Below are 72,089 nucleotides of genomic sequence, written 5' to 3'. Positions count from 1 at the left end.
AAAGTTATTGGTGCGCAAGGTAGTCATTGCTCGTTGTCTTCAAATCAGTTCACTTCGGTCAATACTCCCCGCAAAAAAAAACTATCACGTTTGACTGTGTTGCAAACATCCAGAGGAATGCACTGAAACCAACCATGACTAGATAAACGATGGTTTACCGTGTGTAATTACGTCGAATGCTCCGTAAAAAATTGATAGAGATGGAATTCACGCCACAAACAGGTTACAAAATGTTTCGATTTAGGCTATAACAATGGATTTTATCAAAGAAAACGGCACTTCATTTGATCACTGGGACCCTCAGGAAGAGAAATAAGAGCAAGATATCAGAATGTAAGTCATAATTTTACCTTCAGATGTGAATGTGTAAAAACTGTCATGGCGGAAAATGTTTCTGTTGTTGATTGCTTTTCTCAAACAAAAGCATGGTATTTGTTCTCTGTAATAGCTATTTTAAATCGGAAAACGTAGTTTGATTACCAAGATCCTAATCTTTTGAAGGATGTAAGACACTTGCATTTTCACTCTGAAATTTCCCCTGATGTTGATCCCTGTACGGGGATCGCAGCCATAAGAGGTTTTCAGGAGCCTAGACTTGCCGTGCGGTCGCAGAGAGAACAGTCTATAACTTGGGTGACTGGAGTATTTAACTATTTTTTGGGCCTTCCTCTGACACCACCTAGTATATTTGTCCTGGATGTTAGGAAGCTTGGCCCCAGTGATGTACTGGGCCACACGCACTACCCTCTTTAGCGCCTTATTATCAGATGCTGAGCAGTTGCCATACCAGGCGGTGATGCAACCGGTCAGGATGTTCTCGATGGTGCAGCTGAATAACTGTTTGAGGATCTGAGGACCCATGCTAAATCTTTTCAGTCTCCTGAGGGGGAAAAGCTGTTGTTGTGCCCTCTTCACAACTGTCTTGGAGTGTTTGGACCATGACAGTTTGTTGGCGATGTGGACACCAAGGAACTTGAAACTCTCGACCCGCTCCACTTCAGTCCTGTCGATGTTAATGAGGTCCCTGTTCGGCCTTCCTTTTCCTATAGTCCACGATCAGCTCCTATGTCCTGCTGACATTGAGAGAGAGGTTGTTGTCCTGGCAGTCTCTGACATCCTCCCTATAGGCTGTCTCATCATTGTGTCGTTAGCAAATTTAATGATGTGGTTGGAGTCGTGTTTGGCCACGCAGTCGTCAATTGCTCGATTATGATCTCCTCGGCCATAACATCAAAATCAATTACAGATTTTTTGAGTTACCTTAGATTAATTGACTTTTCAGGAAATGTATAATGGCTATGGCGTCTCAAAATGGACTATTGCCGCTTTTGTCTAGTTTTTCAAGCAAATGTGTTATAAGGGGATAATGAAAGCACACTTGTTCGGTTCGGCTAGCCGCCAGCCGAACTGAAGCTTGCTGACGCCTTTACAGAGGAGGAACAGGAACCGGAATCTTCCCCTTATCCTGTTGTTGGTTCTCCTCTCCTCCTAACAGCTGGGCACTCCGTACCATCTTAAACAGCTGGGGAGACAGTTACTGACTGACTGACTGACTGTTGTTGCTGCTAGTACAATCAAAGATAATTATAGAGGGGACAGTGATTAAAGATGCAGTCAAGGATCTTAAGCACAACAAATTCATAACATATTGTACAAATTGGATTCGTAACATAGCATACGAATTACAAAAAATATATATATATAAATACAGTATACAGTGCCTTGCAAAAGTATTCACACCCCCTGGAATTCTTCACATTTTATTGTGGGATTAAATTTTTTTTTTGTCAACAATCTACACAAAATACTCTTATGTTAAAGTGGAAGAAAATGTGTGTAAAAAAAAAAAGATTGATATAAATTAAATAAGTATTCAGCTCCCTGAGTCAATACATGTTAGAATCATCTTCGTCAGTGATTACAGCTGTGAGCTTCTTGGGTAAGTCTTTAAGAGCTTTATACACTTGGATTGTGCAATATTAGACCATTATTCTTTTCATCATTCTTCAAGCTCTGTCAAGGTGTTGGATTGGAGATCATGGCTATAGACAGCAATTCAAGTCTTGTCATAGATTTTCAAGCAGATTAAGTCAAAACTATAACATGGCATCTCACTGTCTTCTTTGTAAGCGACTCCAGTGTAGATTTGGCCTTGTGTTGTAGGTTGCAGTCCTGCTCAAAGGTGAGAATGCTGATCATTGACTACAGCTCAACACCACAATGCCCACAAAGCTCATTTCTAGGCTAAGGATCCTGGGACTGACGGGCTGCCCCCAGGTGGGTAGGCAACAACACATCAGCCACGCTGATCCTCAACATTGGGGCCCCTCAGGGCGTGTCAAGAAGCAGCGAGGCTTGGTTGGGTTGTGTTTCAAAGGACGCACGGCTCTCAACCTTCGCATCTCCCGAGTCCGTACGAGAGTTGCGGCGATGAGACAAGACTGTAACTACCAATTGGATACCACCAAATTGGGGAGAATTATTTATTTTTTCATTCAAAAATAATAAAATAATAACAATAAAAAGATGTAAAAAACGTACTTTCTACCATCTGAAAATACGTCTCATATTTTGTGACAACTGTATCCCCTCCTTCAGTGTTGATCTAAGCATGTAATTAGGTTGACATCATTGATCTACAAGTCATTTTACATGCCGAAGAACCCCAGGCAATATCAGTAGCCTAGTCAAACACGGACCAACGAGAGGTCGGCATATTCCGGATCTGGCACACCTGCGCATCACCTTCAGCATTCAAATGTTTGTAAAATGGCTTGCTCAATAGTAGACAACCAATATAATTTGCCAGGTTATTTTTGATCAAATTCAGTGTTTAAAATGGTGTTTTACCGGAATAAAAGTAGCCTAAGCTACTACCAGAGACACAACTCTCATCTGGCAATAGGTAGGCTACATGCTATAGGAAGGCTACATGCTATAGGAAGGCTACATGCTATAGGAAGTGTACATGCTATAGGAAGGCTACATGCTATAGGAAGGCTACATGCTGTTCGGGGCTTTATTTTGATTATTCAGCTTCACCATCAGCAATGGTTTTGGTAGTTTTGCTTTAAACAATCGGTATTGTTTCCCTTATGGCTCAGCTCAGGCGCCTACACACACACACACACACACACACACACACACACACACACACACACACACACACACACACACACACACACACACACACACACACACACACACACACACACACACACACACACACACACACACACACACACACACACACACACACACATCCACTGAGCCGAATATTTGAATTTCCAATGGAAAATGAACGTGTTTATGCAACAAATGTTAGTGCTATATTAACTCGCATCGATTCGTTCCTCTAATCAAACCAAACTCACTTCAAACTAAAACGTATGGTTCCTGTATCGTGTCGGAGCCCATGTATCTAGATAAGTATGGAATCATCTTCAAAGGGAAAGATGCACATCCCTACGTGGAAGGTCATATTGCAGTGGTCTAAATGAACCTCGTCTCTCTAAATGATTCCTAGGCTTAACATCTAATACCTAATATATTTGACCTATAGAAGGCACTAGATGATATCCCAGTCATCATTAACAATGACACATTTCTTCTTGTATTACAAACCCAACAAACCTTAAAGCCACGCTTCTAAATCTGTACATAACCTCAAATAGTGGGTCATCAACAAACATGTAAACAATGGAGCAGACCCTATCTCCTCTATCGTCAAATTATATCACTGTATGTACAACTAAATATTATATAGACTGATCACATCAATCCATGTTGCAGTGATTAACAATATTGTCCAAAAGGTTAACTTTCCTCTACACCAGTATAGCAGAGCAGTGTGATTGGAAACAACATTAGTTCAAAGAATAGAGAAACACAACAGTACATCACTGGAAATCAATGGCTTGGATGAGGAGAAGCATCCTGCTGCTTTATTATGATACTATTACAGTGAGAGGCCTCCCATCTACCAATGAGAAGTCATTATGCGCTGACTGATGGCTCAACCTACCAATAAGAAGTGGCTCACACGATAAAAGGATGACTCAATTCTGCATTTGTATTACCCTCCTGACCTTTCAGTCTCATCTGGAAATATCACTCTGCTCATCCTGGAGATGACAAAGCCGTTTTATTGCTGCTGCTGCCTCTGCTGCTACTGATACACATGCACGTGCGCGCACACAAGCACACACACACGAATGCACATACACAAACGCGTGCACGCATGGATGCACATACACACACACACACACACACACACACACACACACACACACACACACACACACACACACACACACACACACACACACACACACACACACACACACACACACACACACACACACACACACACACACACACACACACACACACACACAGGGCCAGACAGAGAGACCTTGTAAATATAAATCAATTCCACCCACCTCTCTCATCTCTCTATTCTCGCTCACCTTCTCCCTCTCCTTCTCTCTCCCTCTCCCTGTATTCGCTATCTCCCTCCATTCTCTCTCCCTCTCCTTCTCGCTCTCCCTCTCCTTCTCGCTCTCCCTCTCTCCTTCTCTCTCTCCCTCTCTCCTTCTCTCCCTCTCTCCTTCTCTCTCCTTCTCTCTCCCTCTCTTCCTCTAACGATCTGTCTACCCCCCTCCATCTCTCATCAATCTCTCACACAGACATGGTACAATGCTAACACTCCTGTCCATGCGCGAAGAACTGCACAGGCAGCAATTTATGCCTCTGGTCTGACAGCATCCATTTTGCTCTTCATTCCACCCTGAGGTCCATCTACAATGAGGACATTAGTAAAGCACCTTGAGAAGCGCTCCTTCCCGACTGAGCATCACATATGAACACATACTATTGGCAGCTAGAATAGCACTTAGCTAAAACACAGTCGCACACACACACACACACACACACATAATAACATCCAGAGGCAGTGCTGCTGACACAATTCCGTTCACGGGCTACACACTCTCCTGACAAAAGAATTCCAGGCCCGACAATGAGGGATCACATACCACAGATGTGCTAAGTCCACTGACCATATGGCCCAGCATACCTCATTTCAAACCCTCGGCCCAAAAAAGGAAATCCCATGAGAAGTCGAGCAGAGCTTACCGAGTTCCACGTGAGGATAAATAGAGGCCAGGCAACATCAGGCTCCAGATAAGAGTATCCAATCCCTCTGTTTGTCAGACTGACAGTCAGCCTGCCTCTCTGCCAGGCCAGAGTGACAGACACTGCTTAGCACTGCCCTCAGCCATGTGGTCGTGTGAGTCTGAGTGAGTGAGTGAGAGAAAGAGAATCTCTGCAAGTCCAAGCCACTCCCATTTGAAACCTCCATGCTTCCTCTCTCTCTCTCTCTCTCTCTCTCTCTCTCTCTCTCTCTCTCTCTCTCTCTCTCTCTCTCTCTCTCTCTCTCTCTCTCTCTCTCTCTCTCTCTCTATCTCTCTCTCTTCATCTCTCTCTCTCCTCCCCTGCCTCTTGACAGTAACAGCCCATGTCAAAGGTTTCTGCCGAGGCCTTTATTATGACACCCCTGAGATGATGCTGAGGGGGACAGTATGGACCTCACTGGTGTTCCATGTATACCTGTCTTTTCTACTCCGCTCTCTGTATAGTTGATCTACTAAAAACACCAGGCGTTGTGTTGTTATGGGGGTAGCCTTAGCCTAAGCTAGATATTGACTGGGAGCCAGAACATGGAAGGGGTCAAAGTAAATAGAGCCTGTAAATCAGAGCCTATTAGCTAATCATTGGTCAGGCACCGACATCCTGTCTGCCTGCAGAACCTCATCCTTTAAATCATTTTATTACGGTCTTACTGGGCCGGATGAGAATTGGACCACTTTGACTCCATCCCTGTGATTCATATGGATGTCTATGAGCTAAGACTTGTGTCATCAACACCATCATCATCATCCTCACTACGGTTGATTTGCTGAATGAGGCCCTGTCTCACTCTGGGCTGTGAGCTGTATGCTGCCTGGCAGGGTCAGGAAACGACCAGCCTCAGCCTCTTAAAGGGCTCATAACCACAGATCTAGTATTAGATTACCTTAACACCAATCTAAAGCTGAGCCGTTAAGGACTTAAAACAACAGCTGATCTTAGATCAGCATCTAAAAGGCAACTCCGTTTTTCCTACTGTATAGTAGGATTGCCAATGTTGGGCATGAAGACAAAGGAGGACATAGATAGAACCAGTGTGAGCACTGCAGCATATTAGCCTTCAGGGCAGTCAGTGGGCATGGTACTAACAATTACCAAGCCTCATTAAGAATACAATAAGGCTTTTGTTTCTGCTTATGTTGCCCTCACATCTTGAACAAACTACAATTTCATAGTTATTCATTGAATGTGTACACTTTCATAGGCTACAAATCATCCAAAACTAACAACAAGTGAGTGAGTGAGTGAGTAAGTGAGTGAGTGAGTGAGTGAGTGAGTGAGTGAGTGAGTGAGTGAGTGAGTGAGTGAGTGAGTGAGTGAGTGAGTGAGTGAGTGAGTGAGTGAGTGAGTGAGTGAGTGTGTGTGTGTGTGAGAGAGAGTACTATTCTTTGTGACATTCACTGTAAACTAGGCCTTATCACCATTTCTGATTAATCTGCAAAACTCTGCCCCTTAATGATTCAATTAGCAGTCCCTAAATTTGTCATCCTCTCGTTCCCCTGGCTTCTGCCAAATGCAAATGACAGGCCTGTCATGTTCCGTGTTCATGCAGTGACATGGAATCAGCCGAGGGGTAAAAACAACAACGTGCCAACAATAACAATAACAGTATAAATAACAGTATACTGCAGCGTTGGAATAGACAAGCCTATCATCAAAACTCATTACCCCTGTGACAGAGAAGGTTGCTTGAAACCCCTTTCACACACATGCATTAGACTATTTAACACTGAATCAAGAACAATAACCAGGATGTGATCAGATTTAGTCTATAGAGAACAAATGTGAGCCCAGGACCAAGGCAAGCCTAGAAATGCTTGTAATGCACATTTTAGAGTGGTATTTTATTGTCCCCAGCACAAGGTGCACCTGTGTAATGATCATGCTTTTTAATCAGCTTATTGGTCTGCCACATCTGTCAGGTGGATGGATTATCTTGGTAAAGGCAAAATGCTCACTAACAGGGATGTAAATAAATTTGGGCACAACATTATAGAGAAATAAGCTTTTTGGGATATTTTATTTCAGTTCATGAAACATGTGACCAACACTTTACATGTTGGTTCATATTTTTGTTCAGTACCGGTATATATCATTAATAAGCACATATGAGACAGCTGCCCATCAAACAGCCATAAGCTGTCCCCTATACCACCCTATTCCCTTTATAGTTAACTTTCAACCAGGGCCAACAGGTTCAAAAGTAGTGCACTATTCAGGGAATATGGTGCCACTAGGGACATATTCAAAATCTTTTCCTCTACTCTATGGGTTCTAGCAGCATAAAACCACCCTGGAGTCATGAGAGAAACCCTACACCAGAGCACCTTGGTGGGAGTTGAATCCCCCATGTCTCTGGTGTCTTCAATAGCAGCAGAGTGCAGTTACAGTAAAGCCTGTAACATCGACATTAAGCCCCTTTAATTGCATTTCAAACCGATTTCCAGTCCACCCATGATTCACAAATGCATGGCTACAGCATCACTTGGGTTACTTAATGGGGCGGCAGCGTAGCCTAGTGGTTAGAGCGTTGGACTAGTGGTTAGAGCGTTGGACTAGTGGTTAGAGCGTTGGACTAGTGGTTAGAGCGTTGGACTAGTAACCGGAAGGTTGCGAGTTCAAACCCCTGAGCTGACACGGTACAAATCTGTCGTTCTGCCCCTGAACAGGCAGTTAACCCACTGTTCCCAGGCCGTCATTGAAAATAAGAATATGTTCTTAACTAACTTGCCTGGTTAAATAAAGGTAAAAATAAATAAAAAAATAATATGGGGCTGATTTCCAAAGCATCACCCAGAGATGTGTAGGCCATAGTGGCTATGACAAGGCAGAGGAGACTATGGCTCAGTATGTTGGTGAGCAAGCAGGCACGTCATGACCTATTATGCAATAGTACACTGAAACTTATGGGTGATACATCTAACTGTAGAGGTAATATGGAAATAAGGTCATTTTATTCAATTTTATGCATAATGAATTCAAAGATATTGAAATTTGGGGGGCATCAGTTCCCCTTCAAATAAAATATCTAGTGAACACTGTTGTTGGCTTGGAGGGTAACACCAGGGTCATGTTCAAGTAGGCCACAATGTAGAACAATATTTTGCAATAGAAAACTATTTGTATTGGACAATTCATGCAGTACCTCCTCGTTTCACTACGATCTCTCTACTGAACACAACCCGGTCACAAGCTGTTGGGAATAGGGATCCCACAGGGAACAATGTGACTATTATCCTGTCAGGATCTCTCTGTGGCCCAGGCAGTCCAGGACAGATGAATCATTTACTATTCATGAGGAAGATATGTTACATGTCCTATGGCACCCAAAATGAATCATAACATTCAGAGGGGACAAACACTGGATTCTACAATGATAATGCAAAGGGCACAGTTGTTTTGTTGCTCCTTTAATAAATTCAATTTCAGCAGCTTGCTATGATATAGCTGAACACAGTACAGAGCATAAGGGTTTCAAAGCTAATGCATGTATAGCTACTAACCAGCTAGCACAAAACGTTCCGATATGTTTCTTAGAGCTTGGTGAGAGCATGGTTGTCCTAAGGTTATTTTGCATACAACCTTCCCAAAAGGTTCTGGGAATGATGCAGGATGGTTCTATTTAAAGTCATATTCTCAGAACATTAAGAAAACTTTCCATAAACACCACAAGAAAACATTAGTCAAATCCTAAGAATGCTATTTAAAAACATATACATTCCGTTCTCAGCGTCACCAAACTCTCTCTAGCCTCTTATCTTGTTAAGTGTGTTCAGGTGTGTTGGCCGTGCCCACTAATTGGCCACACCTGATCTTAATAAGTGCTTGTTTACTTTGTCTGTTTGAATAGACCTAAAGGAAAAACAGGAACATGTCTCGGATAGGAAAAAAAGATGGCGGAAGCGGATGATGGAGTGGATTCTGAATCTAATGGTGGTAAAATCAAGGAGAATTGGAATATTGTCCAAAAGAAAGGAAAACTGAGCAAAGTAGAGTACAGTGATGATAATGTCACAAAGTATCTTGTAAGAGTACGGTGTGTAAATGAGGAGCAGCTGATCGAATTACACATCTAGAGGAATCAATTTGAGATATGCAAACTGGTGGAGAGAGTGCTGGGTAGAGTGAAGGCTGTGAGGATCACGAGAGGCGGGTTGCTTTAGATTTTTTGTGCTTCTGAGGATCAGAAGAAAAGTGTGTTGCGTCTCAACCGATTTGATAAGTTTGAAGTGTCGTGTGTGTGTGTGTGTGTGTGTCTCTCTCTCTCTCTCTCTCTCTCTCTTAGGAACAGGATACCCCTCGAGGGGGTTCTATCTGGAGTCTCGTGGGAAGTAGATTTTGAAGAGATGAAAAATATTCCTGGAGTGATTGATGCACGTTGGATGAATCGTGTGGTGAATGAAGAAAAAGTGTTTTGTCTAACTGTTTTTTTGTTGTTGATATGGAGTCTCTCCCTACTCAAGTGCAGTTAGCGTATATTAACTACAGAGTCAGAGCATTCATCCCAAGACCAATGCAGTGTGATCGTTGTAAAGCTTTTGGTCATGTATCAAGTGTTTACAGAAGGGAGAAGCCGAGATGTCCAAGTTGTGGAAAAGATCACGTGATGAAAATGTGACATGTTGCAACTGTGGTGGGAACCACAAAGCCACGTCTTTCAAGTGCCCCACAAGGGGGAAAGAGAATGAAGTGGCCAAAGTCAAGGCTATCCAGAGCAGAGCAGCTGTTAAACAGGTTGAGGGTTTGAATGGTGCACTTGAAGAGTCCATGGTGGTGGATAGGCCTTCACTGCAGGCTGCAGCGGTTGCCTTTCACCAGCAGAATCCTGACATTTTAAAGGTTAAGAAGGTGGACTTTATTGGCTTCATAGCTATGGTGATAAATGGCACTGCCATGGTGGAGAGAAGGTCCAGGAAGATACAAATCATTGTGGAAGCTGTTTCCTGGGGCTGAAAGATTTCTCGGAGAAGGAGTTACATGGAATATTGTCATAAGCGGTACCACCCTGTCAGGTTCTAGGCCTAGAGCCCGAGAAGGTAGATATGGAGAATTGGAAGCAGTAGGAGTTTTGTTTTGTCAGTGTACTATTTTTATTTGGGTGAAGTTTCCTTATCACCTATTGATTTTAGTTTTACCAGAAGATCATAAGGGTTGAATCTTACTGACTGTGTGCCACAATAAAAATCCAGGTTTATGCATGATTAATAATGCCTAAGCAATTTCATTTCCAGGTGTCCTATCTGTGCTTGGAGTTCAAAACTGTTAACATAAGCTAGCAGTATTATTTAAAGTATTTTTAAAACATTCAGTGAAAGCTAAGGAAGTTATTAAAAAATGTCAATCTTATCATTTCTGTTCTCAGAACGTTAATAATACCTTCCAGGAAAACATTTAGAGAACGATAGTCAAATGTTCTCAGAACCCTCCTGCTACCTAAAAAGTCATGTTCCCAGAACAGGCAACATTAACCCTTCCATTCTCAGAACGTATAAAAAACATTCCGTTTTTCTGGTCAGGAAACTTATGGCTTTGTCCCCAGAACCAATTGGAAACCAAAAACATACGTCCCCACAGCTTCCAAGGAATCAAATGTACTAGCTGGGTCCCAGTAATGTTGTAACTCACTAGTTACTGGTATGGTTGGACCATTTGCTGTGTAGGCCAACACCTAAACAATTACAGAGGATTCATTCAATGTCAATTGTTGAGGGCAAAACATTAGCAACTTCAATTACTTTGCATTGGTTACTATACAGTAACCGACGCTTGGCATTACGCATTGTGTACTTAAGCCTGTGTGCGGCTGCTCTGCCATAGAAACCCAATTCATGAAGCCCCCGACGAACAGTTCTTGTGCTGACGTTGCTTCCAGAGGCAGTTTGGATCTCGGTAGTGACTGTTGCAACGGAGGACAGACGATTTTTACGTGCTATGCGCTTCAGCACTCAGAGGAGACATTCTGTGAGCTTATGTGGCCTACCACTTCACGACAGAGCCATTGTTGCTCCTAGACGTTTTCACTTCACAATAACAGCACTTACAGTTGACAGTGGCAGCTCTGACCTGTTGAAAAGGTGGTATCCAATTTGTTGTCTATGGAGATTGCATGGCTGTGTGCTCGATTTTATACATCTGTCATCAACGGGTGTAGCTGAAATATCCGAATCCACTCATTTAAAGGGGTGTCCACAAACTTTTGTGAGTAGCTAGCGTAGCTAGTGATGGGAAAGGTCATTCTCTCTGTGACCGTCATCACACCTTAGTTCTAGCAGGAACATCAGTTCTGTTGGAAGCTGCATTCTCCCCCACATTGGTTCAGGTAGAGTAGTTCCAGCTTCTCTCTTGCTCTCCTTCCGTCTCTCTCCACTCTCTCCCTCCCTCCTCCTCTCTCTCTCTACAGTGGGACAGATAGATCTCTTCTGATCAGGGCCCTAGGGGCGAGAGGCTGAGGTCATTATGGCACATTTCTCTGTATGAAGAGTGGTATCTCTAGATACTGTACAAAGACAACAAGAGGTAGATGTGATAGAATGGGTTAGCTAGGGCAGGCTTTAACCTTGAGAGCTCTCTCTGACATCATTATTGCTTGTGAATAGATTGTACAATGCACGCAGTATCGTCCTCCTTTTATGTGGCACACCGTTGTTTTCTCTGGCTTGGAGTTTCTCCCATTCTTCTCTGCAGATCCTCTCAAGCTCTGTCAGGTTGGATGGGGAGCGTCACTGCACATCTATTTTCAGGTCTCTCCAGAGATGTTCGATCAGGTTCAAATCTGGGCTCTAGCTGGGTCACTCAAGGACATTCAGAGACTTGTCCCGAAGCCACTCCTGTGTTGTCTTGGCTGTGCGCTTAGGGTCATTGTCCTGTTGTAAGGTGAATCTCCACCCCAGTCTGAGGTCCTGCATGCTTTGGAGAAGGTGTTCATCAAGGATCTCTCTGTACTTTGCTACATTCATCTTTCCCTCAATCCTGACTAGTCTCCCAGTCCCTACCGCTGAAAAACATTTCCACAGCATGATGCGGTCACCACCATGCTTCACCGTAGGGACGGTGCCAGGTTTCCTCCAGACGTGACGCTTGGCGTTCAGGCCAAAGAGTTCAATCTTGGTTTCATCAGACCAGAGAATCTTGTTTATCATTGTCTGAGAGTCTTTAGGTGCCTTTTGGCAAACTCCACGCGGGATCTCATGTGTCTTTTACTGAGGAGTGGCTTCCGGCTGGCCACTAGCATAAAATCCAGATTGGTGGAGTGTTGCAAAGATGTTTGTCCTTATGGAAGGTTCTCCCATCTCCACAGAGGAACTCTGGAGCTCTGTCAGAGTGACAATCGGGTTCTTGGTCCCATCCCTTGGTCACCCGGGCAGCCAGCTCTAGGAAGAGTATTGGTGGTTCCAAACCTCTTCCCTTTAAATATGATGGAGGCCACTGTGTTCTTGGGGACCTTCAATGCTGCAGAAATGTTTTGGTACCCTTCCCCAGATCTGCGCCTCGACACAATCCTGTCTCGGAGCTCTACGGACAATTCCTTCGACCTCATGGCTTGGTTTTTGCTCTGACATGCACTTTCAACTGTGGGAACTTACATAGACAGGTGTGTGCTTTTCCAAATCTTGTCCAATCAATTGAATTTACCACAGGTGGACTCCGCAAGTTGTAGAAACATCTCAAGGATGATCAATGGAAACAGGATACCTATGTAAATAAGGTATTTCTGTTTTATATATTAATACCTTTGCAAAAATTTATAAAAACCTGTTTTCACTTTCATTATGGGGTATTGTGTGTAGATTGATGAGAATTTCTATTTATTACATTTTTGAATAATGCTGTAACGTATTGTGGGGAAGGGGTCTGAATACTTTCCGAATGCACTGTATATTTGGATGACGAGCAATCTCTTAAGGTTGTCTCTCCTAACAAACAAAAACATTGAAATGTTACATGGGAGTAATATAAGAGGGTTCTGAGGAACAATATGTGGTTCTCGGTTCTCGGTTGCAGAGATAAGGTAACCTCATATGGATAATTGAAGTCGTTGTACAGCAGCATTCAACAGTACAGTATAAACCCCTTCAGCCTCCCAGCAGGGCTCAGCTTGGCAGAGGGAGCCAGGCTGGCTGAGAGAGGGAGCCAGGCTGGCTGAGAGAGGGAGTGGAGGAGTAGGAGGAGGGAGTGGCTCACTCTGACATGGAGGAGAGGAGACCGCATGGAAGTCACAATCTCAAATATGATTTTAGAGATCTATCCCTCACACACACACACACACACACACACACACACACACACACACACACACACACACACACACACACACACACACACACACACACACACACACACACACACACACACACACACACACACACACACACACACACACACACTCGCATGCACACAGATCTGCTATTTCAAGGCTTGGCTCAATCAGAGATCTGCTTGCCTGCTTTGCTTTGTGCAGGATCAGTCAGTCACTGTTCAATAATTCATTAGTCAGAGATAATGGTGGCAAGTCAGTCCTTCCTCCCTCTCTGACTGACTGGTGCTATTTTGGAATCACTGATTAGACCCACTCTCACTGTTTCAGTGTAGAGCTCCAAATATAAATACAACATGTCTTAGTGAATACTTGACCAAAACACTGACAAGAACCAGACAAATCTGACTCATAGTAGATTGGCTAGATACTCACTAGACACCATATTTACTTACTCATAATTTGCATTTTGTTCATGTATTTATTTTAGCAGATAATCTGTTACTCTTCTATACAACTTATATTGTGGATGCAATGGTGTAAAGTTTTTAAGTAAAAATATGTGCTACTTTAGTAGTGTTTTTGGGTCTCTGTACTTTACTATTTATATTTAACAATAATAATGTACTTTTTACTCCATACATTTTCCCTGACACCCAATAGTACTCATTACATTCGGAATGCTTAGCAGGGCATTCTTAAGTATGATACTTAAGTATATTCAAAACCAAATACTTTAAGACTTTTACTCAAGTAGTATTTTACTAGGTGACTTTCACTTTTACTTGAGTCATTTTCTATTAAGGTATCTTTACTTTTACTCAAGTATGACAATTAGCTACTTTTTCCACCACTGTGTGTCTGTATTCTGACAGAATGTCACCAGGCTGTTGTTTAATAGTATGGCCCGAGGTCTAAACTTTACTTCATTCATCTCAATCAATAGTTTGTTAACCTCTGACCTTATCAATCAATCAATCAATCAATCACACCTTCCTTTAGGCTACTATCCATCTATTAATATTCTAGTGTGTCCTGACACACACATCACATGATTAACCTAACTGAGTCAAGCCAAACCAAAATGTACTGAGCTGGCCTAGATATGCATCCACCATATTTGGTGGAAGTATCACGAGAATATGCAAGCCAGCAGGGTTTGGTTTGGGTCAACACGATAGTGTAAAAAGGGTAGGAATGTGATCAGTGGTGACTGCCACACCCTAGGTGCTATTTCTATTAAATGTTGTCCACTATCAGCCCAGTCCCAGTGATCTGATAAATGAACGATGGAGAGGATAAAGGCTACTGGAAACAGAGTTTCAACAGGATGAGGAAACAGTAGGGGAGACTCATTCTCTAATCTCTTTCCTGTCATGATTGAGGCAACAATAACAACATCAAAGGATCAAATAGGATTCTGGGGCTGGTGGAAACCGACAGACAGAGACAGAGAGAGCCCACCTCAAGTGAGACCCCACCCCAGCACACACACTTAATTCCCATCCCGTGGTGAACAGAGGTGTGAGGAAGGAAGGAGGTGGAGAAAAGGACACAGGGGACTCGCTCCGGTAATGGCTCCTGAATCTGACACCACACCTCCAAAACACATCATACAGTCGAGATCTGTACCAGGCTGTAACATTAACAACGTAGGAGACTGCAGCACATACTGAATGCGCAACGGGCTAGGCTAATAATAACCCAGAATCCTAGCATGTATAGTGTGCCAGGCCCCATACTAGTTCTACCAGCTCTCACTGTCTCATGTCAGAATTAGACGTTCATCCATGTTTCTCAAACATCAAATTTCAAAGTTGTTCTAAACGTCAAATTTTGAAGCGTTTAAGATTAACTTTAGCCAGTAACTCAGATTTTTTAAGGTCATGGTTAAGTTCAGGCATTAACTCCAAATTCTTAAGGTTACGCATTAACCCCAAGTGGTTAAGGTAACGGTTAAGGTTTGGGATAGGCTTAAAAGAATATATATCAAAAACAACTTTCTATTGCTGGATTTGAACTTGCAACCTGTAGAATCAGAGGCAGATCCTTATGCCCATTGCAGTCCACAATGCCTTAGCAAAACCTACGTCTTCTCCCAACATCCTCAGACATGGACGGACGTCAAATACTGACTTGTATCACGGGTGACCTGGCTGTACTAATCCCATGCTGTGATAATGAATCTGACAGTGAACATGGACATCCTTCCTCTCAGATCTCTTTAGCTGTGCTGGCTGTGGCTGGAGGATGGATGACAGATGCTACAGTCTGGGACTGTATTAATAAAGTGTCTCGAAAAGGTGTGCTGATCAAGGATCAGTTTAGACATTTAGATCATAATAAACATGATTATTTGGACAGGAGGAACCTGATCCTAGGTGAGCCGGATAAGATGCTTTATAAAAACGAGCCCAGGTCTGAGACTAGCCAAGCCAGAGCCATGATGATGAAGTTACCGAGGCATCCCCTACCCACCCCACTATTCTCAGCATTTACTGGGCAGCAACATTCAGCCAAACCTTTCTCTTCTTCCCCCTTTCAGGGTGGGATTGAAAAGCAGCGAGTTAAGAAGAGAGGAAAGGGTGGTGGGGCCGGGGGTATTAACTAACTAAATAACGCTCACTGGGAGTTTTGTTTCATCCTGCTCGAAACACACACACACTCCAATACAGCTGCAGAAAGGAAGGGAAGGGAAGGGTAGGGAACCTACCTCACACATGCTAGAGGGACGGGTGGATAATATGACAATCACATCCCATAAAAGCAACAGAACAGAAGCTAACGGAGGTAGCAGCCTATACCTAGGGCCTACAGGCTGGTCAAAGGAGGTAATGATCAGGCTATTGTCCATCCCAGCTGGGGACAAGGGTTGGGACAAGGGCTGGGGCTAGGGCTGGGGCTAGGGCTGGGGCTAGTGCTGGGACTAGGGCTGGGGCTAGGGCTGGGGCTAGGGCTGGGGCTGGGGCTGGGGCTGGGGCTGGGGCTGGGGCTAGGGCTGGGGCTAGGGCTGGAGCTAGGGCTGGGGATGGGGCTAGGGCTAGGGCTGGGGCTAGGGTGTTTGTGTATGCGGCAGGCAGCCTCCTAGCTCTGCAGGCCAGGCCCCTTTAACAAAGCAGAGGGGCTCCCCCTTCTCCACTGCCTCCTTCTCTCATTCTAACGGCAAACAGCCCATTACATCAGCCTGCTCGAGAGGATTAGACACACACAAACCCTCCCTTCTGCCTCCCTGTAAAACACAGCACTAACGCAACACAAATAGATAAACACAGACATAACAAGAAAATCCAGCACCTACCTACCACATTCCTCTTCTCTTCTTACTCCATTTTCCTTTTCCTGAGTGTTGGCGGAGACTTGCAGCGCGACATGAGGCGAGAGAGAGAGAGAGAGGGAGGTGCCTGATGTGACCCACTGCGGGGCTGCTGCTTGCTGCCTGCTACTGCTGCCTCTCGACCAGCCCTGGGTGGATGGATGGTGATGATGCGGTGCCTTTCAGGAGAAAGGCCCTGCCTGTCGCCTTGGAAACTAAGATGTAATGGAGAGGTGGTGCTGCATGATGATTGGTCCAGGCAGTGTGGTGCTTGTGCTTCCCCCTCCCACAGGAGCTCCCTGGTTAGGGGTGGGAGGGGCTATAGAGGAGAGAAACGGAGCAGGCTGAGCAATAAAAAGAGCTGGGTTTTTTAGTCAGAGGAGGAAGTGATCTCTCTGGTAAAAACAACAACCTCATCGAGCAGCAGCACAGACAATACAACACATCTCCCCTCCTCTTATCTCCCCTCTCTCTGTAACAGCAGCATGGAACACAATACTGGTGAATGGTTCTTGTTTCTATCACTTATTCAAAGTAAGCATAGATTGCTTTATCCAAATTATGCAATTGTGTTGTCATGTGTCTAATGTAACTGTTGAATTATGAAAGGAGCAATTCTATTTGCCAATTGCACTGTGCAACAGACCTACATTAGAACAATAAGATAAAGATAGTTTATGACAGATATTACAGATCGACTATGGATGCTATTTTTTAAATTTACAGTATAGGGATTTTATTTTGAATCAAATATTGTCAAATGCAGCAAAATTATAGTTTATCTGCAAAAAAATGGATGTAAAAAAAGATATAATATTAGTTCAAGATATGATTATTTTTTTGTATCTCCTTGGTAATGTAGAATTAATTTGTACATTACCATATTCTGTGATAATTGACATAGAATGTGATGGAACGTAAATGCTTTTTAAAATAAAATAAAAAAGATTCATTGCAATATTATCACAAATCTATTCCAGTCTACTATTTATATTCTGTATTCTTTATTTTATATTCATCCCAAAAGCATCAAGTTTTTCAATTCATGATTCATATCCTAATGATGAGCCAATACCAGGCCAATACACTAGATGGCGGACATGTGCTATCGTCAAGGAATATCATGGGGAACAACTGTTCAGAGAAGCTTCCATCATGCTGCTTATGGTTCATGGTTTACATTTCAAACGTGGAGTTGGGTTTTACAGTGTCGATGAAATATGTATAATTGCATTTTATTCCTGTAACATATTTGCATTTTATAACTGTAACATTTCGTATCAACCATCCTTACCTGCACTTGGACACAAGTCTAAATCCATTGACCTGCTTGTTGTACCCTAAGGTTCATGTTGCATATGTAGGACTACTGCTAGCCGGTATTTAAAACTTGTCACGCACTCGATAAAGACTGAAAAAGGATTGTCAACTGCACATTAGAAATGTTATAGCTGGTATGCACTGTGCCTTTCTTACACTTCTCTCATTAGAATTAAAACAGCAAACGTACTACAATTTTGCTTCGTTTTTCATAGCTCAAAGTGCTCACTGTTTTGAAGCCCCGGCGCCTCCATCTTGACACCTCACCATTGTAGAAGTATTTTGGAAGCTATAGAAATGCATTTATTAAATTCTACATTTGTTTTTGCCACATTTATTGTATTACAGACACCTTAATGTATACTTTAAACTATATTATGTGAGCTAAACATAAAAAAACATATCTACATGTTTTTTCTTTAAAGGATAATTTTGAGAAAGCGCTAATGTTACTGTCCACCACTATAACAACAACAAAAAAAATACTTAAAAACATGTAATTTTGTCCTTGAAACAATAAAATGAAATACTGTAGAATTCCAATAATTCCTATGCTTTTCTGAGGTGTGCCAATAGGGTGGCAGCATAGAAACCCGGAGGGATGACTGCTCTGAGAGATGACATATCAGTAGGTGGCAGCATAGAGACCCTGAGGGATGACTGCTCTGAGAGATGACATATCAGTAGGTGGCAGCATAGAGACCCTGAGGGATGACTGCTCTGAGAGATGATGTCGCAGCTGAACCCTTTTGGAGAATCCCTCGCTTTGCCTCTTCCTCCCTTACGAGGCGTTATACGTGTCTATACCTTGATTGTAAATTGTAATATTCAACTAAGACTGGAACGAGAACCGGAAGTGACGACTGCTAAGGAGAGGAGAGTGGACGATTGTAAGTGGAAATTTCATTGCAAGCTTATTTGGAAGACTGTTGTGGAGAAGTGGAGGAAGACTGTAGGGGGCACAATAGTAGCTAGAGTTCAGACTGTTGTGGAGAAGTGGAGGGAGACTGTAGGGGGCACAATAGTAGCTACAGTTCAGACTGTTGTGGAGAAGTGGAGGGAGGGAGACTGTAGGGGGCACAACAGTAGCTACAGTTCAGACTGCTGTGGAGAAGTGGAGGGAGACTGTGGGGGGCACAATAGTAGCTACAGTTCAGACTGCTGTGGAGAAGTGGAGGGAGGGAGACTGTAGGGGGCACAATAGTAGCTACAGTTCAGACTGTTGTGGAGGGAGACTGTAGGGGGCACAATAGTAGCTACAGTTCAGACTGCTGTGGAGAAGCGGAGGGAGGGAGACTGTAGGGGGCACAATAGTAGCTACAGTTCAGACTGTTGTGGAGAAGTGGAGGGAGGGAGACTGTAGGGGGCACAATAGTAGCTACAGTTCAGACTGTTGTGGAGGGAGACTGTAGGGGGCACAATAGTAGCTACAGTTCAGACTGCTGTGGAGAAGCGGAGGGAGGGAGACTGTAGGGGGCACAATAGTAGCTACAGTTCAGACTGTTGTGGAGAAGTGGAGGGAGACTGTAGGGGCACAATAGTAGCTACAGTTCAGACTGCTGTGGAGAAGTGGAGGGAGGGAGACTGTAGGGGGCACAATAGTAGCTACAGTTCAGACTGTTGTGGAGGGAGACTGTAGGGGCACAATAGTAGCTACAGTTCAGACTGCTGTGGAGAAGTGGAGGGAGGGAGACTGTAGGGGGCACAATAGTAGCTACAGTTCAGACTGTTGTGGAGGGAGACTGTAGGGGCACAATAGTAGCTACAGTTCAGACTGTTGTGGAGAAGTGGAGGGAGGGAGACTGTAGGGGGCACAATAGTAGCTACAGTTCAGACTGTTGTGGAGAAGTGGAGGGAGGGAGACTGAAGGGGCACAATAGTAGCTACAGTTCAGACTCTTGTGGAGAAGTGGAGGGAGACTGTAGGGGCACAATAGTAGCTACAGTTCAGACTGTTGTGGAGAAGTGGAGGGAGGGAGACTGTAGGGGGCACAATAGTAGCTACAGTTCAGACTGTTGTGGAGGGAGACTGTAGGGGGCACAATAGTAGCTACAGTTCAGACTGCTGTGGAGAAGCGGAGGGAGGGAGACTGTAGGGGGCACAATAGTAGCTACAGTTCAGACTGTTGTGGAGGGAGACTGTAGGGGCACAATAGTAGCTACAGTTCAGACTGCTGTGGAGAAGTGGAGGGAGGGAGACTGTAGGGGGCACAATAGTAGCTACAGTTCAGACTGTTGTGGAGGGAGACTGTAGGGGCACAATAGTAGCTACAGTTCAGACTGTTGTTGAGAAGTGGAGGGAGGGAGACTGAAGGGGCACAATAGTAGCTACAGTTCAGACTCTTGTGGAGAAGTGGAGGGAGACTGTAGGGGGCACAATAGTAGCTACAGTTCAGACTGTTGTGGAGGGAGACTGTAGGGGGCACAATAGTAGCTACAGTTCAAACTGCTGTGGAGAAGCGGAGGGAGGGAGACTGTAGGGGGCACAATAGTAGCTACAGTTCAGACTGTTGTGGAGAAGTGGAGGGAGACTGTAGGGGCACAATAGTAGGTACAGTTCAGACTGCTGTGGAGAAGTGGAGGGAGGGAGACTGTAGGGGCACAATAGTAGCTACAGTTCAGACTGTTGTGGAGAAGTGGAGGGAGGGAGACTGTAGGGGCACAATAGTAGCTACAGTTCAGACTGCTGTGGAGAAGTGGAGGGAGGGAGACTGTAGGGGCACAATAGTAGCTACAGTTCAGACTGCTGTGGAGAAGCGGAGGGAGGGAGACTGTAGGGGGCACAATAGTAGCTACAGTTCAGACTGTTGTGGAGAAGTGGAGGGAGGGAGACTGTAGGGGGCACAATAGTAGCTACAGTTCAGACTGTTGTGGAGGGAGACTGTAGGGGGCACAATAGTAGCTACAGTTCAGACTGCTGTGGAGAAGCGGAGGGAGGGAGACTGTAGGGGGCACAATAGTAGCTACAGTTCAGACTGTTGTGGAGAAGTGGAGGGAGACTGTAGGGGCACAATAGTAGCTACAGTTCAGACTGCTGTGGAGAAGTGGAGGGAGGGAGACTGTAGGGGGCACAATAGTAGCTACAGTTCAGACTGTTGTGGAGGGAGACTGTAGGGGCACAATAGTAGCTACAGTTCAGACTGCTGTGGAGAAGTGGAGGGAGGGAGACTGTAGGGGCACAATAGTAGCTACAGTTCAGACTGTTGTGGAGGGAGACTGTAGGGGCACAATAGTAGCTACAGTTCAGACTGCTGTGGAGAAGTGGAGGGAGGGAGACTGTAGGGGGCACAATAGTAGCTACAGTTCAGACTGTTGTGGAGAAGTGGAGGGAGGGAGACTGTAGGGGGCACAATAGTAGCTACAGTTCAGACTGTTGTGGAGAAGTGGAGGGAGGGAGACTGAAGGGGCACAATAGTAGCTACAGTTCAGACTCTTGTGGAGAAGTGGAGGGAGACTGTAGGGGCACAATAGTAGCTACAGTTCAGACTGCTGTGGAGAAGTGGAGGGAGACTGTAGGGGGCACAATAGTAGCTACAGTTCAGACTGCTGTGGAGAAGTGGAGGGAGGGAGACTGTAGGGGCACAATAGTAGCTACAGTTCAGACTGTTGTGGAGAAGTGGAGGGAGGGAGACTGTAGGGGCACAATAGTAGCTACAGTTCAGACTGTTGTGGAGAAGTGGAGGGAGGGAGACTGTAGGGGCACAATAGTAGCTACAGTTCAGACTGCTGTGGAGAAGTGGAGGGAGACGGTAGGGGCACAATAGTAGCTACAGTTCAGACTGTTGTGGAGAAGTGGAGGGAGGGAGACTGTAGGGGCACAATAGTAGCTACAGTTCAGACTGCTGTGGAGATAAGTAAAAAACATATTTTCATGTTGCTGCTAGGATGTTTCCCCACTAGGTGGTGTACTTTCATCACTTCTCACCTGGGGAGATGTGTGACCGGGACATCAAATTAATTAGGCTGAACTCAATACTCACTGACACTCAAAGCAGGATCTGCAGTAAACAGATATCAGCTTGAAGAGTAAATGAATATGACTCCAGTCCTGTCACATGTTGATTGTGTTGCATTGGTCTTCAGCTACCAAATATGACCTTCATTCTATTAGCATGTCAGTCCAGCACTGACCAAACCCTGTAATAATATTCCCAGCTGTATTAGAAACATAAGAGTATATTTCAACACAATTTAGACTTAAGGTGGGAAAAAATGAAACAAAACTCTTGATTTTTTTTTCTCTCAAAATCATTTATTTACTATAATACATAGCAGATGTTAAAATCTTAAGAGTTTGTACACTGGCTTGAATGAGGCAGATCTTATGAACAAATAAAGTTGCTTTTTATTGAAACTACACAAAAGGTATATTCTACCTAGCAGCTGCTTCACACTTCTTTACGCCATCCCTTCTCTCCCCAACCCCAGATCTGGAGTGTCTCTATAGAGAAAAATAACAATAATAATCGAATGCGTCTGAAATGGCACCCTCTTCCCTATATAGTGCACTTCTTTTGACCAGCGTCCACAGGGCTCTAGTGAAAATTTGTGCACGACGTAGGGAATAGTGTGCCATTTCAGTCACAGGCATAGTCTTGAAGATGTCTTCTATCTGTCAATCTGTTTCACTCCATCACAAAACTTAAACTTTTCCAGAACTTTCTAAGCAGCATCTTTTACTTACAGCAAAACAAAATGCAGTACCATCTACAAAGAAGCAATGAGTCTGTGTTCATAAAATGAAGGGAATTAAGTACAATTAATCTAACCCAAAATGTTTGTTTATCATAACAAAGAAATCTGATTATAGTAGGTTTTACAAGATTATACAGAATTTCAGTACCCCATGGTATTTTGCTATATCAGCAATCTTATTTGCTGATAAATATATATACTTTCCCCCTTATTTAAGAGAAACAATTAGACATATAACCAAAATATGATATTAAGAATTGACATCTTTGCATGACAAAAATAATGAATGAACAATACATACAATTTGACCCCCGTTTCAATGTTCCCTCAATCAAGTTAGATAAAAAATATGATCTGAATGAAAACTGTTAATCTTGAGTTGTAAGTTCAGTCTTTTTTCTTTTTTTAATCGTTCATCGTCATTTTTAAGTGACAAAAAAGACATGCACATTTTTTTCAACAAACAGAAGAACAACACAAATGTCTCTTTTCGGGGGGAAGCACCACCACGGAGAAATTCAATCAATTAAACAAACAAAAACGTACGTAGAAAAGAACAGAACAAGAAAAAGACCCCAGACTGCTTTGTAATGCGTTTGTTTCAGAGTTAACGCAGAGATGTGCCATTAGGGTTCTAGTAGTGGGATGCTCCCTTCATAAGCTTCAGGAATTGCATGAGTTCTGCTCCAATAGGAGAAAGAGAGGAGGCCAGGCAGTCTGTCTGCCTGTCTGTTATGTCCCAGCCTGGTGCAGTACAGCATCAGTGACACCGTCAGTCTTTCACGTAGAGTCCCCTACGAGGCATTGAGAGCCGGGTGAGAGACAAAGACCACAGCACCAGGCTGCTAACTTTCACTGTCTTTCTTTCCCTCGATCCCTTTAAAAACAAAAATCATACTGCTAAAAAAACAAGAATCCATCATCATCATGGCTAAATGTCTACACTGGTAGAAGCATTATAACAGATTGTGCATCATGTAATGTCAAGTTCACTTGAATGAATGGAGGGTTTTTGACAGTCAGACTTTCTTTTTTAATCGAATAAACAAAAACAAAAAAACAACTATCATAAATATATTTTCCTCATATTTTTCAAGGTGTAGAGTTGAACAAATCATTTCCGCATCACATGTTTGTGCCCCCCCTCTCCTGGAGGCATAGTGTCTTTATTAAGGTAGGTGTTCATCACCAGAGTAACGGGTGGACCATCTCAACCCTCAATGTCATATCTGTCTGAAACCGGGTAAAGGTACGGCACTGAAAGAAGAAAAATGCTATTTTTTTTATTTATTCCTGGGGGATAGCTATATCAGTTAGTCACCCCTGAATCCAGTCAGTCAAAGGGAGCAGAAAATAAAGGTGATAATGTAATGTGGTTGTTTTGTAGTCAGGGGGACTCCATAGAGAGGGGGAAGGGAGGACACGTCACCCCATGCAACCCCACCAAGCAGCACCACTCCCAGCCAAGCCTACTCCCTACCCCACCTGGGTCCTCCGATCCTGGGGCTCGAGGCCTTGGGTATTGGAGCCTGGGCTCTGGGGGGTCTATATGAGTGGGTCAGGCTGCAAGGACATACTGTGCTGGATCTGTTGGGGCTGGAGAGGAGGGGGCAGCTGCAGGGGCAGCAGGGCCTCCACCATGCTGTGACAGTGATGGGGTGGTGGGGTGCTCTCGGTGCTGGAGCTCTCCTGGATGTCTCCACCGTAGAAAAAGTAGTGGCTCTGCTGGATGAAGGACTCGATGACCGACTGGTTGAGCTTGGTGGTTGAGAGTGTGTCCTTGTTCTCAAAGTCGGGACGCATCAATGTGGGCCAGAAGCAGATGGATAGATTGTCGGCCGTCATCAGGGTAGTCTTACTCTGCTGGCTCACCCTGGGGAAACACAATTTCATTGATTTATTCCAACCTTACTTATGTTGTACTTGATTTACATAGGTACAGAATTAGAGTGGGATACAGAGAAGTGAACCCAGGTCTCCGGGAACAATATATACAAAAGTATGTCAACACCGCTTCAAATGAGTGGATTCGGCTATTTCAGCTACACACGTTGCCGATAGGTATTTAAAATTAAGCACACAGCCGTGCAATCTCCATAGACAAATATTGGTAGTAGAAAGGCCGTACTGAAGAGCTCTGTGACTTTCAACGTGGCACCGACATAGGATGCCACCTTTCCAACAAGTCAGTTGTCAAATTTCTGCCCTGCTAGATCTGCCCCAGTCAACTGCAAGTGCTGTTATTGTGAAATGGAAACGTCTAGGAGCAACAACGGCTCAACCATGAAGAGTTAGGCCACAAAAGCCACAACTCACGGAACGTGACCTTTCGAGTGCTGAAGAGCGTACAAATCGTCTGTCCTTGGTTGCAACACTCACAACCGAGTTCCAAACTGCCTCTGGTAGCAACGTCAGCACAAGAACTGTTCGTCGGGAGTTTCACGAAATGGGTTTCCATGGCCGAGCAGCTGCACTCAAGCCTAAGATCATTATGCGCAATGCCAAGCATCATCTGGAGAGGTGTAAAGCTCGCCGCCATTGGACTCTGTAGCAGTGTAAACACGTTCTCTGGAGTGATGAATCATGCTTCACGAATCTGGGTTTGGCGGATGCCAGGAGAACGCTACCTGCCCCAATGCATAATGGCAACAGTAACGTTTGGTGGATGAGAATTAATGGTCTGGGGTTGTTATTCATGGTTCGGTCTAGACCTCTTCGTGCCAGTGAAGGGAAATCTTAACGCTACAGCATACAATGACATTCTAGGCGATTCTGTGCTTCCAACTTTGTGGGAATGGTTTGGGGAAGGCACTTTCCTGTTTCAGCATGACAATACCCCCATTCACAAAGCGAGGTCCATACAGAAATGGTTTGTCGAGATCGATGTGGAAGAACTTGACTGGCCTTCACAGAGCCCAGACGTCAACCCCATTGAACACCTTTGGGATGAATTGGAACGCCAACGCCGAGCCAGGCCTAATCACGCAATATCAATGCCTGACCTCACTAATGCTGTTGTGGCTGAATGGAAGCAAGTCCACACAGCAATATTCCAACATCTAGTGGAAAGCCTTCCCAGATGAGAGGAAGCTGTTATAGCAGCAGAGGGAGGACCAACTCCATATTAATGCCCTTTATTTTTGAATGAGATGTTCGACGAGCAGGTGTCCGTCCACATACCTTTGGTCATATAGTGTATCACAAAGGAAAACAGAGATTGAACATCTCTCAGTTTCAAATTAAATTCTCCCCACTGAACACGACTCAGTCCAACTACATGACTGTATGACTTGGTTGTTTTCATGATTACTGTCACGTAACTAACATGGTGTATACTTCACAGCTTACTTCAGATTCCACCCAGTATCAGTCAGTTGAAGGCAACCTGAGACACTTTCTGATCCAGTTTCACAGCGTTGTCTCCTTACCTGTTCAGATGAGTGATGACGTATTTAAACACCTCGTAGTTCACGGCAGGGAACTTCCTCACTATTTCTTTCAGCACTTGAAGTCTTTCTATGTGGTCCACAATTTCTGAAAGGAGGAGGAGAACAGAGTTAGCTTTTTACTAATTCCTTCTCGCATGGGAGAAGAAAAAAAGAGAAGGAATAGCACAAAGGCGACGGGGCTGCCAAAAACCACCCACACAACAAACACACTAAAACACTAGCTAGGGCCTTAAGCAGATACAGCATTGTCGGTATCATCTGGGGGCACAATGTCTCAGTGATTATCTTGTCACCATCTGTTTAATAATAGCAGCACTATCTTAGATAAGTAGGCCTAACTCCCATGTAATATTGCCAAGTAATAAAAGACGTAGGGACAAACCATGCGTTAGCATATCAAACCTTTCAAAAAGCATTTAACATAAAGTCTAATATTAGACATTTCTGATATACCTTTATATACCTGTCAAAAACTCTGACCCCAGGACTGTTGTGGAGGTCACCTGGCTGAGACTACTTAGCTAATCAATACTGTCAAAACTAGGGATGCAATCTTCAGTCAATCTGCTGACTAACCGACCCTCATTAACCGGTCAACAAACAGTTACATTTTTTCCAAACAGTAAAATTACGTGACCAACAGAAAATACTATGCATGCATACAAGGAACGGACATTTTTCATGAACACATGCAACAACAGCAAGCCTATCGTCTCCCAGTCAAAAGGCTATACACTATTATTGAGCATGCAACTGCTGTAATGAAGCAGCCAATAAAAATAATTTGCCAAAATGCTATTAGCAGGAAACCACTGTTATAAACAGCACACCTAATGCGAGCGGTTCCATCTGACAGAGATGAAAACCTCCGGGAGAAATGTACAAAGAGGGGGATCTAAGCTACAGGACTGTTTTTTGCTAGCACAGACTGGAATATGTTCCGGGATTCTTCAGACGGCATTGAGGAGTACACCCCATCAGTCACTGGCTTCATCAATAAGTGCATTGATGTTGTCGTCCCCACAGTGACCGTACGTACATACCCCAACCAGAAGCCATGCCGCTTTCAAGGAGTGGGACTCTAACCCGGAAGCTTATAAGAACGCCCTCCGACGAACCATCAATGAAAAGAATAGTACTACACCGGCTCCGATGCTCGTCGGATGTGGCAGGGCTTGCAAACTATTAAAACTACAAAAAGGAAGCACAGCCGAGAGCTGCCCAGTGACACAAGCCTATCAGACGAGCTACATGACTTCAATACTCGCTTCGAGGTAAGTAACACTGAAACATGCATGAGAGCATTAGCTGTTCCGGATGACTGTATGATCACGCTCTTTGCAGCCGATGTGAGTAAGACCTTTAAACAGGTCAACTTTCACAAGGCCGCAGGGCCAGACGGATTACCAGGACATGTACTCCGAGCATGCGCTGACCAACTGGCAAGTGTCTTCACTGACATTTTCAATCTATCCCTGTCTGAGTCTGTAATACCAACATGTTTTAAGCAGACCACCATAGTCCCTGTGCCCAAGAACACTAAGGTAACCTGCCTAAATGACTACCGACCCATAGCACTCACGTCTGTTGATAGGTTGGTCATGGCTCACATCAACACCATTATCCCAGAAACCCTAGACCCACTCTAATTTGCATACCGCTCCAACAGATCCACAGATGAACACCCCACGCTGCCCATTCACAACTGGACAAAAGGAACACCTATGTGAGAATGCTATTCATTGACTACAGCTCAGTGTTCAACACCATAGTGCCCTCAAAGCTCATCACTAAGCTAAGGACCCTGGGACTAAACACCTCCCTCTGCAACTGAATCCTGGACTTCCTGGCAGACGGACCGCCCCCCAGGTGGTAAAGGTAGGTAACGACACATCTGCCACGCTGATCCTCAACACAGGGGCCCCTCAAGGGTGCTTGCTCAGTCCCCTCCTGCAATCCCTGTTCACTCATGACTCATCACCGACAACGACGAGACAGCCTATAGGGAAGAGGTCAAAGACCTGACCATGTTTTGCAAGGACAACAACCTCTTCCTCAACATGATCAAGACAAAGGAGATGATTGTGGACTACAGGAAAAGGAGGACCGAGCACGCCCCCATTTTCATTGACAGGGCTGTAGTGGAACAGGTTGAGAGCTTCAAGTTCCTTGGCATCCACATCACCAACAAACTATCATGGTCCAAGCACACCAAGACAGTCGTGAAGAGGGCACGACAAAACCTATTCCCCCTTAGGGGACTGAAAATATTTGGCATGGGTCCTCAGATCCTCAAAAGGTTCTACAGCTGCACCATCGAGAGCATCCTGACTAGTTGCATCACTGCCTGTGTCAGAGGAAGGCCCTAAAAATTGTTAAAGACTCCAGCCACCCTAGTCATAGACTGTTCTCTCTGCTACCACACGGCAAGCGGTACCGGAGCACCAAATCTAGGCCCAAAAGGCTTCTATAAACAGCTTCTACCCCCAAGCCATAAGACTCCTGAACATCTCATGAAATGGCTACCCCAGACTATTTGCATTGCCCCCCCCCCTCCTTTACACTGCTGCTCCTCTGTTATTATCTATGCATAGTCACTTTAATATGTCTACCTACATGTACATATTACCTCAATTAACCGGTAGCCCTCGCTATTGTTATTTTACTGCTGCTCTTTAATTATTTGTTACTTTTATTTCTTACCATTTTAGGTATTTTTCTTAACTGCATTGTTGGTTAAGGGCTTGTAAAGTAAGCATTTCACTCACTGTAAGGTCTACCTGTTGTATTCGGCACATGTAACAAATAACATTTGATTTGATCTAATAGCAACAACTAGGATGGGCTGCTAATATGACAAGGATGGTGCCTTTGGCTTCTGGACAACAAAACAAAGTTGATATGAAAACCAATAAAACAGGAGCGAAATGCTGGTTAATTGCATGAGGAAGTCTTGCCTCCACATTTCTCTGGTTGGATTTGGACTAGGCTGCTTTGAAGCAAGGTAAGACATTCCTCATTATTTGAAGTTAAGTTCAGGTTTCAAACATTTAATACAGTCTCAAGTTCCCATTGTAAAGTGGTGGGTGACCTGCTGATAACCAGCCTCCTGCTGACTATAGCCTATGCACTGATGGCAAATGGGAAGTGTGTTTTAACTATGAGCTGAGATTGAGAAATAAAAATAGTAGCTCTTTTTAATCATGGCCATCAAAACAAGTCTTAACACGCAACTGCATTTAGAACTGTTATTTGTTGCGCAATGACTGGGCTTATAAAAGCACGTTTCACTCCAGTACCAGCTGGTCTCGCGCTGTCTGACAGCTGATAGGCCATTCCGCTCCTCAGACTAGACTCTATGCTGTGTGCATGACGACTAGCAAAAATTCACACGAGCCAATTTAATTCCACTGAATTATGCAAATTAACCTAGACTGAAAAGCATGACCGGTCAAATGTATTTTTTGGCGGCTAACCAATTAGCGGTTAACCGTTAAGATCCCTAAGTCAGAATGTCACAAAAGGAATGAGTGTGTTTGCTATTTGCCCCAGAACTGAGAGTGGTGCACCAAGGCTGGCCTGGACTGAGACAGGCTGCATAACAAATGGCACCCTATTCCCTATATAGTGATACTACTACCCTATGGTCCTGGTCAAAAGTAGTACACTACATAGGGGAAAGGGTGCTATTTGGGATCCAGACCAAAACTTGAAGGTCCTCCAAACACCTCCACATTACGCTGTTTGCACAATTATAAGAGGGAAATTGTCATGCAGGTAAAAGAGGACCCAAAAGCGACTTAACAGAAACAGAGTTTAATAATGTTCAAAACGGAATAACTGACATCCTCTAGATTTGTAGAGGGGAAAACAACTGGAGAAGCGGCCACAGACTGCAGGTCGCAGGCCGTAGTCGACTGAGACACCTGCTCACACGCAGCGTCTGATGAAGGCACAAAACACGACAGGACAGGGTGATACACAATCACGGCAAAAAACACGACAGGACAGGGCGAAACGCAATCACAACATGGTGAATACAATACGAGGAACCGACGGAACAGGAACGGATCACAAAGGAATAAATAGGGAGTCTAATCAGGGAAAGGATCGGGAACAGGTGTGGGAAGACTAAATGATGATTAGGGGAATAGGAACAGCTGGGAGCAGGAACGGAACGACAGAGAGAAGAGAGAGCGAGAGAGTGAGAGAGGGAGGGGGAGAGAGAAGGATAGAACCAAACAAGACCAGCAGAGGGAAACGAATAGCATGGGGAGCACAGGGACAAGACATGACAATAAATGACAAACATGACAGTACCCCCACTCACCGAGCGCCTCCTGGCGCACTCGAGGAGGAATCCTGGCGGCAACGGAGGAAATCATCGATGAGCGAACGGTCCAGCACGTCCCGAGACGGAACCCAACTCCTCTCCTCAGGACCGTAACCCTCCCAATCCACTAGGTATTGGTGACCCCGTCCCCGAGAACGCATGTCCATAATTTTATGTACCTTGTAAATAGGTGCGCTCTCGACAAGGACGGGAGGGGGGAGGGAAGACGAACGGGGGTGCGAAGAAAGGGCTTAACACAGGAGACATGGAAGACAGGATGGACGCGACGAAGATGTCGCGGAAGAAGCAGTCGCACAGCGACAGGATTGACGACCTGGGAGACACGGAACGGACCAATGAACCGCGGAGTCAACTTACGAGAAGCTGTCGTAAGAGGAAGGTTGCGAGTGGAAAGCCACACTCTCTGGCCGCAACAATACCTTGGACTCTTAATCCTGCGTTTATTGGCGGCTCTCACCGTCTGTGCCCTGTAACGGCAAAGTGCAGACCTCACCCTCCTCCAGGTGCGCTCACAACGTTGGACAAACGCTTGAGCGGAGGGAACGCTGGACTCGGCAAGCTGGGATGAGAACAGAGGAGGCTGGTAACCCAGACTACTCTGAAACGGAGATAACCCGGTAGCAGACGAAGGAAGCGAATTGTGAGCGTATTCTGCCCAGGGGAGCTGTTCTGCCCAAGACGCAGGGTTTCTGAAAGAAAGGCTGCGTAGTATGCGACCAATCGTCTGATTGGCCCTCTCTGCTTGACCGTTAGACTGGGGATGAAACCCGGAAGAGAGACTGACGGACGCACCAATCAAACGACAGAACTCCCTCCAAAACTGTGACGTGAATTGCGGACCTCTGTCTGAAACGGCGTCTAACGGGAGGCCATGAATTCTGAATACATTCTCAATAATGATTTGTGCCGTCTCCTTAGCGGAAGGAAGTTTAGCGAGGGGAATGAAATGTGCCGCCTTAGAGAACCTATCGACAACCGTCAGAATCACAGTCTTCCCCGCAGACAAAGGCAGACCGGTAATGAAGTCTAAGGCAATGTGAGACCATGGTCGAGAAGGAATGGGGAGCGGTCTGAGACGACCGGCAGGAGGGGAGTTACCCGACTTAGTCTGCGCGCAGTCCGAACAGGCAGCCACGAAACGGCGCGTGTCACGCTCCTGAGTCGGCCACCAAAAGCGCTGGCGAATAGACGCAAGAGTGCCTCGAACACCGGGATGACCCGCTAACTTGGCAGAGTGAGCCCACTGAAGAACAGCCAGACGAGTGGAAACAGGAACGAAAAGGAGGTTACTAGGACAAGCGCGCGGCGGCGCAGTGTGCGTGAGTGCTTGCTTAACCTGTCTTTCAATTCCCCAGACTGTTAACCCGACAACACGCCCATAAGGAAGAATCCCCTCGGGATCAGTAGAAGCCACAGAAGAACTAAACAGACGGGATAAGGCATCAGGCTTGGTGTTCTTGCTACCCGGACGGTAAGAAATCACAAACTCGAAACGAGCGAAAAACAACGCCCAACGAGCTTGACGGGCATTAAGTCGTTTGGCAGAACGGATGTACTCAAGGTTCTTATGGTCTGTCCAAACGACAAAAGGAACGGTCGCCCCTCCAACCACTGTCGCCATTCGCCTAGGGCTAAGCGGATGGCGAGCAGTTCACGGTTACCCACATCATAGTTGCGCTCAGATGGCGACAGGCGATGAGAAAAATAAGCGCAAGGATGAACCTTATCGTCAGACTGGAAGCGCTGGGATAGAATGGCTCCCACGCCTACCTCTGAAGCGTCAACCTCGACAATGAATTGTCTAGTGACGTCAGGAGTAACGAGGATAGGAGCGGACGTAAAACGTTCTTTTAGAAGATCAAAAGCTCCCTGGGCGGAACCGGACCACTTAAAACACGTCTTGACAGAAGTAAGAGCTGTGAGAGGGGCAGCAACTTGACCGAAATTACGAATGAAACGCCGATAGAAATTAGCGAAACCTAAAAAGCGCTGCAACTCGACACGTGACCTTGGAACGGGCCAATCACTGACAGCTTGGACCTTAGCGGAATCCATCTGAATGCCTTCAGCGGAAATAACGGAACCGAGAAAAGTAACGGAGGAGACATGAAAAGAGCACTTCTCAGCCTTTACGTAGAGACAATTCTCTAAAAGGCGCTGTAGAACACGTCGAACGTGCTGAACATGAATCTCGAGTGACGGAGAAAAAATCAGGATATCGTCAAGATAGACAAAAACAAAAATGTTCAGCATGTCTCTCAGAACATCATTAACTAATGCCTGAAAAACAGCTGGCGCATTGGCGAGACCGAACGGCAGAACCCGGTACTCAAAATGCCCTAACGGAGTATTAAACGCCGTTTTCCACTCGTCCCCCTCTCTGATGCGCACGAGATGGTAAGCGTTACGAAGGTCCAACTTAGTAAAGCACCTGGCTCCCTGCAGAATCTCGAAGGCTGATGACATAAGGGGAAGCGGATAACGATTCTTAACCGTTATGTCATTCAGCCCTCGATAATCCACGCAGGGGCGCAGAGTACCGTCCTTCTTCTTAACAAAAAGAACCCCGCCCCGGCCGGAGAGAAGAAGGCACTATGGTACCGGCGTCAAGAGACACAGACAAATAATCCTCGAGAGCCTTACGTTCGGGAGCCGACAGAGAGTATAGTCTACCTCGAGGAGGAGTGGTCCCCGGAAGGAGATCAATACTACAATCATACGACCGGTGAGGAGGAAGGGAGTTGGCTCGGGACCGACTGAAGACCGTGCGCAGATCATGATATTCCTCCGGCACTCCTGTCAAATCGCCAGGTTCCTCCTGAGAAGTAGGGACAGAAGAAATGGGAGGGATGGCAGACATTAAACACTTCACATGACAAGAAACGTTCCAGGATAGGATAGAATTACTAGACCAATTAATAGAAGGATTATGACATACAAGCCAGGGGTGACCCAAAACAACAGGTGTAAACGGTGAACGGAAAATCAAAAAAGACATAGTCTCACTGTGGTTACCAGATACTGTGAGAGTTAAAGGTAGTGTCTCAAATTTGATACTGGGAAGATGACTACCATCTAAGGCAAACATGGGCGTAGGCCTGTCTAACGGTCTGAAAGGAATGTTATGTTTCCGAGCCCATGCTTCGTCCATGAAACAACCCTCAGCCCCAGAGTCAATCAAAGCACTGCATGTAGCACCCGAACCGGTCCAGCGTAGATGGACCGACATAGTAGTACAAGATCTAGATGAAGGGACCTGAGTAGTAGCGCTCACCAGTAGCCCTCCGCTTACTGATGGGCTCTGGCCTCTTACTGGACATGAAATAACAAAATGTCCAGCAACTCCGCAAAATAGAGGCACAGGCGGTTGGTGATCCTCTGTTCCCTCTCCTTATTCGAGATGCGAATCCCTCCCAGCTGCATGGGCTCAGTCTCAAAGCCAGAGGAGGGAGATGGTTGCGATGCGGAGCAGGGAAACACCGTTGATGCGAGCTCTCTTCCACGAGCCCGGTGAAAGATCTACCCGTCGTTCTATGCGGATGGCGAGAGCAATCAAAGAGTCCACATCTGAAGGAACCTCCCGGGAGAGAATCTCATCCTTAACCGCTGCGTGGAGTCCCTCCAGAAAACGAGCGAGCAGCGCCGGCTCGTTCCACTCACTAGAGGCAGCAAGAGTGCGAAACTCAATGGAATAATCCGTTATGGACCGTTCACCTTGGCATAAGGAAGCCAGGGCCCTAGAAGCCTCCTCACCAAAAACTGAACGGTCAAAAACCCGAATCATCTCCTCTTTAAAGTTCTGGAATCTGTTAGAGCAATCAGCCCTTGCCTCCCAGATAGCTGTGCCCCATTCTCGAGCCCGGCCAGTAAGGAGTGAAATGACGTAAGCAACCCGAGCTCTCTCTCTAGAGTATGTGTGGGGTTGGAGAGAGAACACAATCTCACACTGCGTGAGAAAGGAGCGGCACTCAGTGGGCTGCCCGGAGTAGCAAGGTGGGTTATTAACCCTGGGTTCTGGAGGCTCGGCAGGCCAGGGAGTAACAGGTGGCACGAGACGTAGACTCTGGAACTGTCCAGAGAGGTCGGAAACCTGAGCGGCCAGGTTCTCCACGGCATGGCGAGCAGCAGACAATTCCTGCTCGTGTCTGCCGAGCATGGCTCCTTGGAACTCGACGGCAGTGTAACGAGCGTCTGAAGTCGCTGGGTCCATTCCTTGGTCGGTTCCTTCTGTCATGCAGGTAAAAGAGGACCCAAAAGCGACTTAACAGAAACAGAGTTTAATAATGTTCAAAACGGAATAACTGACATCCTCTAGATTTGTAGAGGGGAAAACAACTGGAGAAGCGGCCACAGACTGCAGGTCGCTTCGGGTAGGCGCAGGCCGTAGTCGACTGAGACACCTGCTCACACGCAGCGTCTGATGAAGGCACAAAACACGACAGGACAGGGTGATACACAATCACGGCAAAAAACACGACAGGACAGGGCGAAACGCAATCACAACATGGTGAATACAATACGAGGAACCGACGGAACAGGAACGGATCACAAAGGAATAAATAGGGAGTCTAATCAGGGGAAAGGATCGGGAACAGGTGTGGGAAGACTAAATGATGATTAGGGGAATAGGAACAGCTGGGAGCAGGAACGGAACGACAGAGAGAAGAGAGAGCGAGAGAGTGAGAGAGGGAGGGGGAGAGAGAAGGATAGAACCAAACAAGACCAGCAGAGGGAAACGAATAGCATGGGGAGCACAGGGACAAGACATGACAATAAATGACAAACATGACAGAAATGCTCAGTTCTGCAGAGCTGCTCAAACCCCGAGAGACAAGCTCCAGGAATGTCTACTTCCACCCCCCCCCCTCATTGAAACCAACCAATGGCCTCTATCTCTCTCCTCCCTCCCTCTCCTCTCCCCTGGAGGGAGGGAGGGAGGGAGGGGACCTATTTCTGGGACATTAATCTGCAGCAGCGAGACAGACAGTGAGGAAGGAGGCTGCTGGGTTGGTTTCAACAGTGATCAGTAATACATTACTGCAGGCCCAGGATTAGATGACTCAAGCAAGGATGATATCCTACAGCAAGACACAGTATACGGCCCAAATGGCACCCTATTCCCTATTTAGTGCACTACTTTTGACCAGGGCCCATCAAAAGTAGTGCACTATATAGAGACTAGGATGCCATTTGGGCCACCCCCAGAGACAACCAGGCAGGGGGGGAAATAATGCAGATGCATGAAAATCTTTTGGCATCCTTGGGCAGGAATTCGTCTTTCAGGAAGACGGCTGTGAGCTGAGTGTGATGCGACTTAAAGGTGTGAATTATAACTGGGGTTGGAATATTAATGCAGGCATGTCTCAGTGTTTCTGCTGTAGAACTACAAGTGTGTATACATCCATTCAGAGAGAAAGTGAGCGGTTTGTACTGACAGGAAAGGGCGAGTATCTCAGCAGCATCTCTTATTTATCTCTTGCTTTCCTTCCAGCTGACTTTATGAGAGGAGAAGGTGGCTGGATGGTACTAAGGGAGACACTATGAGGGGCATGGAGGAAACCACATCCACTCACCAACTAGTGCTTCAAGAGGCACAGACCTGCCCTACCAAATCAAATTTAATTGGTCACATACACATGGTAAGCAGATGATATTGCGAATGTATTGAAATACCCTGCCCTGGCACCAGTTTTACACCTTGATAATTTTGCAAAAGAGCCGCAAATGTCCCCAAATCAACATTTAATGCATCTTCAACCAAAATGTTCAACTGAAGGCACCAAAAGTTTTTAGATGGGACAGGAAGGGACAGATGTAATCCTAATATATGTTGAGTGTACAAAACATTAGGAACACCTTCCTAATACTGAGTTGCACCCATTTTACCCTCAGAACAGCCTCTATTCGTCGGGGCATGTATTCTACAAGGTGTCGAAAGCCTTGCACAATGACTCCAATGCTTCCAACAGTTGTGTCAAGTTGGCTGGTAGTAGATCTCTACTCCAAATAGCTTGTTCCATCTCATCCCACAGATGCTCAACTGGATTGAGATCTGGTGACTGGGCAGGCCACTGCCCTAAGCTGAATTCACTGTCGTGGAACCATTCCTAGACAATCCTAGCCTTGTGGCATGGGGCATTATCCTGCAGATAAAATACATTTGCAAATGGATACACTGCCATGAAGGGATGCACCTAATTGGCAATGTTGTTCGGATATCCTGTGGCATTTAATTATTGCTCTACTTTTATCAAGGGGCCCAATGTGTGCCATGAAAACACATCCCACCACACCACCAGCCTGCAATGTTGACATGCAGCATGATGGATGCATGTACTCATGTGGTTCTCCACACCCTAGTCCTCCCATCAGCGTGAAACAGCAGGAACTGGGATTCAACCGACCAGGCAATGTTTTTTCAATTTTCCAGTGTCAAGCGTTTTCGTTCCTTTAGCCCACTGCAACTGCAGTTTCTTGTTTTTTGCTCAAAGTAGTGGAACTCTGTAAGGTCGTCAGCTGCCATACCCCATTCGTGTCAAGGTACGACGAATTGTGCATTCTTTTATGAGTCATTGGGCACCAATGTTGTACTGGACTGGCAGTTCAACTGTAGCCCGTCTGTTGTTCTGAACAATTCGTGGCAGCCTCCTTTTCTTTCATCAATGACCGTTTTCGACCACTGGCCTGCCGCTGTCTCCTCCCCTTCATCTACACTGATTGAAGTGGATTTAACAAGTTACATCAATAAGGGATCATAGGCTGACCAGGTGAATCCAGGTGAACGCTATGTCATGGAAAGAGTAGGTTTTGTACACTCAGTGTATAATGGTAGGAGAAACACTGCCTGAGACGTAATATAAAGCATATAAGCCACGGGGTAAAACTAAGTTTCCTTCACATCTGCTTGCAGTTATAAACTGTGGAATATAGCACCATCACTCTTCCTGGCAAACATCCAACACCATGAAGCGTTGCTACATTCTACCAGCTAAAGTACACTTGAGGTTCAAAAACAGAACAGGCTGCACCTGAAATGTGACAGTAAAATAAACGACACAATGAACTGAGCAGGACAAAAAGAAAAACTGGGGTACTGTTAAGACCCATCGAGCAAGAGAGAGAGAGAAAGAACTGGCTGACCTCGTCTTCTCTTGCTGCTGGCTGTGATTTGAGGGGAAGAGGGCTGAGGTGCTGGGTGTCAACCCTCCCCACAGCTGTTAGTTACTGAGTTAGGACACTGGACCCTACAGACCAGACATGGGTTGATATAAGATTTGTTTTCTTTGAATCACATTTAATTTAGCCTGCCTGAGAGTGCCAGATTGGCGGGGTTTGCTCTGCCACTTTTGGGAGTATTGAATTAGACAAGCTCAACCAAGCGTAGCTAAAAGCATTTGAAAGAAACAAAATAGTATCTGAACCCAGGTCAGCTCTCCAGACTGACAGACAGCGTGTGTAACTAACAGTACAGTACTCACTGGCTGCCTCCACCAGCTCCGGGTGCAGGATGTAGGGGATGAGAGGATCAGGAAGGTCAGCAAAGAAGGCCTTCAGAGCCCCCGCCACAGCATTCACAGCCACGTCCATCACTATCAGGTCCACACTGTGGTCTGCAGAGGGGAGAGAGAGAGGGACATGGCTTGATTGGTGAGGGGAAGAAAGTTAACAGTACTCACAAAGTGTCTTTGGGTTTTAGAAAAAATATATATATATGTATTAATGCTTATTATTTTTTATTATTATTAGAGAGAGGGAGCGAGTGAAGGAGAGCGGGGGAGTAAGAGAGAGCAGGAGTAAGAGAGAGCAGGAGGAAGTGAGAGGAGAGAGGGGGGTGAGATAAGAAAAGAGTAGTGAGAGGAGGAAGAGGCCGAGAGAGAGAAAGAGCTAGTGAGGGCAGGACAGGGCCTAAGGTGAACTGACAGCTGTCAGAGTAGATCTCTCTCCCAGACAGCAGAAAGGGCAAGAGAGGGAGAAAAATGCACTTAATTCACAAATTCCTGTGGTGGAAAGAGAGAAGAGAAGAAGGAGAGAGAGGAAGAGAAATAGAGAGAGGGGCGGGTGAGACAGGAAGAAGAAGAGCGGGTGGAAGGAGGACTAATGGTTCCGGGCCAGCAGGCAGATTCATGCCCATAGTGTCTCTTTTGGGCAAACTGTGTCTCATGGATAGGAAGTCATTTGGCCACTCAGTGGAAGGAAGATTTTTTCCACCCAGCCCCTTTGCACAGCTCAATGGCTCAGATTGACTAGTATTGGATTTGAAAGATGGATGAAAACAAAAAGGGAAACGGGTCTTACAATGGGGCTACAGATGGGAGAAACTAAATCTATGGCCATCGTTCCCCTCTGGGAAATACAACCAACCGGTGAGCCTATGCAGTAATTCAATTCCAGACAGAAAATAAAAATGCAATTAATTGATTGCTTGTGCAAGTCAATTTGACCCGGTCCAGGTCATATATACATATACATACATATATATATACATATATATATATATATACATATATATATATATACATACATACATACATATATATATATATATATACATACACACACACACACATATATACACACCAGTATTTTTCAAGCAAGCGAGAGAAGGGAGCAGAAAGATCTCTATGCAGCAGAGTGGGGACTATATCAACATCTATTCTAAATCATATTATGCAACATACCCCATCCGTCCCTAATTGGCAGGTTAATACAATCAGCCTTCCCCTGTGTGTTTTAAGACTCCCATTGATTCACAGTAATTCACTCTAATACTGTACCTAGTCCAGCTCTTTCATGGACAAACATCCATAATGCTTGTGGCTGAATTTAAACAATTAGGAAGGAAATTTAAAGTCCTTGGGAACAGTCATTATTGGTTGTCTCAACCAATTCCTTTCCTTCTGACATCTTAATGAACCCGTGTGATTTAAATGTGTGTTCAGTTTATAAATAACAAGAGAAAAAGACTACGGGTACCTTGAATAAATAACACACGGGACGAGACCCGTAATCATCTGCGCAATCCACAGGGGCACGAAAGCCCAAAACACACAGCACAGGTACTCACACGAACCAATGGACATTGTAACATTAAATGGACAGGAAAATGGTAAACCAAGGACACACTTTTACAATTACTAATTCACTGGGAATAGGGGCGAGGTGTGTGTAATGAAAGTTCCGTAGGGATCCGTGAAAAAATCTATGAATATTTTGAAGACGATAAGGGGGAAATGAGCTTTTAAAAGAGAAAATAATGTAAGAGCAGTTGACAGTTGCAGACGTGTTTTACCTTGATCAAACTGCTTCTGAATATTGTCTTGATCGGTCTTGTTTCCACTCACACGATACAGGCCCTCTGTATTAAGTCCTGGAAGACAAAATAAGAGATTTGGAGATATTATGAAGTACAAAAAAACAGCCTACTAGGCTGACCTGCTATCAACATAGTTTGATTTCCACTGGGAAAAGGGTAGGAGTTTAAAGTGGTTTTCCCTCCAGCAGTGATTTCAGATCAGAGAAAAATATAAATGCAGACACAGCCACATAAAGCATGGCTGAACCATCTTACACACACACACACACACACACACACACACACACACACACACACACACACACACACACACACACACACACACACACACACACACACACACACACACACACACACACACACACACACACACACACACACACACACACAAACAAACACCTGCGTATGTTGACAAGGAGGAAGGAACAGACACAGTTAAAGCTTGTGGATCCTGAGGCCATGCTTTGAGGAGGCAGCAACAAGCAGCCTAGCGGCTACCCTGATCAGTTTGCCAGGTGTCCTCAGATCACACCAGCTGATCTGAGGACAGGGCTTGGGGAGCATCTAATCAGCTGCATAATGCAAGCTCTGTGGGTGTGTGTGTGTATAAGGAGTAAATGTGCGCTCTGTCCGTACTCGCTGCAATGACAAACTGCAGTGGGTGTGACCTTGCAGCACATACACTGAGCAGCAGCACTGAGGCAGTTTATACTATAGCCGGGCGCTCCCACTCACACACACAGCGTGGGCTTATATATTCCTGAGACGCTGTAACATGTCAGAGCAGGTCCTTTCTTACAGCACTCGAAGGTGAGACTGATGTGATGACACACTGGGTTCATACTCTATAATACTGTAGCACAGCAGTACAGGTGCAGAGGAACAGGTAGGAGCTGAATTTCTTGCTCACCAGCAGCCAGATAAATGGCAGGTGGCAGTCCAGGTGAATCACACACTGCACAGGACTGACTAGGCTCCGTCCCAAAGTCCCTATATAGTGCACCAGAACCCATAGGGCCATTTGGGACACAGCCCTAGCTTAGTTATGACATTAACGTCTTATGGAAAGTATTCATTTCCTTTCCCAATTGGTCATTGTGCAATTTGTGTGTGAGTCTAGTCAGGCCCCTCCTGACACTGTCAGCAGAATGTAAGCTCACAGGCAGGGCAGGAGCATGAACACAATCGTGCTACACACACACACAGAAAACGCTGCACAAGAGCAGCACAGAGGACATTTCCATGGCATGATAAGATAGAGATAAGAGCTTCCATTTTATAGAGCGTAACACTGACTCCCTCTTAATGCTGTCATTCCTGACTTATGCTCTGATTTCCTCTTACCATTCGTTCATGTGTAGATAATGTTTCCTGTAACCACCATTAGAAGCCATTTAAAAAGCCACTCAATGTAAGTTAGGATCTATTCTGAGAGGCGACCGAAGGCATGCTAAGACAGCGGTAAGCTAAATACCACAGTCTAATGACTTGCTCTACATCCAGTCCCTTCAGAAAGTATTCACACACCTTGACTTTTTCCACATTTTGTTATGTTAACGTTACAGCCTGAATTTAAAATGGTTTACATTTAGATATTCTGTCACTGGCCTACACACAATACACCATAATGTCAAAGTGGAATTATGTTTTTAAACATTTTTTTACAAATCCATTAAAATTGAAACGCTGTAGGTATTCAACCCCTTTGTTATGGCAAGCCTAAATAAGATCAGGAGTAAAACTGTGCATCACATTATAAGTTGCATGGATTCACTCTGTGTGCAATAATAGTGTTTAACATGATATACAAATATTCCAAAACATGCAACATGTTTGCAATAAGGCACTAAAGTAAAACAGCAACAAAAAAAATGTAACAAAGAAATGTACTTTTTTCCTGAGTACAAAGCGTTATGTTTGGGGCAAATCCAACAACACATCCTTGAGCGCCACTCTTCATATTTTCAAGCATGGTGGTGGCTGCATCATGTTATGGGCATGCTTGTCATCGACAAGGACTAGTGAGTTTTGTATGATAAAAATAAACGGAATAGAGCTAAGTCCAGGCATAATCCTAGAGGAATACCTGGTTCAGTCTGCTTTCTAATAGACACTGGGAGACAAATTCACCTTTCAGCAGAACAATAACCTAAAATACAAGGTCAAATATACAATGGAGTTGCTTACCAAGACGACATTGCATGTTCCTGGGGGCTAAGCTAGAGCTTTGACTTAAATCTGCTTGAAAATCTATGGCAAGACTTGAAAATGTCTGTCTAGCAATGATCAACAACCAACTTGACAGAGCTTGGAGAATTTAGAAAATAATGTGCAAATATTGTACACATCCAGCTGTGCAAAGCTCTTAGAGACTTACCCAGAAAGACACGGATTGTTGCCAAAGGTGATTCTAACATGTATTGACTAAGGGGTGAATACTTATCTAATCAAGATGTGAGTTTTTCATTTTTACAAACGTTCACATTTTTCTTCCACCTTGACAGAGTATTTAATGTATATCGTTGACAAAAGAAATGACACATTTTTTATCCCACTTTGTAACAACAAAATCTGGAAAAAGTAAAGGGGAGTGAATACTTTCAAGAAGGCACTGTACATAGACACAGGTCTCAACCATATAAATAGAATGTAGCCTAATTGTTCTAGTCATTCTATTTCTATGGTCACAGCGCCTGTTAGTTCCACCCCACATCATGGCTTTTCTGACTGTTGCCATGCCATTGTTGAAACAGCACTCACAGAAGAGTGTGACCCTGGTTTTAAGGAGAAACGGACCTCAAACTGTGGGACTGGCAAGCGAACAGTCCTGTCTAGCTGATATATGCACATGCCTCATGGTTGTAATTTAGACACCAGTTCATCTGTACCAGGATGCAGCTTTAGTTATTGTGTGTGTGTGTGTGTGTGTGTGTGTGTGTGTGTGTGTGTGTGTGTGTGTGTGTGTGTGTGTGTGTGTGTGTGTGTGTGTGTGTGTGTGTGTGTGTGTGTGTGTGTGTGTGTGTGTGTGTGTGTGTGTGTGTGTGTGTGTGTGTGTGTGTGTGTGTGTGTGTGTGTGTGTGTGTGTGCCGACGGGTCGAGGCTTTTGACTGGATGTGACCCGTCCTGCTTTATTTAGTCGAATGACTGGGAGGAAGGTTGCAGCCAAAGACAATAAGAACAAAATGAACTCAAATGAGTGAGGGAGGGAAGTGCTACGGGGAAGTGATCCGAATTTAGATGTGTTCTACAAGCCGGATGTTCTATTGTCCTCCTCCCTAAATACTCTAACTCAGCACCACCATCTCCACCAACACTACTACTACACTCACTCTGTCTGGAAGTCGGAGCTAGCCTGGACCCAGATCTGTTTTTGTGGTCTGGTCAATGCCAAATCCTACGGAGTTTGCAGGTGCAAGACAGCAGAAATAGATCTGGGACCAGGCTAGTACAGAACATAGGCTCACCTTACAACTACAACTTCAGGAAATACCTGAGGAGACTGATGGCAGGTCTGGAATTTTTGCATTTCGAAATCTGATTAAATGGAACCTCCAGCGGTAGATAAATCTCCTGATATCCTGGGTGTGACAGTTAGTTCCTGTGTAGTCATATCGCCGTAGAAACTGTGGAACGATCCACTACAGTGTTTAGTTTAACTGCTGGACAGCTGCCAGGATTGTTTTATTACCATGGCAACAATAAAATCCAATAACTGAATAAAAACCTCTTCCACCTGGCCTCTGGTTGTCCCATGATGATACCACAAAAAGGTCAGCAGTTAGCTAGTTATCAGATGTAACAGCTAACACTGTTGTTGAACACAAAGCTTGAGTTTAGGCTTAGATATGGTAACCTACAGGCCAGGGATCATCAACTAGATTCAGCCACGGGCCAATTTATTTATTTGATCGGATGATCAGGTGGCCAAAACATAATTACAAATCATTTGTAGACTGCAAATTGACCACAAGAAGCCCTAACATATATGTTTGAGTAAAACATTTGAATTCAAACCTTGCTTACATTTGTATACAATCATATATATTATGCATGGGAATACTTAAAATCACTTGGAGCTGATGACACTTGGGGAACCCTGCTGTAGGCAGTATGTCCCATAGTTTTAATTTCCAGGCTAAATAACATTGAGGACCTCTGGCATCAAAATTGTCAATTGAAACCAAATAGAAGCCAAACTCTTCTAGGCAACAATGGCATGAGAAATATGCTGTGTTAAACCAGTGGCAGAGCTGAGAGAGAGTTGAGAACTTCACCATCATTGCCCATCTTCACAATCCTCCTGATCTAATGCTATCCTACATCAGTATCTACAGTAGGCCACAGATTTCCACCCATATTCCACAAAAATAACAGAATAAAGTGTTTTATTAAACCCATTGATCATGACAAGGACTCAACTAATTCAGTCAGAGAAATAAAAGAAGGTAGCTAATATCGCCAAAACGAACTTGACTGTTGTGGTGGTGAAATGTTCTGGTCGTTTGTAACTAGTAGCTACTCTGTCTGGACTGGAGTCTAGGGCTCTATTCCATCCTCAGTGGAGGGAGGCTGAGGCTCAGGCCAGTGCTTGCTTACTTCACAAATGGCACCCTATTCCTTACATAGCGCACAGCTTTTGACAATAGCACAGAATAGTGCACTATGTAGGGAATAGGATGTAATTTGGGATGCAGTAACTAACTACATTGTATTAAGAGACCAGAGCATCCTAGCCGACTCATACAATTCCAGTAGAGGTCGACCAATTAATCGGAATGGCCGATTAATTAGGGCCGATTTCATGTTTTCATAACAAACGGAAATCTGTATTTTTGGTCGCCGATTTGTATTTATTTATATATATATTTTTATATACCTTTATTTAACTAGACAAGTCAGTTAAGAACACATTCTTATTTTCAATGACGGCCTAGGAACGGTGGGTTTACTGCCTCGTTCAGGGGCAGAACGACAGATTTTAATTTTGTCAGCTCGGGGGATCCAATCTTGCAACCTTACAGTTAACTAGTCCAACGCAATAACGACCTGCCTCTCTCTCGTTGCACTCCACAAGGAGGCTGCCTGTTACACGAATGCAGTAAGCCAAGGTAAGTTGCTAGCTAGCATTAAACTTATCTTATAAAAAACAATCAATCATAATCACTAGTTAACTACACATGGTTGATGATATTACTAGATTTTATCTAGCGTGTCCTGCATTGCATATAATCTGACTGAGCATACAAGCATCTGACTGAGCGGTGGTAGGCAGAAGCAGGCACGGAAACATTCATTCAAACAGCACTTTCGTGCATTTTGCCAGCAGCTCTTCGTTGTGCGTCAAGCATTGCGCTGTTTATGACTTCAAGCCTATCAACTCCCGAGATGAGGCTGGTGTAACCGAAGTGAAATGGCTAGCTAGTTAGCGCGCGCTAATAGCGTTTCAAAAGTCACTCACTCTGAACCTTGGGGTGGTTGTTTCCCTTGCTCTGCATGAGTAACGCTGCTTCGATGGTGGCTGTTGTCGTTGTGTTGCTGGTTTGAGCCCAGGGAGTAGCGAGGAGAGAGACGGAAGCTATACTGTTACACTGGCAATACTAAATTGCCTATAAGAACATCCTATAGTCAAAGGTTAATGAAATACAAATGGTATAGAGGGAATTAGTCCTATAATTCCTATAATAACTACAACCTAAAACTTCTTACCTGGGAATATTGAAGACTCATGTTAAAAGGAACCACCAGCTTTCATATGTTCTCATGTTCTGAGCAAGGAACTGAAATGTTAGCTTTCTTACATAGCACATATTGCACTTTTACTTTCTTCTCCAACACTTTGTTTTTGTAGTATTTAAACCAAATTGAACATGTTTCATTATTTATTTGAGGCTAAATTGATTTTATTGATGTAATATATTAAGTTAAAATAACTGTTCATTCAGTATTGTTGTAATTGTCATTATTACAAATAAATGAATTAATTAAACAATCTGGCTGATTAAATCGGTATCGGCTTTTTTGGTCCTCCAATAATCGGTATCGGTGTTGAAAAATCATAATCGGTCGACCTCTAATTTCCAGCTTAGTGTATTAATAATTGTTCATCCTTGCAGCCCCCTGTACCCATAAATCACCAGCCCCATACAATGCGGGAGAGGAAAGAAGATGGGACGGGTGAACTAGTCTGTATCCCAAATAGCCCACCCTATGGGCCGAGGTCAAAAGTAGTGCACTAGAAGGGTCTCCCGAGTGGCGCAGCAGTCTAAGGCGTCACTACAGACCCGCGTTCAATCCCAGGCTGTTCTAACCCGGCCGTGACTGGGAGACCTATGAGGCGGCGCACAATTGGCCCAACGTCGTCCAGGTTAGGGGAGGGTTTGGCCAGCCAGGATGTCCTTGTCCCATCGCGCTCTAGCTACTCCTTGTGACAGGCCAGGTGCATGAACGCTGACTCCGGTCACCAGCTGTACAGTGTTTCCTCCTACACATTGGTGTGGCTGGCTTCCGGGTTAAGTGAGCAGTGTGTCAAGAAGCATTGTGGCTTGGCAGGGCTGTGTTTCAGAAGAAGCATTGCGTCGACCTCCACCTCTCCTGAGTTCGTACGGGAGTTGCAGCGATGGGACAAGACCGTAACTAGCAATTGGATATTAGGAAATTGAGGAGAAAAAGCAAATACAAAAATGTAATAAAGAAAAGGGAATATGTTGGCATTTGGGAGAAATACATAATACAGTAGGATGCCATTGTTAACTATACTGAACAAAAATATAAAACTATGAAGAGTGTACCATGAGCTGAAATAAAATATTCCAGAAATGTTTCATATGCACAAAAAGCTAATTTCCTCTAAAATGTTGTGCACAAATTTGTTTACATCCCTGCAAGTGAGCATTTCTTCCTTGTCAAAGTAACCCATCCACCTGACAGGTGTGGCATATCAACAAGCTGATTAATACACAGGTGCACCTTGTGTTGGGGACAATAAAAGGCCACTCTAAAAGTGTCTGTAATAAAGCCCTTTTGTGGGGGAAAACTAATTCTGATTGGCTGGGCCTGGCTTCCAAGTGACTGATTTCCTATGAACTTTAACCCAGAAGGCTAGGGTTTAAACAATTATACTGTAAACTTTGATGACAAGCTTAGGTAGATACTCTAGACAAGACACATAACTGCTCCTCTCTTCTCTGGGGCTGAGTGAGCACACTGGCTCATCCAATATGGCACCCTATTCCCTATATAGTGCACTACCTTCATGCAGAGGCATTTGGACCAGGAGTAAAAGAGTGAAGGATAAGCTCATAGACATCAAGCCCAGTTGGCAGAACAGAGTCTGTCAGTGGACGTAAGGTTCCATCAAGAATGTGTACACCTACAGCAAACAGACAGTAAGAAGCAGCTCCCCTGGTACTCGAGAAGACTTAGCAGAATGAGGGATGGAGGGAGGAGAGGAGGCACGGCAACTGGGGGCTAACACTGCTACTGCACTGACTAGAGGACAGCAGAGAAGGCAATCATTAACATGAACTCCTTCTCTCTCCCTCTCTACCTCCCTCCTCTCTCGATCCTCCTCTTCTAGTGCTGACTGGATTGCAGCCAGGCTGACTGGTTTGACTGCCACACAGCATACCTGAGCAGAACCGGGCTAATTATGAGAGGAAGGAACAGCGACATAGGTATTGGAATCCATAATGACAAGTTTGACAAGCTGATCGTGTTACCTAGGGTCACAAGAACACCTTGCGGAGAGAACATTCATTAAGTGTGTAGTTGGAGCATGTGTCGATACAGATTGGATGAAAAAAGGCAGTGATGCTCTCGGATCAGCTTTCTCCATTCAAATCCTACTGTAACATTAGTATTATTCCACAATTCTAACGACCGATCAGCACCTAGACATACATACATTTTCACCTACAGTTGAAGTCGGAAGTTTACATACACCGCCAAATACATTTCAACTCAGTTTTTCACAATTCCTGACATTTAATCCTAGTAAAAATCCCGTTTTAGGTCAGTTAAGATCACCACTTTATTTTAAGAATGTGAAATGTCAGAATAATAGTAGAGAGAATGATTTATTTCAGCTTTTAATTCTTTCATCACATTCCCAGTGGGTCAGAAGTTTACATTTGTGTTTGGTAGCATTGCCTTCAAATTGTTTAACTTTGGTCAAACGTATTGGGTAGCCTTCCACAAGCTTTCCACAATAAGTTGGGTAAATTCTGGCCCATTCCTCCTGACAAAGCTGTAACGGAGTTAGGTTTGTAGGCCTCCTTGCTTGCACACGCCTTTTCAGTTCTGCCCACAAATTTTCTATAGGGTTGAGGTCGGGGCTTTGTGATGGCCACTCCAATACCTTGACTTTGCTGTCCTTAAGCCATTTTGCCGCAACTTTGGAAGTATGCTTGGGGTCATTGTCCATTTGGAAAACCCATTACCGACCAAGCTTTAACTTCCTGATTGATGACTTGAGATGTTGCTAAAATATATTCACATAATTTCCCCCCCTCATGATGCCATCTATTTTGTGAAGTGCACCAGTCCCTCCTGCAGCAAAGCACCCCCACAACATGATGCTGCCACCCCCGTGCTTCACGGTTGAGATGGTGTTCTTCGATTTGCAAGCCGCCCCCTTTTTCCTCCAGACATAACGATGGTCATTATGGCCCAACAGTTCTATTTTTGTTTCATCAGACCAGAAGACATTTCTCCAAAAAGTACGATCTTTGTCCCCGTGTGCAGTTGCAGACCGTAATCTGGCTTTTTTATGGCGGTTTTGGAGAAGTGGCTTTTTCCTTGCTGAGCAACCTGCTATATATAAGGTCCCACAGTTGACAGTGCATGTCAGAAAAAAAAAAAGCCTTGAGGTTGAAGGAATTGTCCGAGAGCTCCGAGACAGAATTGTGTCGAGATACTAACATTGAAGGTCCCCAAGAACACAGTGTCCTCCATAATTCTTAAGTGGAAGAAGTTTGGAACCACCAAGACTCTTTCTAGAGCTGGTCGCCCGGCCAAACTAAGCAATCGGGGTAGAAGGGCCTTGGACGGGGAGGTGATCAAGAACCTGATGGTCACTCTGACAAAGCTCCAGGGTTCCTCTGTGGAGATGGGAGAACCTTCCAGAAGGACAACCATCTCTGCAGCACGCCACCAATCAGGCCTTTATGGTAGAGTGACCAGACGGAAGCCACTCCTTAGTAAAAGGCACATGACAGCCCATTTGGAGTTTGCCAAAAGCACCCAAAGGACTCTCAGGCCATGACAAACAAGATTCTCTGGTCTGATGAAACCAAGATTGAACTCTTCGGCCTGAAAGCCACGAGTCACGTTTGGAGCAAACCTGGCACCATCCCTACGGTGGAGGCATCCTGCTGTGGGGATGTTTTTCAGCGGCAGGGACTGGGAGACTTGTTAGGGTCGAGGGAAAGATGAATGGAGCAAAGTACAGAGATGTCCTTGATGAAAACCTGCTCCAGAACACTCAGGACCTTAGATTTTGGCTAGGTTTATAGTTTATATATCTGTGCATGTGACAGTAAATGAGAAAGATGTACATCACTGTTCCACTTTCCCTACAACCCCCTGCCCCTTTCCCTTTTGTTTCCTCTCGCTCTCGTTCTCTTCTCTCACCAGGGACAGCAGCAGCAGAGCAAAGCTACATTAGTTGCCTTATTGTAAAAGATTAACAGCTGCGAGGCCCATTAAAAATCCTGGCCTGAATATAATGAGATAAATGTGATGGATTATGCCAGCAACAAAAACAGGCTTGTAATAAGAATTCAGTTTAAAGTTGAACTAATAGGAACACAGTGTATATGATAAGGCTGTGCTGATATTCTACTCTTAAAAATGTACTTTTTCAGGCTTTGATGACATCAGCCAAAGATATTGATGGTGATGACACATTGGAATGGCTTTCCAATCAACAGCTAGCTAGCTACATTCTTTTAATTCCTTAAACTTTTTCAATACTTTTAGTTTTTGCTGGCAGCCTAGAAAATGTTTCTGAAAAGTACCAAGTATATGTTCACACACACGCACAGGCTAATCGCGCCATGAGTGTTAGAGAGGCTTAACACAATGATCCGCTCATTCAAACACTTCACTCCTGCTGTCCTGAGAAGTATTAATACCTACGGTGTAGTAGCTACGCTGGTTAACGCTGTCATACTAACGACGTTGTGATGTGGGGAGGACTACAAACCAAGCCACTATGCCAGCGCCGATCAACTGCCAGCCTAGAGCCATGAAAACTGTTACATAAACAAGAAGTAATGTCCTATGGTGTGTCAGTAGTGCATTACACAGGGTAATTTGACCCTGGTTACCATACCAACAGTTAAGTGTTGATAAACAGAAAAGAGGAACTCTTTTGAGCTCCTTGCTATGGGGTGGGTAGGGCTGGCTGATGGTTGATGGAACCAGTACAGTGTTTAGGGCCTGTTGGCAGAGAGTGTTCTGTTCAGGCTGTGTTGTGTTGTTCTTCCATTGTGAGGCTGATGTGACATGACTGCCAGCAGAAGAGGAAGGGGAGGGCCACCCCTGGTGCCTATGGTGGGCACTCACTAGGGAGGGTCGGTGGCACTGGCAGGCAGCTCCGAACAGAACAGGGTCATGTTGCGTAGTGAGAAAACGTTTGGAATCAGAGTGAAACAGGACGGCACTACCTAAGCTTTTCCAATAAGAATACAGATTTTTGTTTTGCGTTGCAAACACTGTGTTCTACTGAACAAGACCCAGGCCTGCTGTTATACACAGACCCCAAAACACTGGGGCCTCCTAGGGCCAGCGCCAGGCTAGAAGAGGTGGAGGAGGAAGAGCTGGAGGAGGAAGTAGAGAAGGAAGAGGAAGAAGAAAGAAGAGCAAAAGGCGTAGGATGAAGAAGAGTGCTGAACACCACCCAGCCCAGCCTGCTTGCAGCCACAGCTTGAGAAGAACAGGACCTGATGTGTGTCGAGTCGACAGCTCTGTCATATCCAACTCACTCAAGCTCCCTCTGTGACATCCTCTGGCCCCAGACTGAGGGGAGAGAGCGGAGCAGAGCAAGCTGCCAAAGGGAATAACAGGACTTTTGTCTTGTTCAACATGGACCGCTAAGCGCTTGCCCCGTCCGTGGAGACCTTGAAAAAGCAGTCTGTCACATCATCACTAAATTCCCCAGTTGCAGCTGGCCTCCAGCAAGGTGCTTGAGTCACAACGGTCAGGGGAGTGGAGCAGGAAGAGTAGAACACAACATCAGCACAGCAGAGGTCAGACCCTCAGTTCCAGTATTGCTGTAGAAAGAGAAGAGCGTGTCCCAAAGTCCCATGCATAACTGATTGTTGTTTGTGTGAACGGTCGGTCTGGAGGGACACAGATCCCCATTGTCATGGGGGGGGTGTGGGGGGGTAAGTGAGTCATAGTTCATCTGACTGGAGGGGAGAGAGCCAGGCAGGTGGTAGTTGGAGGCACATCACAGGGCAGAGTCATGCCCCAGATGCAGCTAGCTGGAGCACAGGGCCTGCCATGTCATGCTCAACCCCACAAGGCAAAGTCATGCCCCAGTAGTACACAGCACAGGGCCACGGGGCCTGCAATGACACCCATCCACCGCGAAGCTACTGCTGGAGCTGGATTGAAAGGAGGCTTGACTAATACTGTACATCTGATCATGGCCCTACTACTGCACCTCCCTACCCACAGCTCTGAGCTCTCCCCCTGGGCCTGGCTCACTGAGGCCCTGGCTAAAAGCTCCTGCCTGGATCGACCTTAACAAATCACCTGAACAACAGACTGTGACTGACCTCAGCGCAATATACACACATACACAGATGGAGACAGAGAGCGAAAGAGATGGCAACACTTCAATGCAGTATCACAGCTCGCCAGAGATGACACTTCAAAAGAACAAGGCAAAGATGATTAATTATGGCCGCTACTGTTACTGTCGCAGTACCACCTTATCCCTCCCTCTCAACTTCCGACACTCAGAAAAAGACCAACAAAACAAAGGTAATAAATACATACAAACAAACCTAGATAAGAAAAGAAGAGGCCTAATCAAAGTTAGAATACGTCAACAAATCTTTTACTTTTTCCTACTAATATTGACTGTAGTACAGTGAGTATTCTCAAGAGCCGTTTCCTCGTCTTGGTTGACATTGAAGGCTAGCTCGAGTAACTCAAACTAGCATGGCTGGCACCTGACAATCATTGGCCCATTGAGGAGCAGAGTAATCCCTGAGACTGAGGAGAATGATAAACAGGACGCCGCGGCGCAGTCGCCACCCCCACCCTCCCAATCTTCAGATCCAGGGGCTAAACACGCACACGCACTGCTGGGAAAGAGCTGACGGATGCTTTTCCACTCAGCATAAAGTCACTTTGAATGCTGAAAAAGCTCATGGTTATTGTAACTGCATCCCCACTGAGTTGGTTTGAGTCCTCTCTCTGCTCCCCCTCTTTCGTGGTAAGTACAGCAGCAGTGGTCCGATTGGAAAACCAACTCATCAGGACACATACTGAGGATTGAGGGCTTAATATGCAGGCTGATACAGAAGTGTTAACCAGGTCAGTATTGCAAAAGATCATTTGGTCTCAGTTACTTGTGTCTAACAAATGTATACTGAACAAAAATATAAACGCAACATGTTAAGTGTTGGTCCCATGTTTCATGAGCTGAAATAAAACATCCCAGAAATTTTCCATACACACAATCTTCTTCATATCAAATTTTGTGCACAAATGTCACCATCCACCTGACAGGTGTTGCATATCAATAATCTGATTAAACAGACCGCTCATTACACAGGTGCACCTTGTTCTGGGGATATTAAAAGGCCACTAAAATGCCACAGATGTCTCAAGTCTTGAGGGAGGATGTAATTGGCATGCTGACTGCAGGAATGTCCAACAGAGCTGTTGCCAGAGAATGTCATGTTAATTTCTCTACCAAAAGACGCCTCCAATGTCATTTTAGAGAATTTAGCAGTACGTCCACCGGCCTTACAACCGCAGACCACGTGTAACCATGCCAGCCCAGGACCTCCACATCAGGCTTCTTCACCTGTGGGATCATTGGAGACCAGCCACCTGGAGAGCTGATGAAACTGTGGGTTTGCACAACCAAATAATTTCTGCACAAACTGTCAGAAACCATCTCAGGGAAGCTAATCCGTGTGCTCATCATCCTCACCAGGGTCTTGACCTGACTGCCGTTCGGCGTCGTAACCGACTTCAGTAGGCAAATGCTCACCTCCAATGGCCACTGGCACATTGGAGAAATGTGCGCTTCACGGACAAATCAACTGTATAGGACAGATGGCAGAAAGCGTGTATGGTGTTGTGTGGGTGAGCGGTTTCCTGATGCCAACGTTGTCAACAGAGTGGCCCATGGTGGCGGTGGGGTTACGGTATAGGCAGGCATAAACTACGGACAACAAACACAATTGCATTTTACCTATGGCAATTTGAACGCACAGAGTTACCGTGACGAGATTCTGAGGATAATTGTCATGCCATTCATCCGCCGGCATCACCTCATGTTTCAGGATGATATAATGCACTGCCCCAAATTGCAAGGATCTGTCCACAATTTCTGGAAGCTGAAAATGTCCCAGTTCTTCCAGACATGTCACCCATTGAGCATATTTGTGATATTCTAGATCGACGTGTACAACAGTTTGTTCCCGTTCCCGCCAATATCTAGCAACTTCGCACAGCCATTGAAAAGGAGTAGGAAAACATTCCACAGGCCACAATCAACAGCCTGATCAACTATGCGAACGAGATGCATGTCGCGCTGCATGAGGCAAATAGTGGCCACACCAGATACTGACTGGTTTTCTGATCCTTGTTAGCTCATAGAATACCAATGCATTAATCTCCTTTACTTACTGTATAGCCTACATTTTATGTACACAAATGTCACTCAGAGATGACAGTCGTCCCTTATTGTGACCCCCTCATCCATCTGGCGTGGGTTAACTTGACTGTTGACTTTCTCTGTGATCCAGTGAGATGGCTTTATCTGCCCATGGCTGTTTGTGAACGTCACAGGCCTCCATTACCACTAATGGAAAAAGTGCATCAAGGGAGCAGGCTACTCCTTCCTTACTATTGTGAATCCCTGGGGAAACAAATCTCTCTCTCGTACCAGTACTAGTACCAGTCAAAAGTTTGGACACCTACTCATTTAAGGGTTTTTCTTTATTTTTACCATTTCCCACTCTTTGCCTTGATGACAGCTTTGCACACTCTTGGCATTCTCTCAACCAGCTTCACTTTGAATGCTTTTCCAACAGTCTTGAAGGAGTTCCCACATATGCTGAGCACTTGTGGGCTGCTTTTCCTTCACTCTGCGGTCCAACTCATCCCAAACCATGTCAATTGGATTGAGGTCAGGTGATTGTGGAGGCCAGGTCATCTAATGCAGCACTCATCACTCTCCTTCTTGGTCAAATAGCTCTTACACAGCCAGGAGGTCATTGTACTGTTGAAAAACAAATGATAGTGGGACTAAGCGCAAACCAGATGGGATGGCGTTTCGCTACAGAATGCTGTGGTAGCCATGCTGGTTAAATGTGCCTTGAATTCTAAATAAATCACCGACATTGTCACCAGCAAAGCACCACCACACGGTGGGAACCACCCATGCAGAGATCATCCGTTCACCTACTCTGCATCTCACAAAGACACGGCTGCATCTCACAGACACGGCGGTTGGAACCCAAAATCTCCAATTTGTACTCCGATTTTCACCGGTCTAATCTCCACTGCTTGTGTTTCTTGGCCCAAGCAAGTCTCTTCTTCTCATTGGTGTCCTTTAGTAGTGGTTTCTTTGCAGCAATTTGACTATGATTCACACAGTCTCCTCTGAACAGTTGATGTTGAGATGTGTCTGTTACTTGAACTCTGAAGCATGTATCTGGGTTTCTGAGGCTGGTAACTCTAATGAACTTATCCTCTGCAGCAGAGATAACTCTGGGTCTTCCTTTCCTGTGGCGGTCCTCGTGAGAGCCAGTTTGATGGTGTTTGCGACTGTACATGAAGAAACTTTCCATGTTCTGGACATTTTCCAGATTGACTGACCTTCATCTCTTAAAGTAATGATGGACTGTTGTTTCTCTTTGCTTATTTGAGCTGTTCTTGCCATAATATGGACTTGGTCTTTTACCAAATAGGGCTATCTTCTGTATACCACCCCTACCGTGTCACAACACAACTGATTGGCTCAAACACATTAAGGAAAGACATTTCACAGATTAACAAGGCACAACTGTTAATTGAAATGCATTCCAGGTGACTACCTCATGAAGCTGGCTGAGGAGAATCCAAGCGTGTGCAAATCTGTCATCAAGGCAAAGGGTGGCTACTCAAATATAAAATATATTTTAATTTGTTTAACACTTTCTTGGTTACTACATGATTCCATATGTGTTATTTCATAGTTCTGATGTCTTCACAATAGTTCTACAATGTAGAAAATAGTAAAAAAGTAAGAAAAACCCTGGAATGAGTAGGTGCTTCCACATTTTTGACTGGAACTGTATATATAACCCAAGATTAGCTACTAGTCAGCATGCCAGGGTGAACATGCTTCTTTACACAGCACGTCATTAATTCTTTCATTTTCTTTCCTCCATTTTGTGATGTGGAGAGATGAGAGGGCCCATAGCAACAGGGGAGAGAAAGGGTGAGAGAGAGGAGAGATGCCGAGAGAAAATGGGCTGCCATGTGTGTCTGTTAATTGAATGTGATTGCTTATTTTCTTTCAGCATTCTTCAGGCTCTTGATAAAACCAGCCACTCTCTTCCTGCACTCTGCAGTTGTATGTTATGTTCAGTGATCCGATGTTAGTCTGCCACCTATTATAACTATTTCCTTAGCGCAGGACATCCAGTCCAGTGGAAACCAAGGTCCCCAGAGCTAAATTCAGGCCATGTCTGAGTCTCATCACAATTGTCATAAGAAACCAACAGAAGACAAACTCTTTTGGCCACAAACTAGGCTACTCGTACCCGTGTGAAATTCACCACCATGTTAGTTTGTTTGAGACCGTCTACTAAGCTACTCACTCACTGGGTATTGATTAGTAGGCCTACCAGTCAATGTTTCCATTGAATATGGTGGTCAGCTACAAAGCATGGTAAAGGGAAGTAAGGGGGCACGATGCCCCTGAAAGTAATAACAGGCAGTTTCCAATGACTACTACTTGAATTAATTCAGACTTTTACTCTATTCGACTGACTTCAAAGCAAACAAAAATAATCATATTTTTTACCCAGTTTGGGTTAACATATGCTCTGAGATTACATTCAACCCCCCAAAATTAATGGAAAACCAATTTCTTATATCTATGAAAAAAAACAAATGCTGCATGGCGGGTTCACTAAGCTCAGAGAGGATATCGTTTCCAGTTCCAGACACTACTGTGAACTGCAGATTTACAAATCAGATATCATAACCAATACCCTAGAGGGAGAATTCTGCTGCTGCCTTCAAAATATTGCCCTCTCTCGCATTAGGCTAAGTGCTTAGACAATAATGGCCAATGAGATTTCCAAATGCATCAACATCCAATTCCATTTAATCATTCACCATGCTCAGTCGCTCGCCCTCCCCTCTTCTACCCCCCTTGAAATGCAATTTATTACTGAGGAAAAAGGACAAGTTTAACGAAAACCGCGATTGAGTGTGTAAGCAGAGTCTTCTTTCCCCAGTCATTGCTTGCAGCTGGTGACTGATACACCTTGCAGATATGAAGGCGGGTCAAGACCTTTGTTTCATTGCAAAGGGAAACAATATTGCTACAATGCTACATTTGACAACTAAAGGATTATGAACAAATGTAGCTGGGCATCTCAGTGAATAAGCTTGTTTAAAACTCATGGACCAAATTAATGAATCACTAGACTAACCCTTAACATTATATGAGATCCAACAATTAAAAGGATCAAGTGAGCTACGTAAGCGCTTCAGAAGATCTTAAGCAAGGTTAAGTCGATACAAACAGGAGGGGACCCTTACAAGGAACTACACCATAGCTCTAATAAATTCATCCTCTCTTCTTCCTGGAATTCAGTGGTTTATAATGCAATAACGGCAGTCTTTCCCCTAGCATTTTTTTAAGCAGTGGTGGGTTGATGGCTTTGGTCATCCTGGGGCATACCTTTATACATCTATTAATAGGGTTGGCTACACTTCCAGGATTACAAGCTAGTTACACCCGCAATAACATCTGCTAAATATGTGTATGGGACCAATACAATTTGATTTAGCTAGCTAGTTACCTTGGAGGTTTCTCGGAGGATCGGATGTTGTAACTTGTCTCTGATCTTAAAAGCACGTATCGGTAGAATAAAATAAAAATCTCTCTCTATATGTATATATTTGATTTTTTTGCGTCTATTTTTTTCAGTGGCGACTGATTTAACAGTGGTGGTGTGCCGCTGCTAAATAAATATAGTGGAAACACTGAACAATAACCAAAACCCCAACGATGGTCCATCATAAAGGTCATGCCAGTCTGTTGGGGCAGAGGAGTTATCATATTATCATAGAACTGAACTCCCAAGAACTGTCAGCTAGTAGTGAAAAGGCAGCAGGAATAAATCCCACATTTTGTTAGCAGCGGCCGCAAAAAGCTCAAGTGAATTCCGACCAAATAGCAAAAGATACAGTACTTGGGGTTGCCTACGATCAAGAGAGAAATGGAAGGCATGCCCACATACACTACTACAGCGTCATGCTCACACACTCAAAAAGCAACAACAACCCAACCCAAGTCGTTCTCCAGAGATGAGGGAGAACTGATAAAAAGTAACCTACCAGTGCGTTCTATGTAGTCCACACACTTCTCAATGAACAAGGGGATTGGCCGGTCCGGGGTGACCAGGTTCTGCAGGGGAACACCAAAGTAGTTGCTGTCCCAGTTCCTTCGTGTGGGTGGGTACAAAGGCTTTGGGGGCTTGGATTTTGGCTGTGAATAACACAAAAACACAGTGAAAGACAATATTACAGCATCGTTTTCAAGACAGAGAAAAAAGTAAATCCTTTGAATGTCAATTCTTCAAGAGTTGTCATCCCCCACAAGTGTAAAACACCTTGCAAAAAATAATATTTTGTTCTTTGTTCAATGTTCTGTTGCCTGGTTATCAAAGGAAGCAAAATGTTCAAACAATGAGAATATTCTTCATGGCAGTAGTGCTACTGTACTGTCACCGATTCATGATTGTAATATATGAAGTTTGGCTTTTAGTCAAAACATTTTTGTATGATAGATTGCCCTGTTATATGCAAACAAAATAATTTACAAAATGAAGAATGAAAGCTCTTTGAAACGTAATTGTGATGCTTTAACTACTGTATTTTTGTGAAAATATAAGGTTTGTGAGAATATAGTTTAACAGGCCAATCTCTCCCTTATGTCCCAAATGTCACCCTATTCCCTATATATTGCACTACTTCTGGCCAGAGTCCATAGGGCTCTGGTCAAAAGTTGTGCACTAAATTTGGAATAGGGTGCCATTTTGGACATAACTGCTGTCCACTGATTCATGCCTCAGTGCACTTCCTCCAAGCCCTGGGAACCCTGCCTGCCTCCAAATGCCTTTAACATCTGGCCAACTGTAGCCAGACCAGACTACAATACAGTGGGATGCCCAGATATTCTTCAACTGCATAAATCTCCTATCACTCCTCAACTATGACAACAGAAGGGGCTACCTGCAATATGGCGGTCATATTTAACCGTGATTATGTTGTCACTGCTTGTGTTGTAGCTTGTCTTAACTGCTGAGGAATGGGAGTGTATGTTTGGCAAGGAATATGTGATGTTGCAATATTGAACAGAAATTGCAAGTCACGTTTGCTCTCAGTGTGATAGATAAATCATTGACTTGCTTCACAGTGCAGACAATTCTGAATCTCTTTCATAGTAATCATGTGTAGTGCTTCAGATCACCGTATTGTATGACCAGCTGTTAAGACAATGTACAATTACATATAACATGTACAATAGCTTTGATTTCTCTTTACAGTATTAGGCCTATCTAAAACAACATTTTAAAAAATGATATAAGAAACGATTACACAGAAGATGAAGAATCAGAACACTTACCTTTTTGGGTTCCTTTGTCTTTGGCGTTTTCTTCTTTTTCTTCTTCATGTCATCCTGCTCTGGATCGGAGGTGATGGCAGGGTTGTCTATCCCTCCCTTCCAGGGGTCAGCAGGGGAGAGCAGGGGGTCCTCCTCACTGCCCCGATGGGCCCTGCCCTTCTTCTTCTTCTGCATGGCCGGCCCAGACTCATCGTCGCTGACGTCGGAGTGGACACGTCTGTGGTACATCTTGGTTTTGCTGAAGAGTATTTTTGAGCGGTGCTTATACTTGGAGGGCCTCCTGCTGGCTTGTGCCTTGCGGTCGAAGCCGTTCTCCTCATCCCCGTGCAAGACGTGAAGCCCCCCCAAACGAATTACGCATTTTGACAATCCTGCTCTGGGTGTCCTCCGGGACAGCGTAGATGTCGTCGCTGAAGCCTTTTGATTTCAGGAGAGTGTCTATGGGGTCTGCGTAATTGTCAGACGTCTCAATGTCTTCACCGTGGGCCATGGGGCCGCGTTGTCGTCTGTTGCTCCTCATCCCAGCCTCGATGGTCTTCAGGAGATTGGGGTCCAGCTTCTTGACGTTGGACTTGGGTAGTATAGGCTTGGGCCTAACCGGGGGGGAGGCACTCTGTGGTTGCGCTCGTGGTCACTGAGAGGTGTGCTATGGACAGGGTACTCGTTTCCCTCCAGATCGATCCTGTACTTAGCACGTTCGCTAGGCGTTGGAAGAAGCTGCACGTCATCCCCGATGGGGCTGTAAGGTGGAGGAGCCTCGGTGTCATCCTCTGAGTCAGGGTAGTAATTGTAAGCAGGGGAATGACTGTGGGGAGACTGGGGGAAGACATCTTCGCTCGCACCCATGCAGTCTCGAGAGCTATCGTACATGAAGGCGCTCTCGATACTGCTCTTCTTCTCTAGCACCTCGTTGAAGAACGGTGTGAAGACTTCCGTCTGCCGATGGTACTGAGACAGAGAGTATAGAGCTGTGAATTTGGCGGTTATCTCCGTAGCGATGTGCTCCCCTTCAGTCATGAGCTCTTTGATTTCGTCGTTCTCAAAGAAGTCGGCTTGACTGTCTGTGATGGCCACCATTTGAACAGGGATGACGTCTTGGACCTCCGCCAGGAAAGCTCTGAGCATCGCCATGGAGGACTTGCGTTTTGCCGAGTAGACCAGGATGTATCCGTGGACAAGCTCGTCCTTCCTGATTCCAATGGAGGAGTGGTAGGAGAGGACTGTGACCTGTATTCTTCTGCGACTGTCGCCGATGATTTTGTTGAGGATCAGAGTGTTACTTTGGCCAGGTTGCCCTGCGCTGCAGGAATGTGAATCCAGGAAAGGTGAAAGGATAAGGTCCACACTGAATGGATCCCCACACACGGCACACATAACGATCCTCAAGTCGGTCTCTGACATGTCTTTGATGGAAGGCAGGGGGCTCGTCACATCAAAGTTGTGCTTTAGTCCTTCTAATACTGCTCTGAGAGCCTGTTTAATTTGTAACTCATTAAACTTCCGTGGAAAAGTATCAGAGGGTATGTCTACAAAGGTGCACTGTAGCTTATTTGCAAGCTGTTGGCCCTGATGCCTCAAGATAGGCATATTTTTGCAAACACTGTCTCTCTGGTTTGCTAGGATTAGAATGAATGGCAATGGCTGAGCGTATCTCTCCCTCCTGTTCTGTGCAATCTCTGCCCTGATTCGCCCTATGCAGTCGCCAATACAATTTAGCGACTCTATGGAGCTGAAGACACAGAAGATTCCGTGAGGTTTGAAGGTCGACGCCCATGTATGGCTAAAGAGCAACGTTGAATTGACATCAACAGGCAGAAGCTCCAGTTCATAGATTTTCCCATCCAGGGTGTACTCGTCATCTGTGGACTGGGCTCGGATTTCATTTGCGAGTTCTTGTGCGAGACCCTCTCTTCCCAAGAGACACAGATTGACTTTTTCAATGTTGGCACTGTTATAGTAGAGATTAGAGCGACTGTGGTCCAGCTGAACTAGCCTGTTAGCCAGTACCTGCTCGACATTCATGTCAACGCAGCTCTGTCCGCTCAGACACGTCTCCTTTGTGGGGTGGTAGACAAACCCGATGTGCTTGAGGAGAAGGGACTCCCTGTCCGGGGCCAGTTTCTGCAGGGCTCTGTATCTGGGCTCCTCGTTGAGCACAGTGTGGATCTCGCTCATTTTGTCACAGCTTGGGGTGGCGTTTAAATCAAGGTCATAAAACAGCTCTGCGTGTTCAAAAAGCATTTCCTGAAATTCCTCTTTGGCCCTTTCAACTATTTCCTGCTGATGCTGGCTGTAAACATCCCTGCGATCAGATTCACTGATATACTTGTAGGCCTCGTCCTCCATGACAAAACACATGACCTCTTCCCAGGGTTGTCCAGGGCTGATGAAATGGACTCTATCCAACGTCTTCTTGAATCTATCCTTCATTTCTAACCGTCTTTTCTCTGAGAACAGATGTTGGACATGGTTCTGATAAATCTTTTCCCCTTCCGACGTTTTGAGGAGATCAAAGGGCACTCTTCTGTCATTGACTTTGTCAATTTGGTCCGTCTCATCCCACGGGGTGTGCTCCAGCACCACAAACCAGAATTGAAACTCGGCCCTGCTCTTCAAGATGCTTTGAGCCTCTGACCAGCTAAGGTTCTCAAGTTCTTCCAAGTTGTTGAGCAAGTTATTGAGAATTTTTGGCAGGCTCAAGAAGTATTCTTCCCTCCTTTTCCTGATATGTTCCTGCTTCAGCTGTTCTATGTGCTTGTTGAGGGTGTTTCTAGCTTTTCGGGTGCCTTCCAGGTTGATGTATTCCTCATAGTCAGGGTGGTTTTTCAATGTGTTACTCACCATTTTCCAACTTGTGTGATAATCTCTGACGGTTTGTACAATCCGCTTTTCAAACTTGTCGGACACTGTGGCTACTAACTGTCTCTGAACTTTGTAGGCCTCCAAATAAGGAATGGTTTTGGGTTTGCCTCGTGTTTTGTCCATCTGCTGGGTTAACGCATTAAAACACAGGTCTACATTGATGCTAGATCGAGCCGACGTTTCTACCACCAGGAGGTTCTTTTTGCTTGCAGCGAATGCCTGAAGGTCCCTTAGATACTGCTCCACGCACTCGTCACATTTTGTTGCAGCAATGACGATAGGCTTTTTCGATTTGACCATTTGAGAATAAAGGCTATTGACAAATTTCATCTGATCCTCAAATTTCCTATTGCAGCCTTTGCTCACGTCTATACACAATATAAAACCGTCAACATTCAGTTTCCCATCGGCCATCTGCTTCTGATCAAAATCCTGCTCCAAGCCAAGCTGGTCGGTGCAAATGTACATCAGCTTTTCAGCAGACTGTATCTTGGAGGCTGCAGCCCTTTTAGTATAGGGCTGCAGGTTTGTGCTGCGATGGGGCAAGAAAGTCTGATCATCAATGAACTCTGTTTGTTCAATGATTTGAATTTTGCACTCGAGCCCATCATCACTTCGGTGTGGCACTTCACCCCAGTAGAGGAAGTGATCATTGTTCACCACGCGACCTCCAAAGTCAATTGTGCTCAACACAGAAGTGTGCTCAGTGTAGTAGCTGTCCGCGTTGGAGCGCACATATCTGTTGCATAGGCAGGACTTTCCCACGCCACAGTTGCCCTTCTCCTTCTCTGTCCCTGAGAGGCCAACAACACTGACAGCATAAGTTAGGGGGCGTGCCTCCTTGTTCTTGGCCATTATATTCCCCCTGTCATTGCTTTGTCACTTTCAGGAAAGGTTTCCACCAGCACAGCTACCATTCCACTCCCATTGGTTAGATAGGGTAGTGTTGCACAATCATGGCTTCGTCCCTTTAGTGATGAATCCCTCTTTCCTCCTAAATCCTCGTACTGCGATTGGGAAGCAGGTTCTCCCCTATTATCACCTCACTGAAAAACAAAGTGTATTATTGAAAAACACACATAGGAACCCCAAAAACTTGATTTCATAGGTCTAATATGGTTTGTATACGAAATGGCACCCTATTCCCTATATAGTGCACAACTTTTGCACTATGAAGGGAATAGGGTGCCATTTGGTGTTATTGCAGTGAGTCATTGTCAAGGTGCAAACAGTCCACAGGCCTAATGACAAAATCTGAACAGCATGCTATTTCCTCTCTAGAGACTGTGTCACATAAGCCAAACCTACAGAAATGACTGTTAGTAGCAAATACAAATAAATCCCATGTTCAGTGTCAGTGACTCTTTTCAGTGTATTTTTTCCCCCACAGTATATTGGTAACTCCATAAAAAACATTTATTCCACTTTGAGTAGAATGACCAGTGACCCACAAATAATTTAGAAATAAACTACTATTCATCATCATTCAATATGGATTCCGTTTCAGTTTACTCCAAGCAATACTATTGTTGCAGGTTACTGTTGCACCTGCCATCTACTGAATATTTTGACAATACTGGCTATTATTTGTTCCACTGTGTATGGTCGTAAGAATCATGCAACACACCCCACCATGACATGTTACATAGCAAACAGACTAGCAAATCAGTCAAATTGACGTCTGACACAATAATGTAGCTACAACCGTCCAACGCTTGTATTAGACATTAATGTAGCTATTATTACATAGCTATTGCAGTTCTAGTTATTAGCGAGATATGTGAATATCAGTATCCAAGTGAGAAGGTAGCCAATAGCAAACCATCGCCACCTTCACTCTGTCGTTGACTTCCTTTCATTATGAGTTGTAGCTAGTACCTGACTACATTTCATTCAAGGTCTGCTAACTACGTTCTGAACTGTGAGCCCTACTCAACCCCCGTCATTGATGATAATGACATACAACCAAGAATTTCATCGCCGGAGAGGCACACATTGAAAACTCACTAGAAAGCAATCCACTACCACGAGATGTAGAGGTTATTTAAAAGTAGAACGGTGTTCTAGACAATTTGCGAGTAACCAACACATGAACGATCTTGCAACAATCATATGTTCATTAGCTAGACAGTAACGTTAGCTTGCAAGTTAATAATTGGCCTAGCTGGCGTGCTTAATCTGCGCACTATTGGTACAATTAAAATAACCCATGCAATAAAAGGCTCCGTCTTGACTATGCCATTGTATTTATAAACTGTGACAATGACAACCCATCACTGATATTTGCATGAAAGAATGACTAGCCAGCTCGCGGGCCTTTCCCCGAAACCACGCAAAAAAATATGCTCGCTTTCCAGTCCTCTCTGGCTGAGGTTAGCCTGCTAACGTTAGCTAACTAGCTAGCAAGCTGTGGCTAACGCTGGCTGGCTAGCTAGCAAGATAGTGTTAGTCGAACAATACATTTCACTGAGCGCAAAATATAAGCTACAAGGACCTTGCCGGAATATTTCGTTACCTCCCTTGATCGAGAATAGAACCATTTGGAATTTACTTGACACAGACAATGCTATCCAGAGTGTAGCTAATGAAGAAACTCGATGCAGTCCATTCCAAATTACATTCCCCTACCTAACATGGTCGCTCCCAGCTCCCGAGACCACGAAAAAAAGACAGCATTCCAAGTGTATTATTTTACTCCAGCAAATTCCATTTCTCAACGGCTCGTGTCCTTTAAGTCACAGGGAGCGTTCGGAGTATACTCTTTCTATTCAAAATGTGATTGTATTCATATATTTAGTGTTATTGGTGTTAGCTGCGTGTACTCCGAGACCTTGCTCCCTCCCCTCTCATCCCAGTCAGTAATGGCGACTGATACATAACGCTCTCACCATCACTCTCAGTAACTTTTCCATCAGGGCTCAAAGCGGGGGCGCGACGCTCGTGCATGGTTGCCATGTAATTGTGTAAATGAAGAATTTCAATCTATTAACTAATGTCTGAATGTTTGGTGTGCCTATTTGTGTGATACTGATAAACATACCGAGGACTTGGGGATCATCACCAGGAGATGGCACATTGTCAACAAGAATAAACATATTCATTGAGACTGTAGCATTTATACGGTACATTTTTCAATGGTGCATCAACCTGGCCTGTCTGATTTTCCTACTTGAAAATACAGTAGACTTTTTAAGGCTACGGACACACATCGGTGGTTATGTTGTAGCGTGGAGCCAAACCATGTTATTACATAGTTATAACATGTTCATTATTGGGATATGTACATAGGAAATAGTCAATCTGTCAATGTGAATAACAATACCATTCCATGAGGGTTTTATATGACAGACACATTTTTTTCAAGGATAGTGCGCAGCTCTCTGGAGCAATGCAATGTGAGGTTTTTAATACTAGATAGTATGCTGCTCACCCTAAGGCCTATACTTCCAATGCTCCGCTAGTGGATTTTAAGCAGATTTGCCAAACCTTGTTTGCTAAGCTCTTGCTTTTATCTTGACTTAGAGGGGAGGGGGAATCCACTAGAGCGTGTCTCTCACTCACCAATAGCCTATACACTGTTCTATACACATTAGTGTCATTGCTACTTGTGTGTCTGCTGTTGATGATTCTTTTGTCATTGAAGTGGAAATTCATCGTAGAATTAATTTCAAACTGATGTATTTGGTTCTTTCCAGAAGGGTTGACGGCTAGTAGATAGAATATCCACATGCAATCATGGTATGTGATGGTCAACTTACATGTTGTAAATGTGCATGTAAAATGCTAAAAATGTGCTAGGGAGTTTATAAGAGGACTGATCATTGTATCGAAGAAAATGTGTCACTCACAACTGACACAAAGTTATCAGCCCTTTTAGAAAAGCCTTTTCTACATTGAGTTGGAAATCCAAACATTGCTGTGCTGTTTTGTTGTCAGTCATAATGCAATATCTGTAACAGTGAAGCTAGGAGTCCAAGCTCCATTGTCTGGGTCTGTTTTGGGTGTGGGCTCAGGCTCAGCTGTCCCTCTGCAATTGTGGTGACACAAAACACCAGGGACAAGTAGGAAGGCTGAGGAAGCTTTGTCCAATTGTTTATGTCGCTTTAGTGTTCATATTTTCATGCTCTCCTTCAAACTACACTGAAACAGAGCGTAAATATTCCAGGGAAGGTGCCCATTCTCTTCCAACCAACGCTGAATGGTGGAGAACAAGTGGGAGTTGTTTCACACAGGATCCTAGTGTTCTGGATTGGCACCTTTCCATCTGTCAATATGAAGAACAAGGCATTGGAATCAGAGTCTGTTCATTACAAACATGAAACACTCAAAGCTCTCTCTCTATATCTCTCTCTCTATCTCTCGCACGTTAATAGGTCAATCAACATAACTTTAACCATGTGTCATTGTTGTCACAAGTTTTGTAGTAAAAATAGGAGGAGAGAATATATTTCTAAAAGAAGGATGATGCTTTTACTTTAAGTACACACTTGATCCTGGAGTCATTATGCCTGCTGTTTTGCTTCTAATTTAAGAGGTCATAGGGAAATTGTAAAAATCAGATTTTACTCCTTTCAAACAAAACCACTATTCTTTATTTTTTAAATGTATTTTATTTCACCTTTATTTAACCAGGTAGGCTAGTTGAGAACAAGTTCTCATTTACAACTGCGACCTGGCCAAGATAAAGCAAAGAAATGCGACACAAACAACAACAACACAGAGTTACACATGGAATAAACAAACATGCAGTCAATAATGCAATAGAAAAAGTCTATATACAGTGAGTGCAAATGAGGTAGGATAAGGGAGGTAATGCAATAAATAGGCCATGGTGGTGAAATAATTACAATGTAGCAAATAAACACTGGAGTGACAGATGTGCAGAAGATGAGCAAGTAGAGATACTGGGGTGCAAAGGAGCAAAATAAATAAAATAAATAACAGTATGGGGGATGAGGTAGTTGGAAGGGCTATTTACAGATGGGCTATGTACAGGTGCAGTGATCTGTGAGCACTTTATGCATCCAATGGATTACCAGAAACCTGATAGCAGAAACCTATTTGTAACCTGACGCTCTCTGAATAACACTGAATACCATTGTTTTACAAGCCAATAGTTCAATTCAAATCAGTTCCAAGAGCAGACAATGTGTGAGGTTCCCATGTCATGCAAGTGTGAAGATCATGCTGTATCAACCTGGAAATAGACATGATCCAGCAGACACTAGTGTGTGTTCTCATCTAATGTAATCTCAACCATTGGTCCTTACACCCTCCTTAGTAATAGCCTTCTCTTTCAGCCTTGCACAATCAATATAGTCTGAGTCTATATAGGGAATGGGGTGCCAGTTGAGATGCAAACATAGCCCTTATGATCAATAAATGTCACAAGGTGTTGGAAAAATCTATTGCTAAAAGCTTCCTTATGAAAAGACAAACTCGGAACTGAGCGGTTGAACAGATCCGATTGACATTATAGCAGAGTGCAAATACTGAGGGTATGGGTGGATGATGTGTATAAAGTTAAAGCTCGTTGCTAGTGTTTGTTACCGTTGCATCAGGTGCTGTCGAGCCCCTACATGCTTCACTGTTGACTCTTTGATCACATCACATCCTCTAGAGCGATATGCAAAATGTCTCTGCTCTTGCCAGAGAGGGACTGCAGGTATACAACTGTACCGCTTTAATAAAGTATGGTCTCAGCTCACCTTTTACTCATATTGGTACCTCTTGCAAAAAATGGACCCAAGGACTACATAACACATTCATAACCCTTCATACCACAATTATAAGCAATACATCATATCAACAACTGCAGATTGAAATTGTTGTTGTTTTGTCTTTGTTATGAAACGCTCATGTCCTGCTTATGGATGTATGGGTTATGCATGTTTGAAATCCTACAGTATACCCTTTAAATAAACTGTGACAACCTCTTTTGGCCCTCTTCAAGCCAATGATGGTGGGTGGTGTTCACTGTCTGATATCATAGGGGAAAGAACCATAATAATTAATTACTCTTTGATTGAAAACTAGTTGGTCACAGTGTGAGAGAGGTTTTCCATGCTCTATGGGGTGCCCTCCAGAAGGCATGAAACAGCTGGCTATGGGAGATACTAATGTTAAGAGGCCTTAATGACAGCCTCCCATGTTGAACTGGAAATGTATGCACTTATCATTTGCTAGTATACACGTGCAATTTGCTTCTTACAGAAAAAAAGTGCAAATGGCCAACAAAATCAATTATTCTGAGATAACATCTGTGAAGACAGCCTGTCAGCTAAATTATTTCCTAACACGACACCATGCAGATTTATTACACAGTCCATTCCCACAAGCCTCAATGGCACTACATCACTGTAAAGGCATGGATAAATGGTAGTGGGTGGTGAATAAGTTTGGGTGTATTGATGTGTTTGTTTATTAAGCCTAATCTTCACTGTGATATCATGGGGTGCATCCCAAATTACACCCTATTCACTATACATGTATAGTGAACCTATGGGCCCTGGTCATAAGTAGATGGACCCTGGTGAAAAGTAGTGCACAACACACTGAGTATACAAAACATTAAGAACACTTACTCTTTCCATGACATAGGCTGACCAGGTGAATCCAGGTGAAAGATATGATCCCTTATTGATGTCAGTTGTTAAATCCACTTCAATCAGTGTAGATGAAGGGGAGGAGACAGGATAAAAAATGATATTTAAGCCTTGAAACAATTGAGACATGGATTGTGTATGTGTGTCATTCAGAGGGTGAATGGGCAAGACAAAAGACTTAAGTGCCTTTGAACAAGGTATGGTAGTAGGTAGGTTTGTGTCAAGAACTGCAACGCTTCTGGGTTTTCCCCGCTCAACAGTTTCCCAAGTGTATCAAGAATGCTCCACCACCTAAAAGGGCCAGCATCCCTGTGGAACGCCGACGAATTGAGTCTGTTCTGAGGGCAGGAGAGGGGGGGGGTGTAACTCAATATTAGAAAGGTGTTCCTAATGTTTGGTATACTCGGTGTATAAGGGATAGGGTGTCAATTGGGACACAACCGTGGTTAGTCACCAGCAGTGCTCCTACCAACGGTATCTCCCATTCCAGCAACAGGTCTGCTGTGCTGACTCATCTCCCTGTGGAGGAAACTCACAACATCCAAATGGTTCTGTCATTTTCAGTAACAGGTCTTAGTCTGCATCATAAAATGTAAGCTTTATATAATCTTGTGAACTTGCAATATGGATTCATTGCTGCTTTGTATGTTTGAAACAGATTACAAAATAGTAAGTAAAATGCAAAGTACCTCAATGAAAACAACTCACAACAACCCTTTGATGTTAAATTGGCTTAATTATATGGCAAGGAGGAAGAAGAACTAAGCGCTGAGGCTTCTACCAGCTTCAAGTTTGTCTGTGTTGGTGAGGGTTGGTGTTCAATTCACGACAATGGCGTCTTCATGCTCTCTGTATCGCAGGTCAGGCGAGACTTCACTTAAGCAATAGGTCCCCATGGTGTGTGGTATATGTCCAATATACTACGGCTAAGGGTTGTGGTACGCAACGACGCAAGGTTCCAAATAGGGTTCTTCTGCTGTACCTACAGGAAAACCATTTTTGCTTCCTGGAAATTAAAAGGGTTATTCAGTGGGTTTTCCTATGGGGACAGCCAAAGAACCCTTTAAGATTCTAGAGAGCACCTTTTTTTTCTAAGAGTGTATAAGCATAATCTCCCTAAGTTTCAAAATAGTCAAAAGGCTATATCTTTACGGGAGAGATGGGGAAATGGAGGTGATTCATCTATTACTGTTTTCCTCTATTGGGACATCCAGTAAAGTACACACAGTACAGTAGTTTTTTAGCTGAAACACAAAATAGGCTTTATACAAGGGGCCACGAGAATAACCACCAGCATCATATTTGTCTTAATAATCATAATGTCCAGTCATCTGTCTCAAGAATAGGGCATAAAACATCCCAAAACACCTCATACTGTATGGACTGCCTGCTTACTATCACTAGTGAAACAGTTAAGTAAATCCAGACCATATTCTTTATGAAATCCTTCATGAAATAATGAGTCAATATCGTCTATCAGCAGACCTTGATCTGTTTGAGCCTTTCAAAGCCCTGCCAGCCAAACAGTCCTCCTCATTCAGACTGGGAGAATTCAGCAATGCAATGCTGTGACAGAACAGTGACTATAACACAGTTTCTTTTCCAGAGGAGTACCAGCTGATTTCTCTCACTGAATAAACAACAGCGACTGTGTGAGTAAATGATTCACTTGAAGATAGAGATTTAATTTACGACAAGTGTGTGCTTTATATCTCTTTCTATGGACTTGAATGATTGTCAAACAAACACTCAAATAAAAATATCCTTGAATTGACAGACGTACTGTACAGTGTATAGTCAACTCTATGTTTTGGGCAAAATAAAGGTGTATTGGATTTTTATTTTATCAGGTCGCAGCAAGTCCTGGTACAGATGCGAATGTCCTCGAGAGCTGAGAGTTGCTACCTAATTACTATAGCAAGCTATGTTTTATTTTGAATTTAACCCTGAGGTGATGCAACGTCAGTGAGCCCCTCCATTCTCTCCGTCCCAACCACTGGCCCATGCCTCAGACACACACATCCTTCAGCAGCAGACACAGAGAGGGAGATAAATAGATTGAAGTGCCCAGCCCAAGTCTCAATCAGGCTGAATTCCATTTCTATGGCCATGCCCGCCCATACATCAAAAGCCCATGGGCAGGCCGAAACCGAAGCTTTCTTCTGTTTGTCTCCTATCCTGACTGTCTGTGGGCACAGTACCCCTGCTTCATCTAAAATGTCCCCTTCTCTTCTCCACAATCATGAATTATTCACCTGCCCAACCCCCAAATCTCACTCTAAATCTCCTCAGATCTACAGTCTCCTGCCAATTGTGTTTGAGAGTCCCCCTGCAGTCCAAGCCTGTGGCCCACTGGGCTCTTTGGTCCTTTGTTTACTCTGCAGCTGCAGATGGACAGGTGAGCACTAATAAGCTTCAAACACGGCTTGACACTGAAATAAAGAACTCCAAATTATAACGGCTGAAACCGATCTCACTCAAAGGAGAGCAAAGATCGTGTATACTGCTACCATAGCAAGCAGTCCGATAGTTCCTCCCGGTTCATTTATTTGCATTTTCAATGTGTCAGTGGCACTGTTGTGTCCTCCTAGGCCTAGGATATCATCTGATTTACATGGATATTTTCCCCTGTTGTGCACAGATATCCTAGCACTAAAAGCAAGTCGTTATTCAGCTCTGTTCGCAGTGTTGAGACTGCAATGCTCCATCACACTCCGCGTTGGTTCTAGAGCTCTCAGCAGCAGCATGCAGAGAAACAGAACTGCAAGACAGATGACTGGAGTGTGTGGGGGGTGCTGCTGCAGTCACCCCCCCCCACACCCCTACCTCCCCCACCCCTTCACTCCCATTCTGAGCCTATGCATGCCCTCCCAGTGACGCAGCACAATTGGAACCAGCTGCTGCTGTTTACCCAGAGCCCCGCCACAGCTGCATTGGCATGGCAACGGAGCAACGCTAGGGCCAGCCAGGCAGGTCAGGGATCCCAAGGTCAAGGGAGATGGGGCCATGGATAGGTGGGATAGCGGGGAGACCACCTAGAGCTGGAGTGTGAGAGACTTCATCCACCCCCACCATTAACACCAACTCCATCCTACCCTACGGCTACATATGGTCGTGCCGGGGGGCTAGCTAGTAGCTGCCTTATCTATCTGGGGCGATGAGGACTGGAGATTGTTGTTGTTATTTCATGATATTAATCTGTCTGATAACAACAAGGTCATAGCATACAGGTCACAGCATACAGCAGTATCAGTGCTATGTATATTAAATGGCAGGTTTAATGGCTGATTTTAGAAAGTGAAACTGAAGGCCTTCAGTTGCAGAAAATCACAGATATTTTTTTGATACTTTTTTTTTGCTCTCTGAAAATCCATTCCTTTCTAATTTTGGAATGCAGGATGTGGTGTTCAAAACAATAGCGTTATATTTCATTTAGTTACTGACAGAAGCAAAGGGAACCGTTGGAAGGAGTCCCAACTGAATTCATGGGTTTCCTGAATGGAAAGGACAAAATAACCAGCTTTTCAATCAGAGATTTTCAACACTAAAGTTTAGCTCTCAAAAAAGAAAAAACATACTACTTAGCATAATCTCAATCAATAAAATATGTCTCTCGTATATAATAGATGTGGGTGT

At 44.5% G+C, this 72,089-nt stretch overlaps 2 protein-coding genes across 5 annotated transcripts in view; both read right to left on the bottom strand.

The window, feature by feature from the left end:
* Nucleotides 1-17,025, bottom strand: part of LOC124001251 (A-kinase anchor protein 6-like) — a 193,060-nt gene extending 176,035 nt beyond the window's left edge. The window contains exon 1 of one of the 4 annotated variants that reach the window (XM_046307903.1): nucleotides 16,743-17,025. The gene's annotated coding sequence lies outside the window, so the exon portion shown is untranslated. Of the gene's footprint in view, nucleotides 1-5,136; nucleotides 5,272-16,742 lie in introns of those variants that run through there. The other 3 variants (XM_046307900.1, XM_046307901.1, XM_046307902.1) reach the window with 3 other exon arrangements.
* Nucleotides 17,026-22,398: 5,373 nt separating this feature from the next.
* On the bottom strand, nucleotides 22,399-64,730 carry arhgap5 (Rho GTPase activating protein 5). Its single transcript, XM_046307938.1, is given in 9 exon segments — nucleotides 22,399-24,644; nucleotides 26,200-26,305; nucleotides 38,053-38,184; nucleotides 39,864-39,941; nucleotides 57,696-57,846; nucleotides 58,987-59,331; nucleotides 59,333-59,590; nucleotides 59,593-62,894; nucleotides 64,477-64,730. Coding segments are annotated over 8 exon segments (4,509 nt in total). The 5' UTR covers nucleotides 62,704-62,894; nucleotides 64,477-64,730; the 3' UTR covers nucleotides 22,399-24,316.
* Nucleotides 64,731-72,089: the final 7,359 nt, after the last annotated feature.

The sequence above is a fragment of the Oncorhynchus gorbuscha genome, linkage group LG17 (assembly GCF_021184085.1).
Source record: "Oncorhynchus gorbuscha isolate QuinsamMale2020 ecotype Even-year linkage group LG17, OgorEven_v1.0, whole genome shotgun sequence".
NCBI lineage: Eukaryota > Metazoa > Chordata > Actinopteri > Salmoniformes > Salmonidae > Oncorhynchus > Oncorhynchus gorbuscha.
This window is presented reverse-complemented; position numbering and strand designations above follow the sequence as displayed.